The sequence below is a fragment of the Asparagus officinalis genome, chromosome 7 (genome assembly GCF_001876935.1).
Source record: "Asparagus officinalis chromosome 7, Aspof.V1, whole genome shotgun sequence".
Classification (NCBI taxonomy): domain Eukaryota; kingdom Viridiplantae; phylum Streptophyta; class Magnoliopsida; order Asparagales; family Asparagaceae; genus Asparagus; species Asparagus officinalis.
In genome coordinates, this window is record NC_033800.1 from 60,001,977 (window position 1) to 60,074,065 (window position 72,089).

A 72,089-nucleotide genomic window follows, 5' to 3' on the forward strand; every position below is an offset into this window, starting at 1 on the left:
TGTAAACCGTCGATGAGACATCCTGAATTTTGAACTTCTCGTAAAACCTGATGAAGGCGTTGCTGACAAATTGAGGACCGTTGTCATGTATGATTCGTCTTGGGACACCATGCCGGTATATAATGTGGTGTTTGATGAATGCAATGACGTTACTGGTCTTAACTTCTCTGAGTGGAATCACTTTAGCCCATTTGGAGAAGTAGTCAGTAATTGCCAGGATGAATCGGTCACCTTTGATTGACGGGGGATTTATAGGACCAACAATATCCATTCCCCAAGTCTCAAATGGCCATGATGTAACCGAAGGGTGCAGATGCTCCGGAGGTTGGTGCATATAATTCGCGTGTATCTGACACGCATGACACTTTCGAGCATACGCCATTGCGTCACTCATTATAGAAGGCCAGAAATATCCCATTCTTCTGATGCGGTCATAAAGTTTGGGGCCGGGTTGGTGTGCGCCACAAACCCCTTCGTGTGCTTCCTTGTGGACTTCCTCAGCTTCTTTAGTCGATAAGCATCGTAATAATAAACCATCGTACCCCCTGTGGTACAACCTTCGACTCTCTGTGTTATAGTAGAATCTCGCTGCTCTTTGTCAGATTGAATCCCTCTCTTTCACGTCTTCTGGTAAAATTCCATGCAAAACGTAATCGATGATGGGGAAACACCAATCTCGGGGTTCGAACTCGACCTGAGTTGAATATACCTCCTTAACATCCTCTTCTTTGTCATTTTTATCGTAAAGTGGGACCAGGAGTTGGTGAGTCCTTATCGTAACGAACTGTTCTGTTTCAGGAGGCTGCACCAGGGATACGGCTAATGCTGCTAATGCATCTGCATAAGCATTCTGTACCCGTGGAATGTGCTCAATGAAGAATCCTTCGAATGACTCTGCCATCTCCACAGCCATCTTATGATATGGTATTAAATCCTGACTTCGGACTTCATACTCCCCTTGAACTTGCTTAACTATTAGTTGAGAATCACTGAAAGCTTCGAGATACTCAACCCCCAGTTCTTTAGCGAAATTGAGTCCTATGAGTAGCGCGTTATATTCAGCTATATTATTTGAGCATGGCTCGGTCAACGAGTAGGCTCGAGGCATCACATGTTTTCCTGGGGAAACTAAGACGACTCCAACTCTAGAAGAAATCTTAGAACATCCAGGAGCACTTGCTACATTAGGCGCTCGAGAAGCACCATCGAAGTACAAATGCCATACTTGTTGGTGCGAAGTTGCATTGACTTCGTAGGTTTTATCGGGTAGGTCGTCATATATTTCGACGGTATCCGTAGTTGGATTAACTGCCAGGAGGTCACAGATAGCCTGTCCTTTTACTGACTTCCGTTGTTTAAAATGCAAGTCATATTGGGACAAGAGCAAGGCCCATTTTGCCAACCGCCAATTCATGAAAGCTGGCTGTGTCATGAATACTTGGACTGGGTTAACTTTGGAGATAACATAAATAGTCTGTCCAACCAGGTAGTGCCGCATTTTCTGAATTGCGAATACCAAGGCGAGACATTCTCTTTCGATCATGGGATATCGGGTTTCGGCACCTACCAAAGTCTGACTCAGATAATATACTACCTGTTCATGACCGTTATCGTCATCTTGTGCAAGCAGTGCACTTAATGAGTGGCTCGTCGCCTTGACATAAATCAAGAACGGTTTGCCCGATTTCGGTGCAACGAGTACAAGAGATTTTGAGAGATATTCTTTAATACTCTCGAACGTTTTTTGACAAGCGTTGTCCCATATGAATGATACGCCTTTCTTTGTGAGTTTGGAGAATGGTTGACATTTTCCTGAGAGGTTCGAGATAAACCAACGGATATAAGCCAACCGCCCTTGCAATCCTCTGAGCTCTTTAAGGTTTCTCGGAGGTTGTAACTCATTAATTGCCTTTACTTTATCGGGATCGATGTGAAAACCTTTAGTGGTGACGATGAATCCAAGAAATTTACCGCTGGACATTCCGAGGAAAGACTTGGTAGGATTCATTTTTAATTGATGGGATCGCATCAGATCGAACATCGTCTTTAAGTCTTTGATGTGATCATTCTTGTTACGACTTTTTACGACTAGATCATCCACGTAGCATTCGATAGTTTTCCGGAGATGCTCCTGAAAAATCTTCGACATGGCTCTCTGATATGTGGCACCGACATTCTTTAAGCCGAAGGGCATGACCGTGTAGCAGAAAACATCGAGGGGTGTTCTAAACGCGATATGCTTTTCATCATCCGGATGCATCTTTATTTAATTATAACCAGAAAATCCGTCCATGAAGGACATTCTCTCGAACCCACATGTATTGTCGATGATGACATCTGTGATGGGAAGAGGAAAATCGTCTTTTGGGCAGGCAGCGTTGAGGTCTCTAAAGTCGATAAAAACCCTGATTTTCCCGTTCTTCTTAAAGACCGGGACAATATTGGCTAGCCACTCGGGATGTTGCTCTTCCCTAACGAAGCCCGAGTCAATTAGCTTTTTAACTTCAGACTCGATTGCCTCCATCATCTGCGGACGAAACCGTCTTTGTTGTTGTTTGACAGGTTTGACGTCCTGTTTAATATTAAGACGGTGTACTGCTACCTTTGGATCGAGTCCTGGCATATCTTTATAGTTCTAGGTGAACACATCAATGTATTCCCTGATAAGAGAGATTAACTCTTCTTTCTCTTCCGGCGGGAGGCTATCGCTAATGAATATTTGCTTCAGATTATCCTCATTACCCATATTCACTTGGACCATTTGATCTTCGGTAGGAGGTTCTCTTTGTTCAAACCTATCGCCGTACTGCATGTTTAGGGGATGAACCCAAGGATCTTCCCAAGTCGGTATCTGATCGTCTTCCTCTATTGTCGCAGGGTCGACCGTAGCCATGTTCGACATTAGCTTTTTGAACATTTCACCAAGACTAGCATAGAAATCCTAAGCTGAAGAATCAGAAGAATCCCCGTTTTTACCTTTGTTAGCAATTTGATCGATGACCTGCCAGCAACACTCGTCATCGGATGAGGAAACATAAACTAAACATCTTTTGTGGCGATAATAATCATTGGGTTTTCCTTTTGGTACGTAGGCCATTTGAGGCGGAACTCGCGGACCTCGACCAAAGCAAAGACCTTCTCCTAGCGTGAAATCATATCCATACTTTTTCATGAGATCGCGCGCTTTCGTGTTATACCTAAATAGATAAGGGGCAGGTTTATCATCATTGTCTTCCTCTTCCAAGAAGTGGTCTGGTATCGGAGATTCTCTTCCTTTACCGTAGGTAACTTCTCTTTCACCTCCTGTCTTTGCGGGAATGACAAGTGTCGTTCCGCATGTATCTTGTACCTGCTTTTTCGTCATACAAAATGATTGAAGTGGCATATACAAATCAGGGTTATCATAAAGCTTCTTAGTGATATTATCGAGATACATCGAGTACTCTAAATTATCATTTATTGATATTTCTTCAGCAAGTTACCGGTTACAACTACTTTCCGATGATTCTTCATCGTCAAGATTGATTACAATGGGTACAATGTCATTAAGTACAAAACCACCATCATAATCAAACCCAAATTCGGTATCAGCTTCATCTTCGCTGTCCGTTCCTTGGGCCGATGGTTCAGTATCGGATTCAGCACCGTATAGAAGGGAATCGGTAAAATAGTTCTCCAATCCCTTAAACGGTTGCTTATCCGCAACCACCGTCTTGACTTCATTATTAGTGTCCACATATTTGAGGCACTGATGAAGAGTTGACGGGACTATAAGATTACCGTTGATCCAGGGTCGACCCAACAGTAAGTTATAGGATGTTTCCACGTCAATCACATAGCACGTGACTTCTGACTTCAAATCCCCGATCTGGCACTTTACTCGAATCTTTCCCAAGGGTCTGGACCCACTGGTGTTGAATCCGTAGATCGTAGTGCCCGTGGAGGCTAACTTACTAGGAACCGAAGGCTCTGGTTCTTCAGGAGATGGCTTAATTCGGGTCAGGAAAGCTTCGGAATTGGTCAAAGCTTCTTGTAATGCTTCCCTCGTGTCTTTTGAGAGACGCAACAATTCATACAACGTTATTCTAGCCGGTATATTAGCTAGTTACGCTATAATATCGAAACGAGGTTAAGAGCTTGAAGTTCCCGGTTTGTCTCTCCCAATCAGTAGATTGAACCGAGACTGCTTCGGGTTTTGGACTTCCTGGTGTAGAGGTTCTTTCCCTTTTTGCTTTTGTTAGGCTTTCTCCGCAACTACGGGTGCAGGGGGAGTCGCGATCACCCCCATTTCCGCCAATGTCTTAGAGGGAATAGCTTTGGTCACCCCCTGTTCAGCTAACTGCTCGGAGGCATCCGGATATTTGAAGTGATACTCATTCCCGCTCCTGGTAGTAAAAGCCTCCTGCTTATCTTCGGATAATGGGAAAGTAGGAATACTTTCGTCATCTCCTTCTGGAATGGCCATGGCTCCACAACAAGACTTATCTTTTCCTTTTGACTTTTTCTTGGAAGAGGATCCGGTCCATTGTTCATCTCCAATTAGATCGGGGTGAACCCAAAGAATCTCGCTATTTGGAGCTGTGTGTGGTATAAGTCCTTTCTGGCGTTGCTTGTGAGGATCGTCGTTCACTGTCTTTACCGCCGCATTTATTACTGGTTCAAGCTGAAACCAGTTCAAAGGAACGGATCCAAAACTGATCAACATTGCATTCGCGCCCACCTTCTTCTCCTTAGGTTTCTTCATAGTGATGACTCCGACATCGATTAAAGCTTAGATCTTATCCTTGAGGGCGTAGCATGCCTTGGTAGGATGGTCGTAACACGACTTGGTAGGGTAGTGGACCGCTCTGTGGAACGCGCAATACTTCGGGTCATTAACCCTTTTGGCGTCTTCCTGATCTTGAATCGGAGGCAACTTAATCTTATTGTTCTCTATGAGGTATTTGAAGATACCGGGAACTTCATCCTCTTTGAACGAGTAGACATTCGGGAATTTTGGTTCCGAAACCTTCTGTTTCTGAGGCTGTTGTTGCCACCTTGATTGTTGAGGCACTTTCTGTTGCTGTTGCGGTTGCGCCTATACCTCGAATGTTTGGTTCACGTCCACCGCATTCGCTTGTGCCTTTCCTTTACCTTTAGGAACAAAGTTCTGTTGTGGAGTATTATTTGCCGCTTGACCCCTTTCAGTCTTCTTCCTCTTAAGGAATCTTTCGGCTCGTTCTTCTCGCACTTTCAAATCTTTCCAAGTCTTTGGTGGTGCCATTCCCATAGCTTTGAGGATGTCCAACGAAAGATTATTGTGATAAGTCTTGATGATGAAGTCTTCACTGACCAGATCCCTGTAGTTCCTCGCTTTGTTCCGGAATCTCTTGACGAAGTTTTCAACCGTCTCATCATTTTTCTGTTTCTCATCAAATAATGTACCAATTGAAATCTCAGTGTCGTCATCGAAGAAGTTTGTCAAAAACATATCCTCCATGTCATCCCAACTGTTGATACTCCCCAGCTTAAGATGGCGATACCAATCGAAGGCCGCTACTCGAAGAGTGCTGACGAATGACCGCACCATTAGAGGTTCATTCCAGGAGATTATTCCTAAGTGAGACTTAAAATATATTAAGTGCTGGGTAGGGGAACCCTTTTCCATCAAACGGCGTAAAATTGATCAAATTGAACTTCGTCGGGTATGGAATTGATTCCCACTCCCTTGGGTATGGACATGGTATTCCGGACCTCTTCACTTCTTGAGCATTCATCAACGCGTTAATTTTGCTTTCTAAATCCCTCATTTTCTTATCTTCACTCGTATCTGTCTTCGAGTGGTTTCGGGGAGAAGTAACGTGGTCTGCCTTCGTATTGTTATCATCTGAGGGGCCACCCCCATTATTGTTGTTGACAGGAGGGGTGCTCATATTAGCATTATCCTCTACTTCCCGTTTATCATCACCTTGGTTAGGATTATTGCGACGACTAGATTCTCCTTGATGAGTTGTCAGTGCTGCGATTTGCTGGTCATGCATTTCTCTCATCTGCTGCATGGCCATTTCCATTTCAAATTTGAAATTTTCTTTTTGCTTAGTCAAAGCGTCCTCAAGTATCTTAGCCATCTGTTCGGCGCTAATCATGAATGACTCGTATGATTGTCCCGTGCTGGATTCGGTATCATCGGAAGCCATTGCCGAGCAAGCATCTGAGCAAACATCTGACACTTCTTCTGAAGGAAGGAAGTCCCTTTTGCATTCTTTGGTAATTCTTTTGTCTGATGGTTCCTGATCGTAATCGGGTCATACGTCGGGATACTGTAGCAAATTGATCCGGGCTAAAGTGTCGCGTTAACTTCCCTCTCCCGGTCATGTTGACAGACACTTCTGGAAATTCATTGTCTCAGAGGACAGGTTTCCTCCTACGGACATGCCTTGGTTTGGCCTCGGACATTCTGGTGGAGATTCTCTCAAACACCGAAACTCTTCTTGTGGCTTTAGAACAGCAACATTCTGATAATACCGTCTTGATTATGTTGGCACACGGACAGTGAGAATCCGTGTCTCGAACGTTTCTTCTTCGGGATTTGTTCGTACCCCCAGTCCTATAGTACAACTCGTCAGTTTAATGACTGGAGCAACCCATAGAGTGTTGATATGACCTCCCAGGTATAACATCATCACCATCGGGCAAATATGTTTTCCTCTGGGGATATGACGCTTTATTGGCGTCCCCAAGAGTCACTCGTTCAGATTTACGCTTTCGCGAGCGTGAAACCCTAACGGGCTCTTAAACTTCAACCCGCAATCTAATGCGGTCGGTAACAGGGGCTTTCCCTTTATTATCTTTCTTAGAGGGATTGGTACGACCCCCAGTTTGAATTGTTGTTTGGGGACCTTTCGATGGTCCCAATCGTTCCTTTACGGGTGCTTTACCTCGATCTCCAGGTAGAGGACCGAGGCGACCTTTCAAAGGAACTCTGGATTTTGTAAGATCCACGCTATTATCCGGCTCCGTCGGAGGTGCGGGGACAAGGGAAACAGAATCTGGATTCGAAGAAGGCCGGACGGTAACTTCGTCCACTTTTTCCTTGGGTGGTGGTTTTGTCTTTGGTACCCACACCTGTTTGTGTCTGGGCGGCTTCTTAACAGTCTCTTCTTTTTGCATCTCTTCTGCTTTCTACAGAAGGACTCGGGCATGCGCGAGCAATGCGCGGCATTTCTTGATTCGCTCCTCGAGAGTAGAGCGAGTCTTCTTGACGCGGACCCATTCGTTCGTGTCCGCCTTAGAGGAGAGGTTGGCGGTTCGCCGTTGCTGTTCTTGGCGCTGCCTTGATTTCAGATCCTCATTATAGCGGATCCCGTCCATCAACTCTGAAGCTTTGGCCAATTGTCGCGCAAGGCGTTGACGCCGTCTTTGGCGTGCCCTCTTCGACAAAATTGGAGCGCTTTCATCAGTTATCTTCATAGGGGAGGAGGAGTCTAGACTTACAGCTTCGAACTCTTTGGATGCCACAGGGACGTCGCGGGGCATGGGTGCAGTGGCGGCGAGGGGATCCTTGATCTTCAAGCCTGAAATCTCGCGGGTGTTTCTGGAAGAGGAGACCTTCCTGCGCCTGCTTGGAGAGGCGGATCTGGGGGAGGAGGAAGAGAGGTACTCTTCAAACTTTTGTTGATCGAACTCATATTCAATCTCTTCATTCACCCGGATCTTGAATGTCGGTTGCGTCACGACAGCCTCGGCAGCGAGGCTGTTGGCTCCCACTGTGGTCGCCAGTTTATTTTCGGTAAAAGTTACCTTCATTGCTGAATTCATTATAATATTAATCGTTTACAAAGAATTCGAATTTTAACAAAAGAAAATGAAAGATTATAACTTTTTCGAAAATAACGCAAGATCCGTTCGTCGTTTCTTGCTTGCGTAGGTCTTTAGCGGGTGACGGGGACATCGATATCCGTGGACTACCTAACAATCAGATTAGATCCAGAACTCCGTCGATTCGCGAAGGAATTTAGAAGCAGAAGCGCTTATCTCGGCAACGGCGAGATAATTGCTCTTCTTAGGATTATCGCAACGGGATAATCCTAAGGAACGGATGCGGGTGATGCAGATCTGAAGAATCTCTCTCTCTCTCTTGCGTTGAAGAACTCGATCAATCTTCAGTCCGGCAGGGCTTCGCTAATTCTCCAAAATTCCAGATCTCTAAAAATGAAGACCTTGGGGCTGTATTTATAGGCTCTAGGAAGTCCGGGCGGTTAAAACTGCATAACAGTGAAAAGAACAACTTTTTAGGGCTGCGGACACCCTTGGGTGTCTCAGCGAGAATGGAGACACCCTTGCTCGGGTGGAGACACCTTTGCTCGGGTGGAGACACCCTTGGATGGCGGACACCCTTGGGTGTCTCAGCGAGAATGGAGACACCCTTGGGTGTCTCGGCTCGGGCCGAGACACTTCGGGGTGTCTTAGCTTAGGCTGAGACAGTCTGTTTTGCTCGGTTGTCCATTTCCTCCGTAACTTCTTCATCTGAACTCGGATTTGAGTGATTCAAAGTGCGTTGGAAAGCCAGCGAGGAGACCTATAAGCTCTGATGATGAGATCATTGTGGATTAAGCTGGGATAGGAGTGTCGTTTCGTCTTTTGTAAGTAACGCGGGACTCCCGATCAGTTCGTGTCTTCGTTATTCTGAAATTCCGTTACTTCACGTAGTTCGTCGATTCACTTCAAGCGTTCATCGACGTCAATCAAGCTTCTGTGACTTGGATAGTGATGTTCCTCACCTCCTCTTAGCTTTGAGCTGCTCACGGAGACCTATAGGCAATTTTCGATGCCTACACAAGGCTCGTTTGGTAGCAAAAGGATTTCATCAGGAAGAAGGAGTTGATTATTTTGACACATTCAGTCCTGTTGTCAAACCCACTATTGTTCGTGTGGTTCTCAACTTAGCCTTATCCAAGAGCTGGCCTATTCATCAACTTGACATCAACAATGCCTTTCTGAATAGTGACTTGGCTGAAACAGTGTACATGGAGCAACCTAATGGGTTCACTGATCAGACACGACCTTCCCATGTTTGCCGCCTCAACAAATCCCTCTATGGTCTCAAGCAAGCTCCTCGAGCTTGGTTCAATAAGCTCAAGTCCTTTCTACTTTCGAATGGCTTTTGTGCTTTCTACTCTGACACATCACTATTTGTTCACAAGTCATCCACTACTACTATTTATCTGCTTGTATATGTTGATGACTTGATCCTTATAGGCAGTGATTCAGGCTACATCAGCCGCTTTATCAGCCTTCTTCATCAGGCATTCTCACTGAAAGACTTGGGACCATTGCGCTACTTCTTGGGTATTGAAGTCTTGCCTCATGCTTCTGGCTTGATTATGTCTCAGTCAAAGTATATTCGAGATGTTTTGGCCCGTTGTCACATGGTTGATGCTAAGCCAATTTCTTCGCTAGCTGATCCTAGTTCTCGACTTCAGAAAAACGATGAACTTGTCGCTGATGCACATATCTATAGACAAGTTGTGGGTGCTCTCCAGTATGCCACAATTACCCACTCGGAAATTACCTATGTTGTTAATCGCGTCTGTCAGTTCATGCATCCCCCCGCTGTTACTCATTGGCAAGCTGCCAAACGCATTTTGCGCTACCTTAAAGGTACGATTGATCATGGTCTACTTCTGCAGCGTGACTCCTCTACTTAGCTTCTTGTTTATTCTGATGCTGGTTGGATCTCTGACAAGGATGATTATCGCTCTCAGTATGGCTTTGCCATTTATTTTGGCCTAAACCTTATCAGTTGGACTTCTCGCAAGCAACGAGTGGTAGCCCGATCAAGTATAGAGGTTGAATTCCGCGCTCTTGCTTATACGTCTGCTGAGTTATCATGGCTGCAACAATTTCTCCATGAACTTGGTGTCACACAATCACAACCACCTATCCTTTTATGTGACAACATTGGGGCAACATTCATGACAGCAAACCCCGTCATCAGCTCTCGCTCGAATCACATTCATCTTGATTATTATTTCTTTCGAGAACGCGTTGACTCAGGTCTTCTCAAAGTTCAACATATCGTCTCTGCTATTCAACTAGCTGATATCTTTACTAAGCCTCTTGGCTCACCTCGGTTTAGCTTCTTAAGGTCCAAGCTCCAAGTACGGACCCACACTTGATCTTGCTGGGGGGTATTAGCGTAATCATAGGGTCAAACTGATAGCATTGATTTAGGATCTGATAGCATTGATTTAGTATCTGATAGCATTGACCTTCTTTATTTATAATTATCATTAATTAGAGGATTGTAATTAGCATTGTTTTAGGATCTGATATAATCCCTTGTACTTTATTTATACGCTCCTATAGTGAATGAGAAAATTAATAATTCATTCAATCTCCTTCATTATACTCCGAAATCTAAAACAGGAAAACGTAACATAAGGGCATGTGACTAGTACTAGATTTCGTCTTTAGATATTAACGTATTCATAGGAATTTGTGAGGAAGCACATGGGGAGGAATTGAGATCCTCTACTCATGCATAGTGCCTCCTAATATTTGCTAATGTATCTTCACCCTTCATTTTGTGGACAAGTACAAAGTAAAAGGTGGGGTCCACAAAATGAAAGATGAAGATGCATTAGCAAATATTAGGAAACACTATGCATGAGCAGAGGATCCCAATCCCATGGGGAGGCGGCAAATCACAGAGAAGCAGGAAGGATATTAATTAGGTTGCTGCCCGTTTCATCCATAGGAGTCTGCTCCCTTGCCTTGCAAGCGCCCTCTTGTTCCCAAAATAAACAATAAACAACAGTGCTTCGTTTATATACACTAAGTTTTCCTTCCATTTAATTAATTTAGTACCCACATAACTGTATATGTTCTTATACACCCAAAATATAGAGTTTACTTGCCTTTAATCCAAAATTAGAGAATGCAAAATGCATAGCTACATACAAATGGATTTATACTGTATAGCCACATACTATATAGGATGTATCGCTACGTACCATAGGATTAGGATATGTAGCTGCATAAATTGTATAGCCTTATACTTTATGGTGTATGGCCACATATCTTATTTTCTATAGATATACACATTTTTTATCTATATTCTGGGTTTAAATGTAAGTAAACTTTCTACTTTTGGGTGCAAGAGAACATATAGCCTGCGGGGCTTTTTAAGTAAATGGGGCAAAATCAATTTGGGTTTATAAGCAAAAACACCAAACATAAAATATGGTTGTTGAACAGAGTACCAACCTCATTTCCATGGCATAAAACTAATGAGCGCGGTTCTTGATTACAAGTTGAGTGGTTCTCTTTCTCCTTTTGCTTTTAATTACCAGACTCGGGTTGCTCGGGTTGCAATGTTAGTAGCCGTAAACATGGCTTAATCCCATCCCTCTTCAATCTTTACCAATCATAAATAACCCATATTATTATAAAGATCAGTGGGTAATTATTATTCCAGCTAAGCTTCATAATTAATTAAACTGTTCTAACATATGTACTCAGCTAACCCTCAACTGCTACTAAGCCAAGTTCAATTATTTATATATATATATATATAACCAGCTCTTCTCATTTTTCTGTATATATATATATATATAACAGAAAAATGGAAGAAGAGCTGGATATATATATATATATATATATATATATATATATTATATTAATATATATAATATATGTATATATATATATATAAAGTATATATATATATATAATATATATATACATATACATATATATATATATATATGTATGTAATATATATAATATATAATATATATACATAATAATAATGATATATATATATATATATATATATATATATATATATATATATTATAAAATATATTATATATATATATATATATATATATAGAGTATAGATATTTTAGCCCATATGTATATTATATGAATATATATATATATATATAATATATATATATATATATATATATATATACAATATATATACATATATATGTGTATATATATATATATATACACATATCATAAGTGTGTGTGTGTGTGTATATATAATATATATATATATATATATATAGAGGAATATGGGTATACTTGGGCCAAGGATCCTTGTAGTGATGTGGACACATCTTGCCATACAACACATTGAGTTGTGAGGCTCCATCTTCAAGGTGTGATGTATGGACAAGATTGTGTCCACAATCACTACCAAGGATCATTGGTACCAAGTATACGCATATTCTCATAATATATAATATATAATATTTATATATATATATATATATATATATATATATATATATAAATATTATATATACATTATATATATAATATATATATATACTATATATACATGACATATAATATATGGTGTGTGTGTGTATAATGTATATATTATGTATAATATATATATAATGTAATTATTATGTATATAGTATGTATATATATGTATACTATGTATAATATATAATATATATATATATATATATATATATATATATATAATATATATATATATAATATATATATATATATATATATATATATAATATAATACATATACATATATACATATCTATATAGATGTTGGAAGATTTGTGCCTTAGTGCACATTTGCGGTCGACCGCAGCGGCCACGCCGGTCGACCGACCAGAGCGAAAAATCCTTCTCAGTCTCCTGCAGTGCACGCGGTCGACCAGATCTGCCACTGCGGTCGACCGCACAATCTTCTGACTATTTTCTTCACCTTTTCGATTGCAGCTTCGGGTCTACACACTTAGACTAACAATCTTCCACTTGGAGACCAAAGCGCCATCAACGAGCTCACCCGAACTCTCCCCTTCTTTGCATGTATCTTTTCCCTAAAAAATTCTTTCTTCAATCAACATCCCGACGATCGCGCCGACCCTCATAGTGTGGCTTCGCCTTCGTCCTCTACTCGTGAAGGCCAACTGAAGTTGCGCACAACTCCAGTTTCTCAATGGTGACTGTCATTGTCAACATGTTTGCCGGATTTTGACTCCCCAAAATCTTCATTAAGTGTAACTTTCCGTCCTCGATCAGCGAGCGTATGAAATTGTATCGTACGTCGATATGCTTCATTCTGGCATGATATACTGCATTCTTGGCAAGATGTATAGCGCTTTGGCTATCACAATAAAGTACTCCTCTCCCTTGCTTTAGATCCAACTCTTCCAAGCACCCGTTCAACCAGATCATCTCCTTGCTTGCTTTAGTCACCGTGACATACTCAGCCTCGGTTGTAGACAAAGTCACAATCTTCTGCAGACGTGAGACCCAGCTCACTGCTGTCGACGCTAAGGTATAAACATACCCCGTGGTGCTTCGCCTCGTATCATGATCACTGGTGAAGTCCACATCCACGTATCCCTGCAGCACCAACTCCTTCCTCCTGAAACATAGTGGTTTGTTTGTTGTCCCCCTCAAGTACCGCATTATCCACTTCACGGCCTCCCAATGCTGCTTCCTTGGATTGCTTGCAAATCTGCTCACAACTCCTACTACATGGGCGATGTTCGGCCTCGTGTAAACCATTGCGTACATGAGACTCCCAATGACCGAAGAATATGGCACCCTACTCATATGCTCTCTATCTGCATCTGTCTTAGGCGATTGCTCCTCAGATAGCTTGAACTGACTTCCAAGGGGTGTGCTAATAACTTTAGCATTCTGCATGTTGAACCTCTGAAGTACCTTCTCAATGTATTCAACTTGGCTCAATCTCAATGTCCCTTCAGCTTCATCCCTACTGATTCACATCCCTAGAATTTGCTTCGCTGCGCCCAGATCCTTCATTGCAAATTCCTTTGCTAGCTACTTCTTCAAACTGTTTATCTCTTCCAAACATGGTCCTGCTACCAACATGTCATCAACATATAATAACAAAATAATGAAGCTGGACTCGAACCTTTTGAAATAACAGCAATGATCCGAATTGTATCTTCTGTAGCCATTGTTCTGCATGAAGTTATCAAACTTCTTATACCACTGTCTCGGAGCCTGTTTCAAACCATATAAGCTCTTCTTGAGCTTGCACACCATCTCTTCCTTTCCTTCTTCAATGAAGCCAACAGGCTGCTTCATGTAGATTTCTTCATCCAAGTCACCATGGAGAAAGACAGTCTTCACATCTAACTGCTCAAGAAAGAGATCTTCTGCAGCCACCAAGCTCAACACCACTCTGATGGTAGTGAGCTTCACAACAGGAGAAAATATCTCCGTGTAGTCCACTCATTCCCGCTGTTGAAACCCCTTCACGACTAGTTTGGCCTTATACCTCTTGCTTCCATCACTCTCCTGTTTGACCCGGTAGACCCATTTATTGTGCAAGGCTTACTTCTGCACAGGTAGCTGGGCTAACTCCCATGTCTCATTAGTGAGTAGAGAATCCATCTCCTCCTACATCGCATGCTCCCACTGCTGAGATTCACTCACTTGCACCGCCTCTTCATAATACTCCGGCTCTCCGCTATCTGTTAAGAGTAGATAATCAAGTAACGAGAGGTATTTGGGATTTGGTTTGGGTACCCTGGATGACCTCCTAAGCTTCACGCCCTGGTTAGTAGCTTCTACACCTATAGTCTCCTCCGTTCTACGGTCAGAACTGACATCGTCGCCCCCATCTGGAAGTTCCTCCAAATCCATGTACTCTGATCCACCTGTATCCGTAGTGCTGCTCCCACTGCTTTGGCTATCCTTGGTATTGTCCCTGTCCTTGTACATCACCTCCTCATTGAATATCATATCCCGGCTCCTGATGATCTTCCTGTTCTTCTCATCCTACAGACGATACCCGAACTCATCAACACCATATCCAATGAATGTACACTTCTGTGACTTAGCTTCTAGCTTGTCCCTGACATGGTCACTGATATGAACATATACCACGCAGCAAAATATTCGCAAGTGTGAGAGATTTATCATCTTGCCACTCCAAACCTCCTCTGGAATCCTAAACTTTAATGGAACTGATGACCCGTGATTAATCAGGTAGGCTGTCGTATGCACCGCATCCGCCCAAAATATCTTAGACAGACCTGGATGTAATCGCATGCTCCGCGCACGCTCAGTCAAGGTCCTATTCATTCTCTCTTCAATGCCGTTCTGTTGCGGTGTCCCTGGAGTGATTCTCTCTAAATGAATCACATTCGTAGCACAGAACCTTTTGAACTCCTCCAGCTCGTATTCTCCACCATTATCTGATCTCAAGCACTTCACCTTTAGATCTGTCTCGTTCTCGACCATGGCCTTCTAATTCTTGAATATTTCGAACACTTCTGACTTGTGCTTCATGAAGTAAACCCACACCTTCCTCGAGTGATCGTCGAAAAAGGTGACGTAGTATCTCGAACCACCAAAAGAAGACACACTGGCTGGGCCCCATACATCTGTATGAATCAACTCTAGTTTTTGAGCCTTAGGTGGCCTTCCACCCTTCTGAAAACTAACCCTCTTCTGCTTCCCAAAGATGCAGTCTTCACAAACTCCAACTTTAACGGTGTCGATCCCAGTTAGCTTCCCTTGTGAATGTAGGATTTTCATCCTCTTCTCGCTCATGTGTCCCAGCCTATTGTGCTACAGATCTGTACTCTCCTTGCCATCTACAATTGCGAGGGTGTCACTCACATGTGAAGTGAGGTAGAGAGTTCCCATTTTATTACCACGGGCAACAACTATGTACCGTTGGAGATTTTCCACGAATCCCCGGTAAATGTCGAAACGTAGCCTTCTGCTCCAAGCTGTCCCACCGAAACAAGATTCCTCTTCACCTTTGGCACGTGTCTCACGTTCTTTAAGTTCCACCTAGAGCCCTTTATCTGTATCTGAACGTCGCCCTTTCCAACAATATTACAAGGCTCATTGTCCCCCAAATATACTTTACCAAAGTCCCCTGCTACATAGTTCTGAAGTAGTTTCCTATTAACAGTGGTGTGGAAAGAAGCTCCTGAGTCGATGACCCAAGAATCAGAATCGCTATCCATAGCAAGGATCAAGGCATCCTGCACGATATGAGCCTCCTTCTCACCCGCATCCTTCTTTGATGCTTTACAGACCGAAGACATATGGCCCTCCTGGCCGTAGTTCCAACACTTCCCTTTGATGGTTCTAACCTTTGAGTTTGACCTCTTCTTTACTAATTTTGACCGATTTCTGTTCTGGTTCCCTTTCTTCTGGCTTCTACCTCTTTGTTCGAAACTTAGGGCTGAACCTGAACCTTCTGATTTAGACGATTTCCTTCTAACCTCCTCGGATAGAATCATGCTGACAACCTCACTCAGCTTCAACTTTTCTTTCCCTGCCGAATTACTGATTGCCGTCACATAACCCCCCGAACTATCCGGCAACTGTAATAGTAGTAGAAGGGCTTGCACTTCGTCATCGAACATGATGTCCACAGAGATAAGTTGATCAACAATCGTGTTGAACTCACTGAGATGCATCGTGAAGGACCGTCCTTCAGCCATCTTAAGGTTGAAGAGAGTTTTGACTAGATGCACCTTATTTGCTGCCAACGGTTGCTCGTGCATCTTCGCGAGCGCTTCCATAAGCCCCACCGTCGTCTTCTCCTTCAGAATATTGTGGGCTACTGATTTGGCGAGCGACAATCGGATTTGCCCTAGAGCCTTCCTATCCAGTACCTCCCAATCACCATCTGACTCCTTTTTCTTTTGCCCCTTTTCCTTGCCCATCAGCGGGCGATACAAGTCCTTCTGGTACAGATAGTCCTCCATCTGCGACTTCCAGTAGGAGAAGTCTGAACCGTCAAACTTCTCAATCTTTGATTTGTTTTCCTCTGCCATAGCTTTCACATAAATTGCTAAACAAAGCTCTGATACCAGTTGTTGGGGATTCAAAACAATCAATCGAACCCTTGCCCTTCCAGACCTTGTGTTAAAAGGTAGGAAAGTAGGAATAATACCACAAATAAAGATCTAACCTTGCAAAAATAGTAAAGGAGACGAACACAGATTTAACGCGGTTCGGCAACGTGCCTACGTCCTCGGGAGCCACACCACACAATCTCTTTTATTAATTGAAGAAGAATATAAGCTCTCAAACTAGGGTTTTATCTCTCTAAGATTCTCTCTCTTTTTTGCAGTCAAAAAGCTCTCTTTTTCGTGTCTAACAAACCCTAAAAACGTTTGGGTATTTATAACAAACCCCAGCCAGACAAGATTCCTAAACAGGATAGGAAACAGGGAAACAGCGTCGTGGTCGACCGTCGTACCAAGGTCGGTCGACCGGCCAGAGAGAAAAATCCCATTACAGTGTCCTGTGCACATTTGCGGTCGACCGTAGCGGCCACGCCGGTCGACCGACCAGAGCGAAAAATCCTTCTCAGTCTCCTGCAGTGCACGTGGTCGACCGGATCTGCCACTGCGGTCGACCGCACAGTCTTCTGACTGTTTTCTTTGTCTTTTCGATTGCAGCTTCGGGTCTACACACTTAGACTAACAGTTGGGAGAGTTGATGGAGATCAGGTTAGTCCACCGGTTCTAGATGGTGAAAAATTCTAGGATGGTTGACATTATGTTGTTTTCATGGTTGTCGACGTAAACTAAAGTCTAACTAGCCCTAAGATGATAGAAAATCATATAGATGTTGGTAGATTTGTTGTCGCTGCATGGTCGTTACTGGTTTGACCAAAAGTCAAGTTAATTTATGAATGATGGGATGGTGCCCTAAGTTGTCCTTAGGAGGGCTACTCATCTGATTAGCTCACTTATATGGAAGATCATATGGATGTCGAGTATTCATACAGACTGACTCTCCATGATTGCCAATTTAGATCAAGTCAATGAGGGGCTTATGGATCCAATGGATGGTTAAACTACACTCACAAATATTGAAGGCAAAGATTGTTGGAAATTTTAGGTGCAAGTGTAGTCACATATATATCAAATAAATTAAGAAAACTGAGTGATGGATCTTGGAGTTGAGACTAAGTCTTAGTAGGGCTTTATGGTCGTTGTTAGATATGTACCAAAAAGACGGGGAAAAATAGAAAAATAAAAATGAAAATAAAAGTTTATTGCTCATGAATACAAAGACGTGGGATGAAAAGATTGAACATTTATGTGGTTGTTAATGGACTTGATATTATATATGTATCATCATCAATACTGTAGTCTGATACGTGTTACGTTAACGATACTCGTATAACGTTCATTCTCTTCTAAAATCACCAAAAGTGCATGACAGATATGTGAACAAGCATGGTGGGGCCAACCGACATGAAGAAAAATCGCGTGAAGAAAGTGGCAGCAAAGCAAGCACGTGAACGTGAAGTTTGCGGGCGTTCTTTTGTTTGTGATTTATGCGATCCTGTATGTTATAAATACCCATCAATTTTTAACCTAGTGCGGTGTGCAAGTGCAAGGGAGTTTTGACGGCAGGCAAAAGAAACTCATGCAAGAGCAGAGGTTGGGAAAGGAGTTTTTTTTTTTTGCTATAGGTATTTTTCAGCAAAGGAGATTTCTTGTGTGCAGTCCTTTTGTGCCTTTGAGAGAATATTTGTGTGAGGGGTCTGAGAGTTTGTGAGAGGGTTTAGGTTGTGAGATTGTAAACCCTAGTTATATTCTCTCCCTTCTAATAGTAGATCTCCCCCCCCCTCCTTGCCCCGTGGACGTAAGCAGTTTGCCGAACCACGTAAAAATTATTTATTTGTGTTTGTGGCCATTGTAATAGTTTTTAGGATCACTCGACAAGTCAGTCCTAGAACTGATGAGAGGAAGAGCCGATCTCACTTTGTTGAGATATTCGCTTCAGATTCTTGTTTCCTTGGTGAGACAGGAATTATTATTGAACTTTCTCTATTATTATGCACCAGAAACTCTGCCAAAATTTTCGCTACGCACAACAAGTGGTATTAGAGCCCAGGTTCCAAATCTAGGGTTTTGTCTTGGTTGGAGGAGTAGATCAATTTGGAGGCTCGTCTAGGGCTCATTTGGTGTTAAATGTGGGATCTTTTGGTAAAGACTTTATCTTTTTAGTTTTGGATCTATTATTCGTTCGTTGGTATATTGAGAAAGATGTCGGGGAAAGAAGGTGCTTCGGGTGTCGAAGGCGGTGCTTCTGGCGCGAAGACCATTCAGAGTTTGAATATCCACTCTATGAAGATAGATGTGAAGAAGTTTAATGGCATAAAAAATTTTGGATTATGGAGATGCGAGGTTTTGGATGCGCTGAATGCGCAGAATTTAGAGGATACCTTGGAGTTAGATGACAAGCCAGATGACATTGAAGAGAAGGTTTGGAAGAAGATGAATCGAACGGCTTGTGGTGTGATTAGGTCTTGTTTGACTCAAGATCTAAAATATGATGTGATGAATGAGACTTCTGCAAAGAAGATTTGAGAGATTCTTAAAAGCAAGTATCTGACAAAGAGTGTTGAGAACCACTTGCATTTAAAGAGAAGACTTTATCGTTTCCAGTTAAAGAAGGGAACCTCAATTAGTTATCACTTGAACACTTACGCAAAGCTTCTTGCGGATTTGACGAATGTGGATGTCAAGATTAAAGTTGAGGACAAGGCGTTGTTATCGTTGAGTTCCTTGTCTGATAAGAAATATGAGACATTTGTTCTTACTCTAATTAATGGGAATGCATCACTTTCGTATAGTGAGGTTACTGCTGCACTTGTGAATTATCAGCTTCGAAAAAAGAATAATGAGGCTTCAGTTGGGCCGGTAGCAGAGGCGTTGACCGTATGAGGGAAGAATTCGAACCGAAAGAATTAGAAGTCACAGTCTAGAGTAGGACATCCTACAATTAGAAAAGATCAGTGTGCTTGGTGCAAGGAGACTGGTCATTGGAAGAAAGACTGCCCAAAGCTCGATGAATGGATGAAGAATAAGCAGAAGGGAAAAGAAAAGCAACCATCATCAGAAGCAAACATCGTTATGTCGGATGGTAATATTTCTGATAGTTCTATTTATTCGCTTTCTATCAGTCCTACATGTAGCTATTCGGAGAAATCCGAGTGGATGTTGGATAGTGGTGCGACCTATCATGTGTGCCCTAGAAGGGAATGGTTCTCCAGTTTTGAAAAGCTGGATAGTGGGGTGATGTACATGGCTGATAACCGTGTATGCCAGATCCTTGGGATAGGAAGAATTCGCATCAAGATGTTTGACGGGACTGTTAGGGAGTTAAATGATGTGAGATATGTTCATTCTTTGAGGAAGAACTTGATCTCGATTAGGGCTTTAATTGGAGATTGGTTGGGGATATTTAGAGCACAGAAAAAGGAGAGTTTTTCTGAACAATTGTTTGAGGGTTTATTTAGAGAGATTAAGAGATTTGTTGGTGAGATTAGTTGCTTGTTTTGAGCGTTTTGTAATCTCAGTTTGTACTCTTCTTCTCTATTAGTGAAAACCCAATCCCCTTCTTGCCCCGTGGACGTAGGCAATTTGCCGAATCACGTAAAACTATTATGTTTGGATTTGTGCCGTTGTTTTGATTTGTTTGGCCTTTATCTCGATGTTTGTTTGATTTGGTTCTCGAAGCACGCCCGTTTGGTTGTCTCGCTTCCGCGCCGCGCACAACAAGATAAGAAGAACATTTTGCAAGCACATGTGAACCATCCCTAATGATGTTAATTTTACATTTTTTTATTATGACGGCGGGGTTTCAAAGAGTCTATAAATAAATATGCAAGGGAGAGGAATCTATTGGCTGTATTCCTGTCAGCACTATCGTTCTTTCTCCGTAGGGAAGTACAGTCTTTATCGTTCAGTTGCTCGCAGCGATGGCTGAGGATGAAACACAGAAGAAGAAACCAAAGCAAGGAGGTCTCAGGACTATGCCATTTATACTAGGTGAGCTACCCCATTACTCTTCTCCATGTTATTTTTTCCCCCTCGTAGTAATTTTATTGATTCCGTCTCACTATTTCAGCCACTACAACGCTTGAATTCTAAGGGTAAATTTGGGGGTTTATAGAAGTAGTAAGCCTATATTTTGAGTTCCAAAACAGAGAACATCACATAAATTTCACGAAACAACCATTTACGTCTAAGCGAGAAAATCAAAGTGTTCAGGGGTTTCTAAAGTTCCCAATCTCTTTGAGGCTAGAAGGAATTTTACCCATTGTCTAAAGAGAAGTAATTCGGTCTAATCTATGAAACTTTTCGTTGAGGGAGTTTTGTCAAACTCCCCCAAAAGTTCAGCGGCTTTTATTTTTCAATACCGTACGTTCAAAGTTGAGAGAGAGATTTTACGACCCATCACCCCGAAGTTCAGATAGTTTTGTAAAACTCCCACAATTCTCAATGATTGAAGGACCCTATTTGAGTTTTATGATTCATATGAATTTGAATAAACTTTACGAGTATACAACCGAGGAGTTTGTAAATGTTGATGCAGGAAATGAAGTGTGTGACAGATTTGCTGCTGCTGGATTCAATTTGAACCTGGTTTCATACTTAACCAGTCAGCTACACTTGTCTATGGTCACTGCCTCAAATACTCTCAATAACTTCAGTGGCACTTCAAGCCTCACCACCATAATTGGTGCTTTACTTGCTGACTCATACATTGGCCGCTTCTGGTCAATTACTATCGGCTCCCTCATCTATCAACTGGTACGTATCGACAACCTGTTTGGTTTGCTGCGTATATAGCGGAAGTGTCAGTTGCATGGAACTGTAATTGATGCAACTGCTATAACACGAAGTTGTAGTTGTAGTTGTAGTTGCTTGCTTTGCGGAGTTTATTTCAAAATCGAGTGTTCTTTTTTAGTCCTACATAAGAAAGTGAGAAAGAGTTTGAAGTATTTAAGTGTATTCTCTCTTTCTAGGAATAGAGGGGCGTTACGCCCAAACGTAAGCCCGATAGTTCTCGGAACTAGAAATTGTGTGCAATTGAATCCAGAAAATCTTAGTAATCCTTGGCTAAATTGCTTTTAGTTGCAGCCTACAACTTGGGCATATTTGGGGTGCAAATGTGGCAGTTGGAGTCTTCTTAGTCGCAAATGAGATTTAAGTCGTAGTTTCAAATACAAAATCTTCCCACAGGAGGCCAAGAAATTAACGTGATGTTTCAAATACAAATTGCAAAAACTAAATCTGAACCCAGCGTTGGTAGTTCCGCAGTGAACCAAACATTAGATTTAATTTTAGTAAGTTTTGTTGGATCTACATCAAAACTTGAGATCTAAAACCATATAGCCATGATTAATTCAAAGAGATTAACAAAAAATCTAAAGAGCGGAAGCTTATACCTGAATCCATTGCTTGATCTTGAGATGGGTTTTGATCTTCTAACCTTAGGGTTCTCTCTAGCCGAATTTCTCTCTTAGATGGGGGTGAAGAGAATTAGAGAATGTAACCCTAGGTTAGGGACCATAACCCCTTATTTATAGATGTTATACTTTTGTAATTTAGCCCCTCAATAAATTACAATTACAACCTGGTATCTGCACATATAACCCCATGACTTATTTAAATACCAAATTAACCCAACTTAATTGATCACTTTAGTGGGTTATCCTGAAAGATAGCAATACACATTGATTAATCATATGTGCCCACAAATAGATTTATTAGATTAAATCCAACAATCTCCCACTTGGGCACCATATGATTCCTTAAATTGTGTATAACCTTATGAGCTCAAAAAATGCTATCACTGAAAGGGTATTTCCGAACAATCTCGTCCATTGACTATATCAATATAGGATCAAAGCGGCCTTCGTCACATTTATCGTGACTCGACCCATCAATGGTCACATATACCAATACAATCAAACGACATAGATCAATCATGGATGTGCAGCATGAAAATTACATGCAATGTGATCAGTACATGTCTATTTTCAACTGGTCCTCCTTAGTGAGGTCAAAACCAAACATAATGTAACAGAGTGTCTTAACTGAAAACTTTATTCTGATCAGACAATACAAACAAACATAAAGCACCACAAATACAAACTCCCACTAAAACATAATATCCTCAAATAATACCACACCCATATGAGCAGTATGCTCATGAAAGACCTTAGGTGGCAATCCCTTAGTAAGAGGATCAGCTATCATGGAGTTTGTCCCAATGTGCTCTATGGATATCTGTCCACTCTGTACCCTTTCTTTCACAACCAGGAACTTAATGTCAATATGTTTTGACTTAGTTGAGCTCCTGTTGTTATTGGAATACATTACTGCAGATTTATTGTCACAATATAACCTTAGTGGTCTTTCAACATTTTCCAAAATGCGCAGTCCCGTGACAAAATTTCGCAGCCATATTCCCTGATTGGATGCCTCATAGCAAGCTACAAATTCTGCTGCCATAGTGGAGGAAGCTACTAGTGTTTGTTTGACACTTTTCCATGATATAGCTCCTCCTGCTAACATATAAATGTAGCCTGATGTAGACTTCCTGCTATCTTGGCATCCAGCAAAATCAGAGTCCGAATACCCAATGACCTCTAATTTCTCTGATTTTCTGTATGTGAGCATGTAATCTTTTGTTTTCTGAAGATACCTCATAACCCTTTTGACTGCTATCCAATGATCCATACCAGGGTTGCTTAAGTATCTGCCTAACATCCCAACAATGTACGCAATATCCGGACGCGTACATACCTGAGCATACATTAGACTTCCTACAGCCGAAGCATAAGGAATCTTCTGCATTTCCTGAATTTCAAGGTTACCTTTAGGGCACTGATTGAGACTAAACTTGTCTCCTTTAGCAACAGGGGTGTCACCTGGTCTGCAATCTTGCATGCCAAACCTTTTAAGTACCTTATCGATATAGCTCTTTTGTGATAATCCAAGAATACCCCGAGAGCGATCTCGATGTATCTGGATCCCTAATATAAAAGAGGCGTCCCCAAGATCTTTCATCTCAAAATTCTTTGATAGAAATCTCTTGGTTTCGTGCAACATGCCTATATCATTAGTGGCAAGCAAGATGTCATCCACATACAGAACCAGAAAAATATACTTACTCCCACTGAACTTGTGATATACACAGTCATCAACAATGTTCATCTCAAAACCGAACGAGATAACTATTTGTTGAAACTTATGATACCATTGACGAGGAGCTTGCTTGAGTCCATAGATGGATTTCCTTAATTTGCAAACCATATTCTTTGGGTCTCCTGACACAAAGTTTTCTGGTTGCACCATATAAATCATCTCATCAATGTCTCCATTGAGAAATGCAGTCTTAACATCCATCTGATGTAACTCAAGATCATAATGAGCAACAAGTGCCATGATTATTCTGAAAGAGTCTTTCGATGAAACCGGAGAGAAAGTCTCTGTATAATCAATGCCTTCCTTTTGAGTATAGCCTTTAGCCACAAGACGCGCCTTATACCTCTCCACATTACCGTTTGCATCCCGCTTGGTTTTAAAAATCCATTTACAACCAATTGGTTTTGCACCTTCTGGCAATGGGACAAGTTCCCAAACCTTATTGTCTTGCATAGACTTATACTCTTCATTCATGGCATCAATCCACTGTTGAGAGTTAGAACTTTTCATGGCCTGAGAGAAGTTGATTGGATCATCTTCTAACATTCCACTACTTTCCTCATGTTCTTGGAGAAATACAATATAATCATCCGGAATAGCATTTCTCCTTTCTCTCGTGGATCTCCTTAATGGCACTGGTTCTTGAGGTTGTTGAGTTTGTTCTTCTGGAACAGGGAGTTGTTCAACATTATCATCTTGAGGTTCCGGATTTACTTCTTGAGCAACAACAGGTATAGGAACCTGAATATTGTCAAAAGTAACTGTATGGATTGGATCTGAAGCCAATTCCTCCTCAAAACTAATGTCTCTAACCTTATTTCTCCCCCCAAACTCAACATCCTCAAAGAATGTTGCTGTTCCCGTCTCAAAAATATTCCTTATAGTGGGATCATAAAACTTATAGCCCCTAGAGCGATCAGGGTACCCAATAAAGTAGCTGCTAACTGTTTTGGAGTCCAATTTCTTTTCATTTGGCCTATAAGGCCTTGCCTCAGCTGGACATCCCCAAATATGTAAATGCTTTAAACTGGGCTTTCGACCAGTCCAAAGCTCATAAGGTGTTTTAGCAACTGCTTTACTTGGTACTCTATTCAGAATGTAAGCTGCTGTCTTAAGTGCTTCTCCCCAGAGTGACTCTGGTAAAGAAGAATGAGCAATCATACTTCTTACCATATCCTTAAGAGTCCTGTTTCGTCTTTCAGCTACACCATTCATGCTAGGTGAACCCGGCATAGTGTACTGTGGGACGATACCGCATTCCTCTAGGTATCTAGCAAATGGTCCTGGACGTTGTTCACCTGAACCATCATATCTACCGTAGTACTCACCACCACGATCAGATCTGACGGTTTTAATTCTTCTGTTGAGTTGATTCTCAACTTCAGCTTTATAGGCTTTGAACATGTCCAGAGACTCAGATTTTTCATGAATAAGATATAGGTGCCCATAACGTGAGTAATCGTCTATGAATGATATAAAATATTGTTGACCATTCCAGGATTCCGTAGGGAATGGCCCACAAATATCCGTATGTATCAATTCTAAGACATCCGAAGATCTGTTGGCACCTAATCTCTTCACTTTGGTCTGTTTTCCCTTGATACATTCAACACATACGTCGAAGTCCGAAAAATCAAGGGAATCCAAAATGCCATCAGACACAAGACGCTCAACTCTACCTTTTGAGATATGACCTAAGCGCTTATGCCATAATGTCGCCGAATTTTCCTTATTTAATTTACGCTTAGTACCACGTGATTCCACATGCAAGGATTCATTGTAAGAAGCAATTGTATCAAGCAAATATAGGTTGTCATAAATACTCAAGTAACCGGTTCCCACAACATTTGAATTAAAAGATAAACTGAATTGACTGTTTCCAAATGAACAAGAATAACCTGATTTGTCCAATACAGAAACAGAAACCAAATTCCGTCTAAAAGACGGTACTACAAAAGTATCTTTTAAATCCAAATAATAACCAGTTCCTAACAACAACCTAAAGTGCCCAATTGCTTCCACATCTACCGATTGTCCGTCGCCCACAAAGATGTGTCTTTCAACATCACTTGGCTTTCGGTAGCTCAGGCAACCCTGCATAGAAACACTTATGTGAGTAGTAGCACCAGAGTCTAACCACCAAGTGTTTCTAGGTACTGAAGCTAAATTAACCTCAGAACAGACCAAAGCAAGGAACGTACCCTTATTATCACGCCAGGCGTGATATTTTGTACAGTCCTTCTTTACATGTCCAGGCTTCTTACAGAAGAAACAACCCTGATTATCCTTATGTTGTTTCTTCTCAACTGGACCCTTAGCAGCTTCCTTATCATTCTTCCTTTTCTTGCCCTTATCCTTAGAGGCATAGGCCAAATGAGCACTTTCTGTCTTATCTTGCTTCAACCTGTCTTCTTCTTGCACACAGTATGAAATGAGCTCATTTAGAGTCCATTTCTCCTTTTGACAGTTATAACTGACCTTAAATTGGTTAAACTGTGCAGGAAGAGACAACAAAACCAGATGCACTAATAACTCGTCACAAAGATCGAGTTTAAGTGCCTTAAGCTTTGAAGCAATATGAGACATTTCCATAATGTACTCCCTGATATTTCCTTTGCCCTTATACTTCATTGAAATCAAGCGAGCTAAAAGCGTGCTTGTTTCTACCTTATCGTTTTTCGCAAAACGCTTCTCAATTTCGGCAAGGAAATCTTTAGCCTTAGTAATCCCTTCGGATTCTATGCCCCTGAAGGCTTCCGGAACGCCGCGCTTAATGATCATAAGACTCATGCGATTTGAACGCTCCCACTTCTCATGCTCCTTCTTTGCATCAGGAGTGCTATCCGCATTGAGAGGTTGGGGTTGTTCAGTTCTTAATGCATAGTCAAGATCCATGCAGCCAAGAACAATTAATATGTTCTCTTTCCAAACCTTGAAGTTTGTCCCATTTAGCATGGGAATTGAGTTGATGTTAGCAGAAATTGTTGCAGCAGATGCATTAGCTGAAATAAAACAAAAATGCTCACATCAATAACCATAATCAATAAAATTCAAATAATGACAATCCCCATCCAAGATACCGGCACAACATTAATATCAAGTCTTTGGACAGTAATATTAACTTGTAAGTGATACCTTGTTGCAATGATCAAACATTGACAATAACTCATGTCAAATAATGAAACTATCTTTGGATCGATTCATTATTCACATGTAAACCTTATAATTGTCACACGCTTATCATCGCAGATGTGTATACAGTCTAAATAAATATTAACCTTCCTTTGGGCCGATTAAATATTTACACGAAAGCATACACACAAACATCTCACATTCCTCATGAACAATCTACACAAGAGAGGTTACTTTGGCAACTTCTTGTTTCAATTAATCAATTGGAGTGAGAGACAACCTTAATACCTTAGTGTCATTATATTTGAATTAAATAATTGATTAAAAACCGAATTAGATTTAAATTAAAAATTTAAATCAACTGAATTTCTAAAAACTTAATTGGGGTCTCACAGCTTAATTAGGGCCCATAACTTAATTGAATAAATTAAGTATACCAAAGTGGACCCATGAAAAGCCGAGACTTAACCATAATGAACACGAAGTTCCCTTAACTTCGAACGCGAGGTTCGACTGTATTGAGTACGAGACTCACTTAAGCACGAGCGCGAGGTTCGTCTGAAAGTGAACGAACGCGAGGTTCGTTTGATAAAAGAACGCGAGGTTCAACTTGGGAACGAACGCGAGGTTCGTTAAAAAAAATGAACGTGAGGTTCAACTGAAGTACGAACGCGAGGTTCGTCTGAAGTACGAACGCGAGGTTCGTCTGAAGTTCGAACGCGAGGCTCGACTGAAGCACGAACGCGAGGTTCGTCTGAAGTACGAACGCGAGGTTCGTCTGAAGTACGAACGCGAGGTTCGTCTGAAGAACGAACGCGAGGTTCGTTAAAAAATTGAGCTTGACGCTCACCTGAGTTGAACGCGAGGTTCACCTTAGAACGAACGCGAGGTTCGTTGAAATTGAGCTTGACGCTCACCTGAGTTGAATGCGAGGTTCTCCTTAGAACGAACGCGAGGTTCGTTCAAATTGAGCTTGACGCTCACCTGAGTTGAACGCGAGGTTCACCTTAGAACGAACGCGAGGTTCGTTAAAATTGAGCTTGACGCTCACCTGAGTTGAACGCGAGGTTCACCTTAGAACGAACGCGAGGTTCGTTGAGCGCGAAGCTCGGTTAAAATTTAACGAACGCGAGGATCGTTTGAGGTAACCACCTCCTTGATTTTCGCCATGAACCCTTAGGGTTTCAAATCGAAACCGCCACCGACAAACCCAAAAAACCTTTGATTTTTTTTTCAAAACAGATCCAAAATTGGAAAAAATTGAAGAAAAAATCAAAGAAAATTCCAAAAAGTTACTGCTCACAGGCGATTTTCCAGTTACTGTTCATCCGAAAAAAACGTTACTGTTCATCCGAATTTTTTTTTTCCGCTACTGTTCACCGAACATTACTGTTCATCCGAACCCAAAAAATAAATCTTTAACCAGAGATTTAAGATCAAAAACCCAATAAAACTTAAATCCCTAAGAATTAATCAATGTGGCTCTGATACCACTTGTTGGATCTACATCAAAACTTGAGATCTAAAACCTTATAGCCATAATTAATTCAAAGAGATTAACAAAAAATCTAAAGAGCGGAAGCTTATACCTGAATCCATTGCTTGATCTTGAGATGGGTTTTGATCTTCTAACCTTAGGGTTCTCTCTAGCCGAATTTCTCTCTTAGATGGGGGTGAAGAGAATTAGAGAATGTAACCCTAGGTTAGGGACCATAACCCCTTATTTATAGATGTTGTACTTTTGTAATTTAGCCCATCAATAAATTACAATTACAACCTGGTATCTGCACATATAACCCCATGACTTATTTAAATACCAAATTAACCCAACTTAATTGATCACTTTAGTGGGTTATCCTGAAAGATAGCAATACACATTGATTAATCATATGTGCCCACAAATAGATTTATTAGATTAAATCCAACAAGTTTTGCATATTCTTCCTTAATTTGGTCGTTCTTGAGGTGATCCTTCTACACTTGTAAAATATCACTTAACCCCCTCCTTTAGTTTTGCCAGATAATCGCCTAGCTAATGCCATTTCTTCTGTGACAGCTGATGGAAAATACCCCTTTAATGTACTTTTTAAAGGTAATTTTCAAGCCTTAAATATGTAGGGAATGATCACCCTCACGGTCTCAGCAATCCTCCCTGGTCTCCGTCCACCGCCGTGCACACCACCCTCACCCTGCCAACGAGCATCGCCATTCCAGCTCCTCTTCCTCTACGCCTCCCTNTGCATCGGCTCCGGCTTCGTCCGACCCTCCGTCATCGCGTTCGGCGCCGACCAGTTCGAGCTCCACAAAGCAAGCACGAGGAAATGGAACTACTTCAACCTCTACTACTTCGCTCTCACCCTCTCTCTCCTCTTGGCCATCACTGTGGTTGTCTACATACAAGACAATGTGGGCTGGGGTTGGGGATTTGGGATCCCTTGCATATCAATGTTTGTAGCTGTGGTTGCTTTTGTGATTGGGTATCCGATGTATATAAAGCTTAAGCCTGCAGGGAGTCCAATGACACGGTTGCTACAAGTCTCAGTTGCTGCGTTCAGGAAGAGGAAGGTTGCTAAGCCTGAAGATCCTAACCTTTTGTTTGTTGATAAGGAGTTGGATGCTGGTATTTCTACCGCGGGGAGGCTTCTCCACAGTGAACAGTTTAGGTGAAAACAATTTGGTTCATGAATTTTCTTTTCTCCAACAATTTCACGCTGTTAAAAAATACTTGTCAGCTATTAGTGGAACACATCATTCACGGGAATCATGGAACAACATACGTACACAACATTTTTAAGATCTCCCACCACATGTTGGCTAACCAGACTATATATTATCACTACTACATGGCAATTTCGGTTGTCACTCGTACCTGAGATAACAAGACTTAAAAGTGTGAAGCAGTAACCATGGATGCAATATTGTTACAAATATGCATAGGATCTTCCACCATATGTGGACTAATTAACTAGAACATTGTCTACATCGACAACCATGAGAGCATCATGACTTGTCAACCATCCTATGTGGACTAACCTAGCTTCAATCGTTTCTTATTTCAGATTAGGCTCTATTCTCATTGAATCGCGACCTTGGTTCTGATATAACTGTTGCGGAGCAGGATCCGACTATCCTCTTATATAAGAGGGTAGTAACCGGCCAATTCGATTTAGAGATCATAGAGAGTGAAGTGCATGAAATTAAATCTTGGAACAAGGATTAAAGGACGTAACAGATTAATCTAGATTTCATTGGCGCAGGTTCTTGGACCAGGCAGCAGTCATCACTAACGGGGACATAGCCTCCACGGGCAAGCCCAACGTCTGGCGCCTCTCGACAATCCACCGCGTGGAGGAGCTCAAATCAGTCATCCGCCTCATCCCCCTCTGGTCCGTAGGGATCTTTGTCACGACCGCAGCCTCCCACAACTACACCTTCGGCATAATGCAGGCCAAATCCATGGACCGTCACCTCACCTCTAACGGATCCCCGCGGCCTCCATGTCCATATTCTCCATCGCCACTCTCATGCTCGGCGTGGCTCTCTACGACCGAGTCTTCATCCCTGTCGCCCGTCGCCTCACTGGCAACCCCTCAGGCATCACGCACCTCCAAAGAATCGGTATCGGTCTGATTATCTCAGTCATCGCCAACGTCGCAGCTGCAGTGGTCGAGAACAAAAGGAGAGTGGTTTCAATTGAAAGTGGACTATTGTATCGGCCGGACGCAACGGTACCGATCAGTGTTTTCTGGCTGGTGCCGCAGTACGCAATCCACGGATTCGCCGACGCGTTCACCATCGTCGGACAAATGGAGTTTCTGTATGATCAGTCACCGGAGAGCATGCGGAGCACGGCGGTGGCGCTGTACAATCTCTCAGGGTCGATCGGGAATTATCTGGGGACTGCGCTTGCGACTGTGGTGAGTGATTATACGAAGAGGAGAGGGGATTGGTTGCAGGATAATATTAACAGGGGGAGGTTGGATTCTTATTATTGGTTGGTGACGGTGATGCAAGTGATGAATCTTGGGTATTATTTTGTTTGTGCAAAGTACTATACTTTTAAGCCGTTGGAGGTGGAAGGGAGGGAGGAGGGAGATTTGGAGCTTGATGCTGTGGAGGGAAAAGGTAGCAATATTGATGGCGAAGAAGAGGCAACTGAAAGTTGCTTGGTATCAGCACAAGACACAAGAAAATAATGCAGAATAATTCTCCTCTGTCGCATTAATGGTATCTTAAAGAGATGTAGTATAATTTTAAATTGGATAAATATCAGAATAATCCCCTTTAATTGGTAACTCTTGTGAGCTAAAATTTCAACTCCACCTACCTGTTTTTTTTAATCTGCTTTAGAAATTGGAGACCAAAAGGCTTCCAATATTGCTCATTGTAATGCTATGTCCAAGAAGCAAAAACTTTAAACTATATGATGAGAGTTGAGAGTTATAATTTTATATTATATCATAATCTATTTAGAGACTTATGAACCCAACTAATTGCAAGTCCAAAATACATGAGGGAACCTGAAGACTTTGAAAGTGGTCGAGCTGGTAGCTATAGAGAGTTGAAGAAGATATACGCACATTCATAAATAGATGACTGATAACACCACTCCTGGATGTCCATTTTATGAGGAATATATCTTAGTAAAATCTAAATGAAAAGAATAATCAAGTGAGAAAATTCCCCTTGAAGAAAAAAGAGTACAATATTTCCAGTACTAACTCCTCCTGTTAATACACCATTAAACTTCTCAAATGTTACGACAGGTAATACTTTGATGAACAGATCTTTGCATATATGGTTGTTTTTCCTCATCTTCGAAATTTTAAGATATCTTTGTTTGAATGTTGTTCCAATTTTGAAAAATAAGAGTTATAACAATTTTTAAAGAGCAAAGAAATACATCAATCAATATATTATATAGGCCATAGACAAGCCCATCAACTATGAATTATGATGCAAGTCTGGTGAATGCGGGAAATGTCATAAGGGGGTGTTAGTCAATTGGGATATTTTCATGTAAAATGGGATAATTATTAAAGTGGAATAATATTTCGCTAGTGAGATATTTTAGTGGGATAACTAGGAACAATTTTGTGAAGCAGGATATTTTGATAAAATAACGTGGGATAAATTTTTATAATCATGAAGTATATATTTATGCATTTTGAAGATATAAATACTATTTATGTATTTTAAACTTACTATTATTAATTGATAATTGCTTACAAGAATGTTCGTTACTATTAAATAACTTTTGGTTAGACTATAAATATTGACAATTATTATTATGATGATGGTCTAATGATGGTGATAACCATAATAGGAAATAAGTAAAGAAAAAAATAAAAAATAACAAAATAAATACGAGTTCTAGTTTTTTACCACATAGTTCCAAGCTAAAACTTGGAATAATTTGAGAGACTAGAACTCTCATTTTTGTATAGAAAAATAAAAAAAGTGGGATAATTTTGTACAATTATCACAATTCTAGTTTTGTTAAAGTTCTGCTTGACTAACACTGTAAAATTTTATTCTAGTTTTAGTTCTATGTGACTAACACCTTAAAATTTTGTTCTAGGTTTGGTTCTATGTGACTAACACCTTAAAATTTTATCCCACAGATTATCCCAGTTCTAATTTTAAGTTCTAGGTGACTAACCCCCTAAAGGAACTCTATCAACACCTTGTACACTTTTTAGATGAAGCCTGTTACTTTCAAATTAAATTCGGACCCAATTTATGGGCTGGTAGGTAATGTATACCTAACGTATTTTAGCCCAATAAACATGAAATAAATAAATTAAAAAATAGCATTCAAAATGATTTAGAAATAAAATAGAAAGAAGTAATCTTCTCTTTAAAAAAAGTAGTAGTTTAGCCCATGCGAGGCATGGTCATACCTCCTAATTTAATATTTTCATCATACTTAAAGAATTTTAAAGACACATATATAACATTCAACATCTATCATGTTTGTCTCATTAAACTACTACTTATAGTAAATATTATGATAACACACGTACACTCTTTTGTATATTTTAAAATATACACTATTTTCCAAAAATATGTTTATTTAAAATTTATTGATTTGATAAAAATACATTAAAATGCTATAAAAATATTTGAATAAAAATTTTTAGGGAAATTTGTGTCAATGCCTCAAAAGCAATATCTTCATGTGCTGCAGCCCCTTCATTTTTTTCCCCATGTGGTTCAGCCCTACGAAGTGTCACGTCATGTGCTACAGCTCTCTTTTAGCAATTATTATCCGCCAACTAAGCATAGAGAGAGAGAGAGGATAAGAAGTACAAAATTCCAAAATGCCCTTATTTACTCTATTCTTTCATGTTAGGTCTATTTAGAGTTTATGTTAGGTCTAATTTCATGTTAGGTCTATTTAGAGTTCATGTTAGGTCTAATTTCATGCTATGTCTAATAATAGTTCATGTTAGGTCTAATTTCAGTTCATGTTAAGTCTAATAATAGTTTATGTTAAGTCTAATTTTAGTTTATGTTATGTCTAATAATAGTTCATGTTAAGTCTAATTTCAGTTCATGTTATGTCTAATTTCAGTTCATGTTATGTCTAATAATAGTTCATGCTAGGTCTAATTTTATGTTAAGTCTAATAATAGTTCATGTTAGGTCTAACAATAGTTCATGTTAGGTCTAATTTTAAATTAGACTTAACATGAAGTAAATTAAACTTAAAAGGAATTTAACATGAAGTAAATTAGACCTAACATGAATTGTTACTAGACTTAACATGAACTGAATTTAGACTTAACACGAATCAAGTTGGACTTAATATGAAATTAGACCTAACATGAACTATTATTAGGCTTAACATGAACTATTATTAGACATAACATGAATTGAAATTAGACTTAACATGAACTATTATTCGACCAAACATGAACTATTATTAGACATAACATGAACTATTATTAGACCTAGCATGAACTAAAATTAGACTTAACATAAACTATTATTAGACTTAACATGAACTGAAATTAGACCAAACATGAACTATTATTAGACCTAACATGAACTGAAATTAGACCTAACATGAACTATTATTTGACTTAACATGAACTATTATTAGACATAACATGAACTGAAATTAGACTTAACATGAACTATTATTCGACCAAACACGAGCTATTATTAGACATAACATGAACTATTATTAGACTTAATATGAACTATTATTAACATGAACTGAAATTAGACTTAACATGAACTATTATTAGACTTAACATGAACTGAAATTAGACCAATCATGAACTATTATTAGACCTAACATGAACTGAAACTAGACCTAACATGAACTATTATTAGACTTAACATGAGCTATTTATTAGACATAACATGAACTGAAATTAGACCTAACACGAACATAAATTAGACTTAACATGAACTATTATTAGACATAACATGAACTGAAATTAGACTTAACATGAACTATTATTATACCTAATATGAACTGGAATTAGACTTAATATGACCTATTATTAGACATAACATGAACTCAAATTAGACTTAACATGAACTATTATTAGACTTAACATGAACTGAAATTAGACCAAATATGAACTATTATTAGACCATACATGAACTGAAATTAGACCTAACATAAACTATTATTAGACTTAACATGAACTATTATTAGATATAACATGAATTGAAATTAGACCTAACATGAACAGAAATTAAACTTAACATGAACTATTATTAGACATAACATGAACTGAAATTAGACATAATATAAACTATTATTAGACTTAACATGAACTGAAATTAGACCTAACATGAACTCTAAATAGACCTAACATGAAAAAATAGAGGAGATAAGGGCATTTTGGGGTTTTATACTTTTTATGCTCTCTTTATTTGTAGTTGGCGAGTAATAATTGCTAAAAGAGGACTGCAGCATATGATGTGACACTTCTTGGGGCTGAACCACATTGGAAAAAAGTGAAAGGGCTGCAACACATGAAGATATTGCTTTTGGGGCCTTAACACAATTTTCCCAAATTTTATTGTACTATAATGATGGTAAAAACCAATTTAACAATGATCACGTACGACTTTTTGACTTTGATACCGTGAAATGAACTAAAGGGATATCAAAGTAAAATATTTCTGAACTTTGTGATATTTCTTGGTTAAATGAAAACTTGAGGATGTCGAAGTTCAAATCGTGAAAACTTAATTAAGGGCTGTTAATTTGCGTAAAACAAACCGGAGCCCAGGATGTTGTGCAATGCAAAAAATGAAGATAATATTTTTAATAATAAAGCACAATTGAAGGGCCTCGACTGTCCACCTTCTTCATCCGCCTTTTCTTCTTTTCAGATCTCTGGGCCTAAACTGTGGTAGAACTTGACGCGACCAGTCGAGCGGTAATCTCGACCGCATTGGCCTATATCCTCTTGGCCTTATCAAGAGCCAAGTCAGGACGGAGGCACTTTTTCAGCCTCATTGAGGGCCCTCCTCGAGTTTGAGTAGGTGGGGCCGCCGGCACCATCTCATATTCCTTCAAGCCTAGCGTCAGCATGGCTGACCATATTTCATCATCTGCAGTTAGAGGAACTGAGGAGATGCCAACAACCCACAGGATGGAGTTGTCGAAAATGTTCTCACTTCGACGGTAACCAGTGTAGGCCCTGATCTTGTCAAGCGCACATTTTTCATCAACCGATAGTAGACCTGACCTAAGCACATCCTTGTTGATCTCATGCCACATGGAGCAACCAAGATGGCATCGCCTCCGAAGACCCACACAAACCTCTCCTTCCAATCCTTGCTGGACTCGGAGGCATTGGAGATGATCTTGTTACCCACCAAGATCTAGAGGTACTAGTGGCCCTCTTGCTGATTTACTTTCACACAAAGGAGGTGGCCGAGAATTCTGAGAGTCGGCTAGACTCCTAGCCAATAGCAGATGATAACAAATCCTACCAGAGTGGCGATAGAGTTTGGTTGCATCTATGATGGTGACACCACTAGAGCTTCAAAAACACGGTGGAGGAAGGGGTGGAGTGGTAGGTACAGACCATACTCCAGGTGTTTGAGATGCACCGAAGCTACATTGCCACAGTGATCGAACACAGCCTGCGTACGCGTCAGTGTTGTTTGGGAAAACGCCCTAGAGATATCATAATTGTCATATAGAGTTTCCAGCAGCGACCGCGGCACCTTCGAGTGGAACTTCCGAAGATGGTTGGGAAAGTGCCGTAGAGGGGGGGGAGGGGTGAATAGGATAATTGCTAATCTAATCCGATTTAGATGTCAAATTAAAAATTAATAAAGTAAAGTCCTTGACTATATGATATACAAGAGGATATGCAAGGATAAACAATTACACAATAGGTGATATAAATAATAAGCACAAGATATAAGAGAAATATACGCCAAAGCCAAACGCAAACACAAAAATTGATCACGGAGTTCGGACAACCCACGACCTTCGTCTCCGCTCCTCGCCTCGAGGAGGTTCACCATTATTTCACAAAATAACTATACAATAACGGTTTTTAACGTTCACTAATAACGTTTACAATACACACGTTGTCAATCACACAAGCTACACTCCTCTAAGTGTTGGCCTACCTGTGTTACCTTCCTCAAGTGTTTGGATTTACCACCTCTCCTTAGGCTTTACTATCAACCCACTCCTCTTGAAATTAACCTTGGTCTCTCCCAATCACTTCTCTAAGTGGTCTTGCGTATTACAACATGTTCAACAATAAGTACAAATAAATGATTTGTTCTCTAAGTCAAATGAGAATGAAATTTAAGCTTTCTCAATGAAACAACCTCACAATCCAAATATACAATATGTGAAATATTAAAGCTCAAATGGTTGTGTGTGTAAACAATGAGTAAAATGAAATTAAACTCAAATCAATCTAGCATAAATATATGAGAATCAAAATAATAATTAGCTAGAGGATGAGTTTAGAAAAACTTCTCCAAAACAAAGAGAGATTTGAGATTTGAGGATGGACTTGTTAAAAACGAAATTGAGATTCTTCTCTTTGTGAAACTTTCTTCACATAAACAAACACCCTTAAACTTAGAAACAAACTGGTGAAACAATCTTATAAAAACTCTTAGTGAATAACCAAGTCTTGAGGGCTATTTATTTCCTCTCAAACAAAACAGTCCAAAACTAGCTGTTACAGCAAAAAATGTAGATCAGTCGATTGGTCAATTTTATCGGTCAACTGATAAACTAGTAGTTGGCTAATTCTCGGTCGACTGATAAAACCAATCGGTCGACTGAACACACTATGCTCGATCGACTGATTCACGTAATCGGTCGACTGATAAGACTAAAAAATCATATGCTAAAAAATTCTTTTGGTCAGTCGACTAGTGGAGCCAATCGGTCGACTGATAGCTGATTTTTTAGATACTTAAATTACTGAATACTTGATTTTCTAAATTCGATTAAAAATAATAAATCAACTCCAAAAATAGTAAAACTTGGGGAAATGTTTATATATATGAAAACAAACATGTTAGAGAAGAAATTTCTAAAATATCATTTTTGATTTTTGAAAACTCATTATTTTGCAAAAACGTATCAATACGATTTCATATATTACCAGAATCAACAAATATACGAAATCATTAAACACACGATTCTGATGAAATTATTTCAAACACGTTATCTTCCCAAATAGATGACTTTTGAAAACTAATTTATATTTATAGGGCTAAACGTATTTTTTGTCGTTTTGTGAAATAATGTGTGTGTGTGTGTGTGTGTGTGTGTGTGTGTGTGATTTAAGCTTTTAAGTATAATATATAAAGTATAAACACCTAAACTACTATACCCAATGCAAATGACGCTTGGTCTTGGGTGATCCTCCTCTTGGTAATAAGGATGAAGCACAAGTTCGTATTTAACTTGAATTGTGATGGCTTCATTCCAATTTCCTCCATCCTCCATGATATCATTGTTAAAGCGTAATTCCAACCAACCTCCAACTTGGAAGCATGTTGGAGGAAAGCACAAAAACTAGAAACAATATTAGAAAATCATCAAAAACCAGATTGGAAAGTAGGCTCATAAACATGAGTCCTAACAATCTCCCCCTTTTTGATGATGACGAACAATTTACACAAAGAGTATATAGAAATTATAGAATACATATGTTTAACCAATAGTGAACAAAAGAAAAATAAGAGATACTCACAGTTTACTTGTTTCTCCCCCTTTGTCAACATCAAAATGAGGAAAACAATAAGAGAAAGAGAGCGAAATTTTCCCCTACATATAAGCACGAGTGAGTATAAACAAAATGGGGAAAAGCTCCCCCTATCAAAAAGTCACAGAGCATATATCAAATGAAATATTTTATGCAGTCATACACATATATATGTCTCCATGCGGATCACAATACACAACAAATATGTGAGCAAATTACATACTAAACACAAGTTACACTTAAGGTGAACCAAAGAGCACATACATATATACGTCACCATGAAGTGTTCACAAGTGTCTCAAATACATACCAAAATCAAGACAAACCAAATACATAGTTTCAAACCAAGTCAAAGACAAACCAAATACATAGTTTTGAAACAAACTGAAAAGGCAAACACATAGTTCAAAGTTAAATACAAAAGTCCTAGTTTTGAAACAAACTAAAAAGGCAAACACATAGTTCAAAGTCAAATACAAAGGTCCAGGTCATTAAGAATTTTGTCTTTAAGAGTGGGATGACCCGGGACCCGGAGATGGAGGCCTTTGCTCTAGAAATTAGTGCATGTATATGTTCAACAATTGTTGTTGGACGCTCAACATTTCTTCTTGCCTACTCTCTATGCTATCAATGCGATCAACCAATTTATCCTCTAAGCTCTCAATCCGGTCAACTAAATAATTTAGAGTGCCAGAATACTAGAAGGGGTGGAAGTTGAAGCACGAGGAGGACGGAACAAATCCTAGAGCGAGGGGCGGGATGATGATTCAGTAACAGGAGGAGGCACAGAAGCTTGAGAAACTGGAGGAGGTTCTAGGAGCCTCATCCTAGTGAGACTCGAGCTATCAAAAATTCATGAATAGGTTTGATATTGGGTTCATTTGTGAGGTCAACACCAAAATGTCTAAAAATGTGAGAGAGAAGAGCACCAAATAGAAGAAACTTAGTATAATTACAAGTCATGATATCAAAAATGACTTTACTCCACATGACTTTGACATTTTCAAAAATAGCATACACAACAACCATCAAGTTATAAAAAAATGATCATAACTATTAGTTTTGGGAATTATGTTATAAGAGATGATACATGCAATTAATTTAGCAGAGGGAATGATGGAGCTGTTTGACATAGGGTACTCCTTGCCTGGAAGATATATCATAGAGTTGATCGAAGGATCATCAAGGTCTAAATATTCAAGTAAGGAGTCTCCAGAAGGAATGTTAAGGATTTTAGTTAAATCATCAGAAGAGAAAATTATTTCACAACCCTTAACATAGGTTCTGAGAATGGGGGTTTCATCATCAGTTTGTTAAAGTATCATATTTGTGTAAAACAGGTAAATAAAGTTCGGGTAATATGGTACTTGATTAGTATGAGTAAGAAGGTCATGTAACCCAGCATTCTCAAAATAGGTATGCAATTGAAAATTTGACAATTCAGGGAAATTAACGAATCTACCCGGAAAGATGCTTAATTTATAAATATTTCGATATTTGTTAATCATATTAGGTTATGAAGGTAGCATTCGTAATTGGAAACACAAGATGCAGAATCATCAGCTCTATTATGTCTAGATCATTTAGGAAAAGCCATGATTAAAAGAATATTGATCTTGACAATACTAGATATAGAAACAAGCTGAAAAGAGAGAGAGGAAAGGATTTTACTAAGATGGAGCACCAGAATTCCTCTCGGCAGCAGTGATCGTTCGACTGGTGGGATCCGTCGGTCGACCGGTCGGGGATCAACAGGTAGGGTTTTGAACGACTGGAAATTTGATGTATATAGAGAGTTTGGAGTCCATGATTTGTTCGACCAATAAGTCAATGGATAGGATTAAAGGAAAGTATAAACATGCATTAAACAGGTCGGGTTTGAAGACAAAGATCCAATAACAAAAACTCAGGAAAACTCAAAAAATGCACAGGTCAGTCGATTGATTTCTTCAATCAGTTGACTGAGTATCATTCATCAGTCGACTAATGAAGAAAATCAGTCGACTGATGGCACAGTGAAATCTCATGCATTTTTAAACTTAAACCAATATTAAAAAAACTTAATACACCATTTATATTATTATTAAAAATGAATATATGTATTAAGTTCTTTTCTAAATATGATGAAAATATTTTCTTTTAAATATTTTATAAAAATATTTACAATTTGTTTACAAAAAAATAAACAAAAATCATCTTTTAAAATCATAAAACCGAAAACACAATAAACTTGTTTTTAAAAATTTAAACATGTTTTGGCACCCAAACACTCTTGGTGTCGAAGAGTTTAGGGACATGACCCCTATCAATTAAATCAAAAGCCCTTGGGTTATGATTCTATTTGGGCACATTTAGTGCACGTGTTCGGTCATAGCAATAATTACGCAAATGACTCATTCTATTGCAATAAGACTATCTCCATCAGGAGTCGAAATTTTAACCTTCTCTCTCCTGCCACATCACTTTATTCCCCCTCCACATAATTCAACAATCTTCATTTTCTATCATCTCTACAGCAGGAGTTTTTTCAAAAGATTTTTACTTTATTTGGGACCCACTATAACCCCATCACTCCAACATATATACCCCACCTTATTTATTCATTTCTTTTTCTTATTTCATATATATTACTACTACTACTATTATTATTACTAATATAACTCATTTATTTATAATTATAATTTTTTAATATTTACATAAATAATATATATTATTAATTTAATATAGAATATAGAAGCAAAAGCAAAGAGAAGGAGAATAAGGTTTGAAGAATATAGAAGCAAAAGCAAAGAGAAGGAGAATAAGGTGTTGAAAACTCAGATTTTTTTTGGTCTCCAAATTACACAAGACTACTCTCTATTTATAGAGGTGAAAAAATAAAAATTATTGATATAAAAATTATAAATTAATTCCTAGTATTTATCTCCCAAAATATCATTTAAAAGTTAGGAGTAAAACAAAAAAACCCAACCAATCAAGCCTTGACACATGGCTTGATGGGGGCATTTGATTTACTGTAGCGGGACCCACACGGAGAGAAAAACCGGAGGTGAAAATTTCACCTCTTGGGCTCCGGTTTTGCATTTCACCACCTCAAAACCTACCCGCTGGAGCAAAAACCCCCCTCCCAAATATCTCCTGTTGGAGATAGTCTAAGTGCAATGGAATAGATACATTTGTTTATGATAACCTTTTGATTGTGCACGAGAAACATTTTCAAACAAAGATGGTATTTTTAGAGTATTTTGTAAATGTGAAACCTTTTTTAAATCAAAACAAAATTTGGCCAAATGACCAAGTTTACTACAAAAATCACATTTAAACACACTATCGTGCTTATGATGAACAATGAGTACATGTGTGTATATATGTGATGAAGAAACTTTGTGAGATGCACAATGAGCAATAACATTGGTATTTGTGGTTTTTGTGCATCATAGCAAAATCTAGCAATATAACCTTTACAATCGCAAATGTAGCATTTATAAATTTTACTATACATGTGTGCATAGTGTACGGGTGGTTTAGAAGTAGTGGTACTTTTCACACAAGTTCATAAGTTTCTTATTATTGTCAATGCATCTTGTGAAGGTTGAATCTAAAGAAGAAATACGGTTTTTCATGTGATTCAACTCATCATTTTGCACACTAGCATTGGTAATAGAAGTAGAACAAACATGATCATTTTTGAAAGAATTAAATCCATTTCTAATTATTTCTACTTCTAATATGGCATCATTCTTATCATGAGATAAGTTAGCAATATCCAATTTTAATTTATCATTGCTATATTTAAGAATCACATTTTCTTTGACAATGATATCAAATTTAGTTGATAACAAATCATGATCGGATTTTAGGTTTACATGCTTGCTTTGCAAATTTTTAAAATTATAATGCAATTTGTTATAAGCATGCATTAATCTCTCATATGCACAAGCGAGTTCATCAATAAAAAGTTTATTTTTGGATTCAAACTCACATACCTCACTAGGGCAATCGCCTAGTGGCCGTGTGCACGATCAAGATCCAATCACACTCGAAGCGGAATCCTTCAGAATACGTTGGATTTCCTTCAAGTTGCTGTGATGTGCTTCTATATATTTCCATAATGTATAAGCACTATCAAAAGAAGAAAGTTTGTTAGAAGTAGATGGTTCAAAAGCTTTAAGCAAAAATTCTAACAACAACTTATTTATAGTAAATATTCATTTATCATTATTGTTCCACTTGGATTTCTCCAAAGTAGGCACAATATAAACACAATCAATCACTTCTCATAAATCGATATGTTTAGATCTAATAAATAGTTTAAATCTAAACATCCATTGCATATAAGGGAAATCATTGAATAGAGGAGCAACATCAATAGCATAGTCTAAACTAGGTGCACAGTATATATCCATATTGACTATGCAAGCAAGATCATAAAAATTAGATTAGCAAGATATAATAGCGAGGATCTTTGACTCTAGGTGATTAAGCCACAAATCAAGAGCACCAAGCTCTAATACCAAATAAAAGTACCCTAGAGGGAGGATGAATAGGGTAATTACTAATCTAATCTGATTTAGATGCCAAATTAAAAACTAATAAAGCAAAGTCCTTGACAATATGATATACAAGAGGATATGCAAGGATAAACAATTATACAATAGGCCATATAAATAATAAGCACAAGATATAAGAGAAATATTCGCCAAAGCCAAACGCAAACACAAGAATTGATCACGGAGTTCGGTCAACCCACGATCTACGTCTCCACTCCTCACCTCAAGGAGATTCTCCACAATTTCACAAAATAACTACACAATAACGATTTTCAACGTTCACCGATAACGTTTACAATACACACGTTGTCAATCTCATAAGCTACACTCCTCTAAGTGTTGGCCTACCCGTGTTACCTTTCTCAAGTATTTAGATTTATCCATCCTTTCCCTAGGTTTTACTACCAACCCACTCCTCTTGGAATTAACCCCGGTCTCTCCTAACTACTTCTCTAAGTGTTCTTGTGTATTACAACATGTTTAACAATAAGTACAAATAAACGATTTGTTCACTAAGTCTTTAAGCTCTCTCAATGAAACAATCCCACAATCCAAATATACAATATGTAAAACAATCCTCTTGGAATTAATCTCGGTCTCTCCCAACTACTTCTCTATGTATTCTTGCGTATTATAACGTGTTCAACAATAAGTACAAATAAATGATTTGTTCTCTAAGTCAAATGAGAGTGAAATTTAATCTCTCTCAATGAAACAACCTCACAATCCAAATATATACAGTATGTGAAATACTAAAGCTCAAATGGTTGTGTGTGTAAACAATGAGTAAAATGAAATTAAACTCAAATCAATCTAGCATATATATATATGAGAATCAAAATAATAATTAGCTAGAGGATGAGTTTAGAAAAACTTCTCCAAAACAAAGAGAGATTTGAGATTTGAGGATGGACTCCTCAAAAACGAAATTGAGATTCTTCTCTTTGTGAAACTTTATTCACATAAACAAACACCCTTAAACTTAGAAACAATCTGGTAAACCAATCTTATAAAAACTCTTAGTGAATAACTAAGTCTTGAGGGCTATTTATTGCCTCTCAAATAAAGCAGCCCAAAACTAGTCGTTACAGCAAAAAGTGCAGATCGATCGACTAGTCAATTTCATCGGTCGACTGATAAACTAGCTGTTGGCTAATTCTAAAAAATAAGACACAATCGGTCCACTGATAAAACCAATCGGTCGACTGATTCACATAATAGGTCGACTAATAAGACTAAAAAAATCAGATACTAAAAAATTCTTCTGGTCGGTCGATTGGTGGAGCCGATCGGTCAACTGATAGTTAATTTTTCAGATAATTAAACTGCTAAAAATGTAATTTTCTAAATTCGATTAAAAATAATAAATCTACTCCAAAAGTAGTAAAAATTAGGAAAATGTTTATATATATGAAAATAAACATGTTAGAGAAGAAATTTCTAAAATAGCATTTTTTTATTTATGAAAACTCATCATTTTGTAAAAACGTACCAATATGATTTCATATATTACCAGAATCAACAATGATACGAAATCATTAAACACATGATTCTGATGAAATTATTTCAAACACATTATCTTCCCAAATAGATGACTTTTAAAAACTAATTTATATTTATAGGGCTAAACATATTTTTGACCGTTTTGTGAAATAACGTGTGTGTGTGTGTGTGTATGATTTGAACTTTTAAGTAAAACATATAAAGTATAAACACATAAACTACTATACCCAAGGCAAATGACACTTGATCTTGGGTGATCCTCCTCTAGGTAATAGGGATGAAGCTCGAGTTTGTATTTAACTTAAATTATGATTGCTTCATTCCAATTTCCTCCATCCTCCATGATATTATCGTTAAAGCGCGATTTCAACCAACCTCCGACTTAGAAGCATGTTGGAGGAAAATACAAATACTAGAAACAAGATTAGAAGTTGTTTGTTAATCATCAAAACTAGATTAGAAAATAGGCTCATAAACGTGAGTCCTGACAGGTTGATCCAAACCTCATTCCGAGCCATTGAAGATGACGACGCCATTAGATCAGAAGATGGCTGGAGAAGAATGCAAGAGGATGACCAGAAATCATTCAAGAAAGGAGAATTTGAGAATTGTTTGAAGCAGCAAGATCCCCCCATCTCAGAGCGACCATACTTATAGGCATACAAGTCGGCAGGTGGTGAGATCGCAATGGTCGATTCAGTTATTGACAGTTGGCTGGGAGCAATCCCAGAATATGAGGCGACCACTCCAGAACTGAAGTGCCCCTCACCTTGATTAGGCCACAATCTTCAACCGATGTAGCAGCTATGCAAGATCTTCTCTGACATCAGGAACGTCACATCAGTATTGACCCTTCAGTAGTCCGTCATTAATGCACATTAGAAGCAACCAACGACAATTTTAGTCAGACTTAGCCACCAAAGTTCGAGCGAAAGGGGCTAGTGTTATGCCATCATGTAACTTGAGTGGTAATCCTCCCCATGGAGTCAACATGTGTCCCAAATTATTAGGTCCTTATTTCAACTCGACTGTTAATAGTAAGAGTAAAGTTAGAGAGCATTTCAACATCACTATTGGAGTCGACCCTACATCTCTTCATTCTGTAAGGTCGGGTAGACTACTCTCGAGACTGACTAGAAAAGTGGTACTTATCGACTTGCTCATAAGGCCGAGTTGAAAGGCATCCTTTCTCAGCCCACTCGCATAGCTGAGTTAGGAGACAATTTATCCTCGTACTCCTCGTTGACAGCTAGTCTCCGTTCTATCAATATTAGTCAGCATCATCATTGCTCTAGCTACGATAGTCCCCATGAATCATCGCCCTCCATCAGCACCATGCCTCAGTTGATATCACATCAAACTCAGAGGTGACTCGTCTCATCTGCAACCAACACTGTAGATTATCTGCTAACTCAGCTGCTTGCCTAGACTCAACCGGAGTTACATATACACACCTCTCAGTTTGGTGCAAATAGACTCATCGCCCACTAACCCAGGTAAGCCATCTCTGGATAAATTCAACATTCTATCACTGAATAACCCAATTTTCTACACTCCTAGAACTTGTTCAGTTCATTGATCCTCTTCTCCACTCAAGCTAAATACTGACTTGATCGTCGGAGGGATCATCGGGGAACCCAGCTTCAGTACTCTAATATATTGTGGTTTTTAGGACTCTCATCCTTCAGGGAATCAACCACTAGAAGGGATGAAAGGGCCCCCAACATCTTCAATGTTGATCCTAAACCCCGTTAACATTCGGGATTAGCCTCTAATCCCGTTGTTGAGCCCTCAGACATCAACATAATCAAAGATCTATGCAGTAAATAATAGTTTTATAATTATTCACAAAGGAAAGAAGTAAATTATACTAAAATGTATCTAAAATAAATGGTTGAAGAAAATATTTTACCTCGTGGTAGAATCATAAGCGCAATCATCCATCACCATCAGATATGCCTTCAATCAATCCATTGTTGTGCGCAGCGGAACTCGAAACATACGAAAAAGCACAAACAAGAATGAGATAGATCACAACTAATAAGTAAAACACAATCACCACAGCAAGACAAATGAATTTTACGTGGTTCGGCAAGTTGCCTATGTCCACGGGGCAAAGAGGGAAGAGTTTTTACTATTAGAGATAAAGAGAATTGTAAATAGGGTTACAAATCTCATCAAAAACCCTCAAACAAAGTGTAGGCTATCTAAAAATTACAACAGATAGCTGATCTCCATCAAACACCGATGATGGAAGTTATAATTTAACAATTTTCAGAAGGTTACAATTTAAAGACTTTCACGTAGATCGATGAAAGTTATAATATGATGCTTCACAACAACTGATGCAAGCTTTAATCAACAGTCTTCATAATCAACATCAGAAGTTATAATCTGATAACTCTCATATTTGTAAGGAGCCAAGATGAAGATTACAAGATGACGGTCTTTACAATACTCTAGCAAAAGAGACTACAAATTGACGGTCTCTTCAAAGCAAAACGCAGAGGTCATGCCCGCGTTTCAAGTTCAAAATGCATGGTTCATCCCCAGCATTCTAGTTGAAAACGCAGAGGTCATCCCTGTGTTACAACATCAAAATGCAGAGGTCATGCCCGCGTTCCAGAGTTAAAACGCAGAGGCCATCCCCAGCATTCAAGTCCAGACGCAGAGTTCGTGGACTCAAAACGCAGAGTTCATGCAGAGCCCAACTCTATATCTCAGGTCCAAAATGCAGTGTTCATGCAGAGCCCAACTCTGCATCTCAGGTCCAAAACGCAGAGTTCATCTCTGCGTCCCAACTCTGCATTTCAGATTTACAACGCAGCACGACCTGTGCGTTCAGCCACCAAAATAGACCCAACTCTGCGTTTCAAGTCTAAAACGCAGAGTTCGAGCCCAGAACGCCCAGACTAGCATTTTGACTCGTTCAAAGCACGAACTGAACGGTTTCAAAACCGTTCTCTACACGATTTGGGGAGCTGTTTAAGGGGGCGATTACACCCTATTCAGCCCCACTTAAGAGTGAATTAAGGGGTAGTTATACCCCTTAATCCCCTATAAATAGTGGGAAACTCAATTGAGTTCAGGCTGGATTTTTGGCTCTAGGATTGATCCTTCTTTTTGGGCAGCAAAGAAGAGATCTTCGGCTAGCTTTTTGGGGGAATTGATGGAGTTTTGGAGATCAACAACAGGAGTTTTCTTTATCCTTAGCTTATAAACCGATTTCGGTTAAATCAACTCTTTCATAGAGTTTCAAACTCGTTCAGAGTTCTAAAACTTACCACGCAAGTTCTCCACAATGTCAAATCGTGAGGAGAAGACCACGTACTAGTGAATCAATACGTTCGGATCGTCAACGAAGAGCAAACTCGACGCGAGCATTCGAGAGAGGCACTCCATCGCCACCGTGAAGAACCCGGACTTAAAACAAAGGGAACAATCTAGATCATTCTTCTCTCTTTTATAATCGGAATTCAAATTGTAATTAAGATCGAGAGAATACAAGTCAATTTTTTTTAATTCTTTTTACTGCAAATTTTCCACCAAACACAAAGCTCTCTAGATCTCTCACAAGTTCTCCCACAAAGGATGCACAACACTCTCTCAAAGGTTGCTAAAAAACATCCTTACTTAACCCTAATTAATCAGGTTTAGGATTATATATCAACTCATAACGAAACTATTGGACCCTAAGGGGGGGTGATTATGGTCTTGAGGCAATATAGTGCAATAAAAATTATGACAAGCAATACACCACAAAATGAAAGGCCAAAGTAAAAGAGATAAGGTAAGAAATCATTATCCAAGTGACGCGTGATGTGTTCACGAGGTTTGGTCCGCTAACCTACGTCCCCGCTCCCCACTCTCGAGGAGAATCCACTACACAACCTGGTTTGGAAGACGAAACTTCTTCTACACAATGATCTCCACGAGATCTCACAACCACACAATTAATCTCCATAAGATCACACTCACAACAGTAGCAATCGTAGGAAAGACTCTCTCTTTATAATAGACCTATGGCAAGAATAGAGATTGCACTTGAAGCTTGGGATGTGAAAATGAAACAGTGAATAACAAGATGAAAGTTGAAGCTCTTTGAAAATAATAAACTTGAAAACAAGAGTTTTGCAATTAAGGCTTAGTTCTGAAGTAGTTGAAGTGTTGGGTATTTATGAGGAAAGAAAATAGCAGCCAAAGCCACAAAAAATCAGACAAAATCCCCCAAAAATGGGATTTCTGAAACTGTACAAAAATAGTCGTTACAGTGTTATGAGTCGACTCGGTACTGTTCATGAGTCGACTCATTTTTAGCCGTTACAGACTAAAAAATCAACTTATGTGTTGACCATAAAAATTATGAGTCGACTCATAAACCATGGGTCGACTCATAAGATCATGGGTCGACTCAGAAGAAACAAAACTCATTTTTTAGCACAGTTTGTGGGTCGACTCAGAAGAAACAAAACTCATTTTTTAGCACAGTTTGTGAGTCGACTTATGTCAAGTATGAGTCGACTCAACCTGATGGGTCGACTCATGATGTTGTGAGTTGACTCATCAGAAACAATTGGAAACTACGCAGTAGTTGTAGGCGTCCAAAAATACCTATGGGTGTCCACACACAGCTCGAGACTGAGAGAAGACGATGAACGTCGTTATCTGAGTCTAAGAGGATTATCTGACGTTGACAAGCGTCTGAAGCAAAACAACAAACCGAGTAGCATGCACGCTAATCAATCAGCTCGCGCGCGTCGGTCAACACGCGCATGTTAATCAGCTCGCGCGCATCAATCAACGCGCGTCCGACAATCAGTTCGAGCGTGTCGGTCAACACGCATGCATCAATCAACACACGTGTATATCAACCAACGCGATTTTGACAGTCAATCCCGCAACGAAGCATGCAAGTCAACAAGACGGTCAAACACGCAAAACGGTGAAAAATACAAGTCCCGGAAGAGTCAAAAAACCAAAAGAAAGTATCAGGCTTCGGAACTCGCGCCGATGCGGGACAGCCGAAACCGACCCGCACCAGCGCGGGTCGGCTTTGGCCGACCCGCGGCCTGGCGGGTCGGCCAAGGCCGACCCGCGGGTCAGCGGGTCGGCCAAGACCGACCCGCGTTTTGGCGGGTCGGCTGTCGGTGGGTCGGCCAAGGCCGACCCGCACCCCCGCGGGTCAGCGTGACCCGTCGCGCTGTTTTGACCCAAAAACTCATTTTTTGACGGTTTTAATGGTTTTCTCGAGATCCTTTTAGTTCCAGAGGTTCCCAACTGACTTGATATCATCTACCAACGTGGTTAGGCCGTTATTGACTAAAGATAAGATCAAATCACTTATTCTCATTTAAATAACCGCTTCCGAAGCTTATAAATACGAGCTCGGGTCCTCCTTCCAGCGGGGGGATTAATTATCAAGACGAGGAGGTGCTGCCGGATTGAGGAGTCAAAGTAGAACGAATTTCAGCAAGGGTTAACGAGATCCCGGCGAACTCCAGTATAAAGAAGGAGCTATTCGAAGGATCTGAAGCCCGATTCCACCGTTCCTTGAGATCAGGCTTGGTCTTGATCTCGAGAAGAGTTCTGATTTCGCTTGGTCGATCTCAGCGCTTCAAATCAAACACTACCTCGGTGAAGGCGAAGCTCTGCCAAATTTTTCATCAACCGAATCCAGATCTAAGGTGGTCCACGGATATTAACATCCCCGACACAGGCAAAGACACCCACGCAAGCAAAAGACCGATAAATGATCTCTGCGTTTGTTTGACGAGAATTGTATTATTCGTTTTCATTGTATTAAAGTCTTATAAAAAAACTATCTTTTTTAGATTGTAACGACTGAAGTTGTAATGAATACCATAATGAATACATCAATTTTCGACGCAAACAAACTGGCGACCACAGTGGGAGCCAACGGTCTCGCTGCCGAGGCCGTCGTGTCGCAAGCGATGATTAAGATCCCGGTCGAAGAGGTGGTCGAATACGAGTTTGACCAACAGAAGTACGAAGAATACCTCTCGTCCTTCTCCTCCGTTTCTCGCAAGCGCAGGAAGATCAACGCCCCCGTTGCTGCGGTAGCTTAACCTTGCAACGCCCTTCCGGCCTCCAACGAGTCCGGATCTTCAGATCTGAACTCCTCCTCAATCAAGGAGTTTAGTACAGAAGGCACGCCCACTTTATCGAAGAGAGCTCACCAAAGGCAACGCCAACGCCTTGCGCGCCAACTCATTAGGGCTTTGGAGTCAATTGACGGGATCCGTTATGAGGCGGATCTGAAAATTAGGCAACGCCAAGTGCCCCAACAACAGACAAATACCCTCTCCTCCAAATCAACAACAAGTGAATGGGTACAAGTCAAAAAGACCTGTTCAACTCTCGAGGAGCGGATCAAAAAGCGCCGCGTACTGCTTGCGCATGCGTGAATCCTTACGCAAGAGGCCAAAAGGTTGCAGAGGGAAGAAGTGGAAAAGAAGGCACAAAAACTGCATAAAGTTTGGAGGCCAAAATCCAAGACGGCGGCCGAAAAAATCAAGAAAAGCGGGTCACTCAAATCCGACCCTCCAAATCGTGGGTCACTTGGATCCGACCCTCTACTTCGTGGGTCACTCGAGTCCAACCCTCCCAAGCGTGGGTCACTTCAATCCGACCCGCCAATTGGTAGGTCACTCGGATCCGACCCGCCAATTCGTAGGTCACCCGAATCCGACCCTCCAATTCGCAGGTCACTCGGATCCGACCCGCCAATTCGCAGGTCACCTGAATCCAACCCTCCAAATCGCAGGTCACTTGGATCCGACCCTCCAAATCGTAGGTCACTCAAATCCGACCCTCCACTTTGCGGATCACCCAAATCCGACCCTCCAACCCGCGGGTCGTCCAAGTCTGACCCGTGCCAGAGTCAAGACAGAAGACGTTCTGCAGCGGTTTTGTCGATCCCTTCGAGTTTCGCACCTCTAGTGGAGCCCCGCGACAGCATGGATTTGTCCCGATTCAAAGTGAGTATGGTCGATCGCCTGGGTCCTTTGCATGAGGATCAAGGGAAAGTTCTGACCGAAGAACGCTTAGGTCCGGTGATTGAACCCCGAGCGACTCGTCGAGCTGGGGGTCGTACATGCCCTCGCAACAATTTCAAACCTTCTCATAAAAGGAAAACAACGGTTTCCACCCGCCTGGGGGTGTGTATCCAAAACCAGGAGCCTGTTGAGATCCTACGCTCCCAAAAGCGTAGTTCTAAACACGTGACTCTTGAGAATGCTAATAAAGCGGCAAATCCCCTGAAAGAAACGTATTCATCTAACAATGACAACGTTATACCAGGGGATTCGTGTCAACACCCGATAGGTTGCTCCGGTCATCTGACCGATGAGTTGTATTATCGGGCAGGGGGTACGAACAAATCTCGAAAGAGAAGTACCCAGAAAGCAGACCCTTACTGTCCGTGCACTAAGATTATCAGGGCAGTATTATTAGCGTGTAGCTGCCCTAAGACTGCTCCGCAGAGGGTCTCAGTATTTGAGAGGATCTCCAACGGAAAGGTTAAGTCCAATCTAAAGCGTCTCCGTAAGAAACGATCGGTCGCTCAAGGTGACGAACCACCAGAGGTTACCATCAATATGATTGATAAGAGAAAATCAATTCGACCTTCTAGCTCTGATCCGCTTGTATCACATCGTCTAACCCGGTTACGATCAGGAACTATTAGACAAAGGGATTATCAGAGAATGCAGAGAGGGTTATCCTCGGATGATGAAGCATCGGATGCTAACTCGGCAATCGCTTCTGATAATACGATATACAGTCCGGGACAATCCCGCAAAGTGTTCATAATCAACACCGAGCAAAGCGCCAAAATTCTTGAGGATGCTCTAACCAAGCAGAAAGAGGCATTCAAGATTGAAATGGAAATGGCTATGCGGCAGATGAGGGAAGAACATGACCAACAAATCCGAGCTTTGTCGAATCAAATTGGCGAATCCAGCCATCGCAACACTGCTTATCAAGCAGGTAGCGATTCAGATGTGGATGAACACCTTAATACTGAGAACCCTCCCGTTGATCAGAACACTGGGGGTGGTCCCACTAAAGACAATAATACTAAGAACCCTCCCGTTGTATCCGACGAAGTTCAACCTGATCAACTTCACATCGTTCGACGGGAATGGTTCGTCCACTCAGTATTTGATCTACTTTAAGTCCCACTTGGGCATGATCTCCGGTAATGAAGCCTTGATGGTTCGGTCATTCGTTGGCACCCTTCGTGGGCCCACCTTCGATTGGTACCGCCATCTTAAGTCCGGAAGTATTAATAACTGGGAAGACCTAGAGAGCCTATTCCTCGCTCATTTCTTTGATGATGACGCTGAGGTATCAATCAGGACACTCTTCGATGAGAAGCAAGAAGATGACGAGACAGTCGACGACTTCGTCAAGCGCTTTCGGAATAAAGTAATAAACTGCCGAGATCCGGTCACGGAGGACTTCATCCTCCAGACATGACATAACAACCTATCTATTGAGATATTAGAAGTTATGGAAGTCGCACCATCCAACACTTGGAAAGACTTAAAGGTGCGCGGCGAACAAGCCGAACGCTTCATCCGAAGGAAGAAGGCCGAGAGGAGCCAACAATCCGAAGGAAGAAGGCCGAGAGGAGCCAACCGACGGCTAATCCTCCGAACTCGAACTTCACCTCCCGTGGTAAGGGCAAAGCACCTGCAGCTGCTGTTGGTGCTAATCAAACGTCACAATAGCAATCCTAAAGGCAGCCAAAGACTTCAGACCCGAGACTCCAAAAAGAGTATTCCTTCAAGGACGAAGACGTTCCAGCCATCTTCGAATCCCTCCTTGAAAACAACAAGATCAAGCTACCACCTATCGTAAATCAGGAGGAAGCTGATAATACTACGGATCTAAAGTACTGTGCGTATCACAGGAGGGTCCTTCATCCCACCAAGGATTGCTTTGCTCTCAAGAATAGCATCCAAACCTTGGTTGAAGCCGGCGTTATATCGTTCAATTAAGCCAAATGAGAATGGCCACAATCCGACAAGTATAAGAGTATAAACTGCTCCTTCTCACACTCCGACAAGTATAAGAGTATAAACTACTCCTTCTCACACTCCGAAGAGTATACGAGTATAAACTGTTTCTCAATACTCTAATAGGTATATGAGTCTAAACTGTTTCCTATTGTTAACGGGAAGTTCCTGGAGAATGTTTATATGTAATATTCTTAAGGATAACCCGGTCATGTAACTGAATATAATGTCCGAACCAGTTCCGCAAAGGAAGCTGGGGGTGGATGATTTATGTAACGGGAAGTTCCCGGAAGAATGCTACATGTAATTTTCTTAGGGATAACCCGATCATTACAAACAAAGTGATGAACACTAAACCCCCACTGTGATTTCCGAACACTCTTTTTCTGAGACGAGATTCGATCACTTCGTTGGATCAATCTTCCCTCACAAAATTCCCATTGGTGTTTGACGACTTACAGTCTTCCATCACAAAATCACCTATCGATCAGACTAATTGACGGTGGGACCACCAAAACTCCTTTCGCATTGAATTCACTCAAACTTTTATGTGTTTGTGCACTCAACATTCCCATTATTAAATTCCGGACATAGTACTTAGAATTTCAACATCCTAATCATTGACGATTGTCAAACCCCTCTGTGTTAAGTATTTGTTACTTATTACCAGGAACCCCCTTTGAGTGATTTGTACGAATCAACACTCCTACAGTAATTTGTACTCCCACTCTCACTTGGTCAAACCTTCCTACAGTTAGGACCATATTCAAAATCCCCTCTCGATTCCTTCAATGAACGAGAGGTTCATTTTCAAATCGAGCGATCAAACCTTCCTACAATTAGGATCGTCTCAAACCTCCCATTCGGTCAAACCTTCCTACAGTTAGGACCACAATCAAAATCCCCTCTCGATTCCTTCAATGAACGAGAGGTCTACAAATCGAGTGATCAAACCTATAAAAGTTAGGGTCATCTCACACTCCCACTGTTTACCTGGTCAAACCTTCTTACAGTTAGGACCACAACCAAAATCCCCTCTCGATTCCTTCAATGAACGAGAAGTCCATTTTCAAATCGAGCGATCAAACCTTCCTACAGTTAGGATCATCTCAAACCTCCCATTCGGTCAAACTTTCCTACAGTTAGGGCCAAAACCAAAATCCCCTCTCGATTCATCCAATGAACGAGAGGTCCACTTTCAAATCGAGTGATCAAACCTTCTTAGAGTTAGGGTCACCTCAAACTCCCGCTTGGTCAAACCTTCCTACAGTAAGGACCAAAACCACAATTCACTCTCCATAAAACGAGAAATCCATCTTTAGTTCGGTAATCAAACCTTCTGACAGTTAGGGTTATCCGAATCTTTTTGATTCTCGGAGTGGAGATCCCACTCTTAGTTTCACATTCTCGGATTCTTAAAGTGGAGATCTCACTTTGAGTTTCCTTTTGCTACTGGAGATAGAATATAAAATTCTTCCTCTTCAGCTTTGGGAGATAGAATATAAAATTCTTCCTCTCCCGCATCGGGTTCGTCTTTGCCCCAAGAGAAGACACCACTTTTTCAACTCCCAAAATCCGTGCCTCACACACACGGAGAATTTTATCCCGAATCCTGAGTAGGGATAAGTCAACACCTAACACGTGTTGCCGGTTTAGTCTTTTACCGGTTACAAAAGACACCAGAATACCAATCTGGGGTATTTTATCCCGAAGCCTAAGTAGGGATGAGTCAGCGCTTAACCTGCGTTGTTGGGTGGTTCGTTCCCATAAAAAATGACCGAGTCTACGTATTCAGCATCGTAGCAATAAAAATCCATGCCTTTTATGCATGGGGAATTTTATCCCAAAGCCTAAGTAGGGATAAGTCAACGCCTAACACGCGTTGCCGGTTAGTTCTTAACCGTAAAAAGAACAAAAGCCCACATATTCGATATTGTGGCAAGTTGTTATTAATAACACCAAAATCTGTGTCTCACACGCATGGGGAATTTTATCCCGAATCCTGAGTAGGGATAAGTCGACGCCTAACACGCGTTGCCGGTTTAGTCTTTCACCGATTAAAAAAGACACCAGAATCTAGTCTGGGGCATTTTATCCCGAAGCCTAAGTAGGAATAAGTCAGCGCTTAACCCGTGCTGCTGGGTGGTTCGTTCCCGTGAAAACGACCGAGTCTACGTATTCAGCATCGTAGCAACAAAAATCCATGCCTTTATGCATGGGGAATTTTATCCCGAATCCTGAGTAGGGATAAGTCGACGCCTAACACGTGTTACCGGTTTAGTCTTTCATCGATTGAAAAAGACACCAGAATCTAGTCTGGGGCATTTTATTCCGAAGCCTAAGTAGAGATAAGTCAGCGCTTAACCCGTGCTGCTGGGTGGTTCGTTCCCGTGAAAACGACCGAGTTTACGTATTCAGCATCGTAGCAACAAAAATCCATGCCTTTTATGCATGGGGAATTTTATCCTGAAGCCTAAGTAGGGATAAGTCAACGCCTAACACGCATTACCGGGTAGTCTATTCCCGTAAGAAAGACGAAGTCTACGTATTCAATATCGTAGCACTAAGAGAGTTAACTCTCTTAGCACAACGTTACATGTGAGACGGATTTTAATAATTCACATGCTAGCCCGATTCAAACGGTAATCGGTAAAGGCACATCAAACCAGTTGAAGGCTATGGATTTGCCAAAAATCCTAAGTCTACGTCTAACACACGTCGCCGTTTAGTCTTTTCACGTGAGAAAGACGAAGTCTACGTATTCAATATCGTAGCACTAAAAGAGTTAACTCTTTTAGCATAACGTCACATGTGGAACGGACTTAAACAATTTGCATGCTAGCCCGACTCAAACGGTAGTCGGTAAAGGCTCATCAAACCCGTTGATGGCTGAGGGGTTGCCAAAAATCCTATATATGCGAAAGTCACTGACGCACCAGCCCCATTAGTTGGTCTCGTGACTTGGACATCCAACAAATTCAGGATAAGATCCATACAGCAGATGAATCGGCTTTAATAGTTGGTCCTGCAGCCCCAAATTCGAGACCATCACGCTCCAATGCCTTAAGAGCTTAAACTGTGTAGACTCCAGCAAACGTACGAGTATAAACTGTGTTAACGCCGGTCAACGTGTTACAACTAAAGTCAACACCAGACAACGCGTTACAGTAAAGGTCGATGCTGGTCGACACATTAGTAATTTCGCCAAAATAAGGCAAAAGATGACTCCAAGGACTTTAATTACAATCAGATATGAATTCCCGACGGAGATGATCAGTTCAAAGTCAACTCAATGGCACAAGCTAAGTTCAGGAACTTACACACCAATCTCAGTTCAAGATTTTGACAGCGGTCAGACGATAAACGCAGCACCGGAAGAACTTCATCTATTCGACGAAATAATGAATAGATTGAAGACTGGAGAAGTTAAGAATTGAGATAGTTCAAGGTCACTCTACGAAATTGAGGAGATGGCCTATCTTATCCAAAGCATTCCAGACTCCTCTATAAAAGAATGAGTTTGAAATACTTCGGAGGGGGTATCTGTAGGCGTCTAAAAATACCTATGGGTGTCCGCACACAGCTCGAGACTGAGAGAAGACGATGAACGTCGTTATCTGAGTCTAAGAGGATTATCCGACGTTGACAAGCGCCTGAAGCAAAATAGCAAACCGAGTAGCATGCACGCTTATCAATCAGCTCACGCGCGTCGGTCAACACACGCGTGTTAATCAGCTCGCGCACATCAATCAATGCGCGTCCGACAATAAGTTCGCGCGTGTCGGTCAACACGCATGCATCAATTAACACGCGTGTATATCAACCAACGCGATTTCGACAGTCAATTTCGCAACGAAGCATGCAAGTCAACAAGATGGTCAAACACGCAAAACGGTGGAAAATACAAGTCCCGGAAGAGTCGAAAAACCAAAAGAAAGTGTCAGGCTTCAGAACCAGCGCCGATGCGGGACAGCCAAAATCGACCCGCACCAGCGCGGGTCCGCTGAAACCGACCCGCACCAACGCGGGTCGGCCAAGGCCGACCCGCGGTTGGGCGGGTCGACCCCCGCGGGTCAGCGCGACCCGTCGCGCTGTTTTGACCCAAAAACTCATTTTTTGACGGTTTTAACGGTTTTCTCGAGATCTTTTCAGTTCCAGAGGTTCCCAACTTACTTGATATCATCTACCAATGTGGTTAGGCCGTTATTGACTAAAGATAAGATCAAATCACTTATTCTCATCCAAATAACCGCTTCTGAAGCTTATAAATACGAGCTCGGGTCCTCCTTCCAGCGGGGGGATTAATTATCAAGACGAGGAGGTGCTGCCGGATTGCGGAGTCAAAGGAGCATGAATTTTAACGAGGGTTAGCGAGATCCCGGCGAACTCCAGCATAAAGAAGGAGCTATTCGAAGGATCTGAAGCCCAATTCCACCGTTCCTTGAGATCAGGCTTGGTCTTGATCTCGAGAAGAGTTCTGATTTCGCTTGGTCAATCTCAGCGCTTCAAATCAAACACTACCTCGGTGAAGACGAAGCTCTGCCGAATTTTTCATCAACCGAATCCAGATCTAAGGTGGTCCACGGATATTAACATCCCCGGTACAGGCAAAGACACTCACGCAAGCAGAAGACCGATAAATGATCTCTGCGTTTGTTTGACGAGAATTGTATTTTTCGTTTTCATTGTATAAAAGTCTTATAAAAAGACTATCTTTTTTTCATTGTAACGACTGAAGTTGTAATGAATACCACAATGAATACATCAATTTTTGACACAAACAGTAGTTTGTGAGTCGACTCAATACTATTCATGAGTCGACTCATAAACATGTACACAGAAAATATCAACTTTGAACATTGTTAAAAAATATCAAATAAATTCATAAAAAATATAAAACTTTGGGAATAGTTTATAAACATTTTGAAAAACTTGGTTGAGAAGGAATTTTATAAAAAGGTCCTCGTATTTGTGAAAATCATCATTTTAACACAAGTACCAAAATATGAGTTTTGAAAGTGTATAAGTGTGTGTGATATCCCAAATAGCTTCAAATGAAATCTACAACTACTTACCTACATTTAAGTACTAGAGAGAAAATAAAATAGCAAATATCTCTCATATAGAAATACATTTCTTGAGTCTTGATATTGCTTTAGAGTTGATGAAGCTTCTCATTACGTTAAGTGTTCTTGATAAACATTGCTTCATCACTTTGCCTCCACCTCCTTTAGATATTGACGTTGTAGCTCATATTCCATCCAATCCTCCATAAATGGTACTAACAAGCTTGATATTTATATTAACTATAATATCACTCAATAAGCAATTAGTACCGATAATGATGGTTGTAAATCATCATCAAAATATAACGACTAACAATCTCCCCTGTTTTGATGATGACAACCAACCATTATATTGGAGCGAATAAATATAGCTTATAGATAGTAGCTCCCCCTATCTATGAGCTCCCCCTAACTATATGCACAAATGAGGAGATTTCTCCCCCCCTTTGTCACCATCAAAATAGGGTATATGAAATAGTAAACATGCAAAAAGACATATGAAGTTCAACTAACCAAGCTAACAAGCAAAATTTTTTTACATAATATATAAACCCAAACCATTTCTTATACGACAAAAATCTTCTTCACTAAGAGGCTTGGTACTTGTTTTGAGAAACGAATTTCAAAATAAAGTTTTTAAAAAGTTTTTAGTCTACATCCTCACCACTATCATCTGTATCAAGCTTGATACTTGTACTCATGGGAGTTGGTGCATGCTTAGAATTTTCCAATCCGAATTTCTTCACCAATTCTCTAGCATACTTGTTTTGAGAAACGAATAACCCATCCTTAGTTTGCTTGACTTGGAGCCCGAGAAAGAAAGTGAGTTCTTCCATCACGCTCATCTCAAAATGATCTTGCATATTTTTAGAAAATTCCTTGCATAAATTAGTGGCACAAAAAATGATATCATCAACATATATTTGAACTAAAATAAAATCATTTTTCCTTTTTCTCACAAAAAGTATAGTATTAATTTTTCCTTTAGAAAAGCTATTTTTAAGAAGAAAATTAGATAGGCGAGCATATCAAGCTCTAGGAGCTTGTTTTAACCCATATAAAGCTTTTTGAACCCGGTAAACATGATTAGGAAATGAATGATCCATAAAACCGGGGGGTTGCTCAACATATACTTTCCCTTCTATAGAACCATTTAAAAAAGCACTTTTCACATCAATTTGAAATAATTTAAAATCTTTAAAACTTGCAAAGGCTAAGAACATTCTAATGGATTCCAACCTTGCAACCGGTGCAAAGGTTTCATCATAGTCTATGCCCTCCTATTGATTGTATCATTGGGCAACTAAACGAACTTTGTTTCTCGTGACTATGCCATGTTCATCAAGTTTATTTCTAAAAACTCATTTAGTTACAATAACATGAACATTATTAGGTCTAGGAACTAATTTCCAAACATTATTTCTTTGAAAATTGTTTAGTTCATCATGCATTGTTAGAACCAAAAACTCATCTTTTAAAGCATCATTTATCTTTTTAGGTTCTATTTGAGATAGGAAGATAACATTACCACACTCACTCAAAGCTTTTGAGCGAGTTAGAACCCCTTGTGAAGGATTCCCTATTATTTAGAGTTAGAACCCCTTGTGAAGGATTCCCTATTATTTGCTCCTTTGGATGATTTGGTGCAAATTTTCATGCTTTGGAGAGTTCTTCTTGCTCTTGAATGTTGTTACTTTCTCCATCCTTTTGTGCATTTATTGAGGGCGTTTCATTTAGTTGCAAAAGTTCCAATCCTCCCTCAACATCATCATCATCTTTCCTAGGTAAACCAACTTGTAAACCAATATTAGTCTCATCAAAAGTAACGTTTATAAATTCTTCAACAACAAGAGTTCATTTGTTAAAGATCTTATAAGCCTTGCTTTTAGGTGCATATCCTAAGAAAATGCCAATATCAATTTTTGAATCAAATTTATCATGATGATCTTTAGTGTTTAAGATAAAATATTTATAACCAAAAATACGAAATTATCCAATAAAAGGGGTTTTGCCATAAAATAGTTCATAATGAGTTTTCTTCAGCTTTGGTCTAATCAAAACACGATTCAAAACGTGGCAAGCCGTATTGACGGCTTCCACCCAAAAATATTTTGATAAATCAAAGGAATTTATCATTGTTCGTGCCGTCTCTTGTATGGTGCGATTTTTTCGTTCAAGAACACCATTTTGTTGTGGTGTTTCTTGGAGTGGAAAATACATGAGTTAAACCACGATGTGCATAAAAATCATTAAAAAGTTTATTTTGAAATTCACCACCATGATCACTTCTAATTTTAACAACTTTCAACTCTTTTTCATTTTCAATTCTTTTGACAAAATATGAAAAATCTTCAAAGCATTCATCTTTACTACGAAGAAAGATTGTCCATATAAAACGGGATAAATCATCAATGATAATAAAAACATAGTGTTTACCCCCTAGTGAGGTAACACACATAGGACCAAAGAGATCAAGATATAATAATTGCAAGGGTTTAGAAGTTGATACCTCATTAATGAATTTGAAGGTAGACTTGGTTTGTTTACCTTTAGCATAATCTTCACAAAAGGTATCTTTGATGAAATGTAAGTTTGGTAACCCTTTTACAAGATTCTTTTTGGATAACTTGGATATCAACTCCATGTTGGCGTAATCAAGCCTCTTATGCCAAATCCAAGGATTCTCATCGACCGCCGCAAGGTATTTAATATCTTGATCTACTAGCTCATTCATCTTAAAAATGTATACATTAGATTTTCTATTAGCAACAAAGATAATTTTTTCATTTAAGCTAACAATGCACTTATCCAGTTTGAAAGAAATATCAAAACTTTATCACTTAATTGGCTAATACTAAGAAGGTTATGATTTAAGTCTCTAACCAAATAAACATCCTCTATTACGGGAGAAGGTATCTTACCAATGCATACAATACCTATAATTTTATATTTCTCACCACCACCGAAGGAGACATTACCTCCTTTAATCCTTGATAGGGTTACAAATAGCTCTTTGTTACTCGTCATATGATGTGAGAAACCACTATCAAGACACCACATCTCTCTACATCGTATTTGTGATGTTCCCTACATAAGATGAAGACGTTGAAGCTTTAGGTACCCAAATCTTGGGTCCTTGGGTATTAGTATTGTTAGTACCTTTGGGTACTCATATCATTCCATAATAATCATTGTTATCTTTAATCCTACAATGAGTGGAGATATGACCATGTTTCGTGCAATATGTGCACACAAAATTTTTCTTGTGTGTGGAAGCATAAGATCTATGAGACCTATTTCTTTCAAAGCGATGATGACTAGAATATGCATGAGTAGGTTTAATTCTACTACTTTCAATTTCAAGCCTTTCAATTTTAGATCTTAATTGTTTGTTTTCAAAATCAAGATCCCCTAACAATTCATCTTTTAGAGCAAGTGAGGATTGTAGTTGCTCAAGTTTGGAGTCACAAGAAGTATGCAATTTTTTTAAAGAAAGAGTATTCTTTTGTTATTCTTTTAAACTTAATGTTTAGCTCTTCTAATGCGGTTGCTAGATCATATTGCATATAAAAAGATTCACTTTCGGTATCGGATATTACCTCCTTTTCATGAGCCATAAAGCAAATGTTAGGATCATGAAGAGCAATCTTTGCTCCTTCTTCATTGCTATCCGAATCACTTGGTTCAGATTCCTCCTATCCGGCATACATGGCTTTCTTCTTCTTGTGTTTTAAATATTTCTCTTTGAGCTTTAGGCAATCTTTGGCGAGATGACCCGGTTCATTGCATTCAAAATATTTTTCTACACGTAAAGAAAATTTGTTGTTAGATTGGTGATTAAACTTCTTATTCATTTTTATTAGTCTTGATATTCTTCTAGAGATGTGAGCCACTTCTCTAGAAAAGTCGACTTCACTATCCGAAGATGAGGAGTTATCACTAGCTCCTTTGAGAGCAATGGTCTTCATTTTTGGGGATGGCTCCTCAGTTTCCCGTGGGGGCACTTCCTCTTTCTCCTTCCCTTTAAGATTCTTCTCATGAACCTTAAGCTTGCCGATGAGGCTATCAAGAGATAGAGTAGTAAGATCGTGAGCTTCCTCTATGGCCGTAGCTTTGGGCTCCCATGCCGGAGCCAATGAGCGAATGATCTTGTAGTTCAACTCTTGGATAGTTAATGTCTTGTCAAGACCATGCAATTCATTGATGATATTAGTAAAGCGAGAATATAGCATCAATGGATTCATTTGGAAGTATTTTAAATAACTCATAGTCATGCATAAGCCCACTAATTTTGGACTCCTTAACTTGGGGGGTTTCTTCACGTGTAATACATAATTTCTCCCGAATTTCGTGTGCGGTTGAACACGTGGAGATCCTATTGTACTCATTTGGGGAAAGACCATAAATTAAGGCATTCATGGCCTTCGCATTGAGATTAGCTTGGAGTCTTTCTCCATCGGTCGTGGTACTAATCTTGGACTTTTCTACATGTTTCTTTTCTATGATATCCAAGATGTCAAGATCAATACAACGAAGATAAATCCTCATTCTAGCTTTCCAATAGGCAAAATTGCTACCGGTGAAAAGTGGGGGACTAGTGGCGGATTGTCCCTCAAGCATATGCACATTCAATGAAGCCTCCATTGGATCTTTCCTCTAAGGTGCTCAAGCATATGCACATTCAATGAAGCCTCCATTGGATCTTTCCTCTAAGGTGGTTAGACCAAAAACAACTATAGAGACCAAGCTCTGATACCAATTGTTGGACCCTAGAGGGGGAGTGATTAGGGTCTTGAAGCAATAATAGTGCAATGAAAATTATGACAAGCAATACACCATAAAATGAAAGGCCAAAGTAAAAGAGATAAGGTAAGAAATCATTATCCAAGTAACGCGCGATGTGTTCACGAGGTTTGGTCCGCTGACCTACATCCCTGCTCCCCACTCTCGAGGAGAATCCACTACACAACCCGGTTTGGAAGCCGGAACTTCTTCTACACAATGATCTCCATAAGATTTCACAACCACACAATTGATCTCCATGAGATCACACTCACAACAGTAGCAATTGTAGGAAAGACTCTCTCTTTATAGTAGCCCTATGGCAAGAAGAGAGAATACACTTGAAGCTTGGGATGTAAAAACGAAACAGTGAATAACAAGATGAAAGTAGAAGCACTTTGAAAATAATAAACTTGAAAACAAGAGTTTTGCATTTAAGGCTTAGTTCTGAAGTAGTTGGGGTGTTGGGTATTTATGAGGAAAGAAAACAGTAGCCAAAGCCACAAAAAATCAGACAAAATCCCCCAAAAATAGGATTTCTGAAACTGTACAAAAAAAGCTGTTACAGTGTTATGAGTCGACTCAGTATTGTTCATGAGTCGACTCATAAGTAGACATTACAGGCTAAAAATCAACTTATGGGTCGACTCATAAAAATCATGAGTCGACTCATAAACCATGGATCGACTCATAAGATCATGGGTCGACTCAGCAGAAACAAAACTCATTTTCCAGCACAGTTTGTGAGTCGACTTATGACAGGCATGAGTCAACTCAACCTGATGGGTTGACTCATGATATTGTAAGTCGACTCATCAGAAACAATTGGAAACTACGCAGCAGTTTGTGGGTCGACTCAATACTGTTCAAGAGTCGACTCATAAACATGTACATAGAAAATATCAACTTTGAACATTGTTAAAATATATCAAATAAATTCATAAAATTGTAAAACTTTGGGAATAGTTTATAAACATTTTGACAAACTTGTTTGAGATGGAATTTTGTAAAAAGGTCCTCGTATTTGTGAAAATCATTATTTTAACACAAGTACCAAAATATGAGTTTTGAAAGTGTATAAGTGTGTGTGAAATCCCAAATTGCTTCAAATAAAATCTACAACTACTTACCTATATTTAAGTACTAGAGAGAAAATAAAATAGCAAATATACCTCACATAGAAATACATTTCTTGAGTCTTGATATTGCTTTAGAGTTGATGAAGCTTCTCATTACGTTAAGTGTTCTTGATAAACATTGCTTCATAACTTTGCCTCCACCTCCTTTAGATATCGACGTTGTAGCTCATATTCCATCCAATCCTCCATAAATGGTACTAACAAGCTTGATATTTATATTAACTATAATATCACTTAACAAGCATTAGTACCGATAATGATGGTTGTAAATCATCATCAAAACATAAGGGCTAACAGAAACGGGTCAGAAATCCAAACCCAACTCAAAACTTGACTAGCGATCAACCGCCAAATTCGTCGCGGTCGACCGTACACAACGATAGAAACCTAAAATGATTACAAGGTTTCTACAGTCGACCAAACCAAATCCAGAGACCCAGAATCCTACAGGGTCCCTGGCGGTCGGCCGTGGTGGTTGACCGTCCTAACTCCAAAAACCTGCTTTGATCTTGTGCACGTTTCTGGTCGACCGTCGAAGTCCTCATGGTCGACCGGCTAGTTTCCAGACTATTTTTCCTGAGCTTCTTCAACAGTGTTCGCCAATCGTACAAATCTCCACCTTGGTGAAGTTTCTCCCAAAACTGAGCCGACACCAAAGCAACCAAATGTCCTATCTGTTGTGTCCAGTACGAAGTAGAATAAATCCACGACAACAGACTCAATCCACAACAAGTCGGGAACCCAAACGAGAGCTTAAACAATCTCGCTCACCGTCGAAATCTACAAATCCAAACCGGCTGCATCGAAAAGACTACCTACGTATCCTCATACCCAAGGAATCAAGCCTCACGTAGTTCATCCAAATGGCCTCCAAAAGGCCCTCAACATTGAAGAATGTTCAATAGCTCCAAACAATGACCAAACTTAACACTTGAAATAACTTTGATCAACATATCTGCAGGGTTGTCCTTTGTGTGGATCTTCTCCAACATGACATCTCCATCATCCAAAACATCACGAACAAAGTAGAATTTGACATCGATATGCTTCGTACGTGCATGATAAATCTGGTTCTGTGCCAAATAGATAGCCGACATGCTATCATAATATACCCGAATGGTTTCCTGTGTAATCCCTAAGTCCTCCAACAATCCATGCAACTATAAATCCTCCTTCATAGCTTTAGTCACCGCCATATACTCCACCTCTGTAGTAGAGAGAGTCACTGAAGACTGAAGTGTACATCTCCAATATAATGGTGCTCCTGTCAATGTAAAAACATATTCTAAAGTAGACCGGTGCTTGTCAAGATCCCCCGCATAATCAGAATCCACATAGCCAATACAATCCTGCCCAATCTTCTCATTCTTCTGAAATACCAAACCAACATCTATGGCATCTTTAATATACCATAGAATCCACTTTACAACCTCCTAATGACCCTTCTCAGTGTCGTGCATGTACCTAGACACCATGCTCACGGCCTGTGATAAATCTAGCCTCGTACACACCATCACATACATCAAGCTACTCATTGCACCATCGCATACATCAAGCTACCCACCGTATTGACATATGGAACCTTTGATATGTGTTCTCTATCCTTAACCAAAACATGTGACATCTTCGTTGAAAGTTTGAAGTGGGGAGCTAATGGAGTGCTCACTACCTTAGCATTACCATCAAAACTGAATTTCTTCAACATATTCTACAAGTAACTCCTCTGTGTAAGCTTCAATCTCTCCTTTACTCTGTCTCTCTTGATCTTCATATCCAATATCTTCTTAGCTTCTCCAAGAACCTTCATCTCAAACTCGGATGAAAGCTTTTTTTTAACTTTTGAATAGCCGAAGAATTTGTGGAAACAATAAGCATATCATTAACATATAATAATAAATAAATATGCTCACCATCATGTAGCTTGTGTATGTAAACACATGGGTCATATGGGCTCCTCGTGTATCCTTGACCAATCATAAAGCTGTCAAATTTCTTGTACCATTGTCACGGTAATTGCTTCAATCCGTAAAGAGACTTCTTCAATTTGCATACTAAATCCTCCTTTCCTGCAGCTTTAACCCCTATAGATTGTATCATGTAGATCTCCTCTTCTAAGTCTTCATGTAGAAAGGCTGTTTTAACATCCATCTAGACCAAATCTAAATCTAGCTGTGCCACAAATGTCAAAAGAATCCTAATCGATAAATTCTTCACAACAGGTAAGAAAACCTCATTGTAATCAATGCCCTCAAGCTGGGCATACCCATTGGTAACCAATCTGGCTTTGTGCCGAATGTCCCAAATAGAAGATCCTCTTTCTTTGCATATACCCATTTACATCCAATAGCCTTCTTTCCCTTAGGTAGCTTTGCAAGTTCCCAAGTGTCGTTCTTCTGAAGAGACCGCATCTCCTCCTCCATAGCTTCCCTCCACCTAATCGAATCAGAGCTAGACTCTACCTCCCTATATGTAGAAGGAACCAAATCATCAACGACCTCCACTGATAAAGCATATGTAACCAATACATTGTTGGCCTTCTTGTTTTGATGACGATTTACAAACAATTTACAACTAATATTATTTGTCTAGTGTTTGTAGTTTTGTAGTTGTTGTAGACAAATAATAAGTTGGAGGATGGTTGAAATAGTGCTTCAACGATAATATCTAATGGAGGTTGGCGGAATAGTGGTTGAAGCCTTGCTATTCAAGTTGAAGATCCAAGTTCAAGCTTCATCCGTAATGTGTACCAAGTCAAGCTTATTGAAGATAAAGATCAAGCTTGGGTAACATTAGTTTAGGTTTATATTATGTGTGTTAGTACTTTAAGCTCAATCATATATACACACACATTATATTGGTTTCCTTGTATATATATATAGTTATATATATATATACACAACACAAGTTTTAAGTTTACATATATGTTTGGTTTCTATGTATATATATAGTTATATATATACATACATAGTTTGAGTTTTCATGTTCATAAATATGAAATCACATATTTCATATTTATTGTTGTGTTTTTAGAAAATATTGCATAGAATATGTATATTTGTGAAAATATTGTGTTTCTAGTTTATAGACTTTATAACAATAGTTTACACCTTTCTTCAAGTCTATAAAATCATTTTGTAAAGTTTCAAACAAGTTTTAGCCAAAATTCAAAATTCATATGTTACATTTTTATGTTTTGCGGACTATTTGCAAATGATGAATATTTTATATTTGGGAAATCCTTTTTAATAAACAGTCTTTGTAGCATGTTTATTACACTGTCTACAATCAATTCTTTTCGTTTATAATTTTTTATTTATTCTTTTTTTTTATCCAAAGTTTCATAATTTTTGGAATTTATTTGATATTTTTAATTTTGGTTTAAAGTTGATTTTTTCTGTGCATTTCAGATTTGTGCATGTTTAGTCAACTCATAAGTCGACTCATGAGTCGACTCATAAGTCGACTTATGAAAGAGCCGTTGCACAGTAATGGCTAGTTTCCAGCAGTATTTTCTGGGGGCTTTTTTGGTATTTTTCTTGGGGGTTTTGCTAAAGTTTTAGGTTCCTACAAATACCTCATTGCTCTCATTTTTTAGATTATCTAAGAGAATGTTTTAAAAAAGTTTAACAAGGGTTTAAAGTTTGTTTAAGTTTGTTTAAAGGTGTTTAAGCCTTGTTTAAGAGTTTCGTTTGTGAAGATAATTTCACAAGGGCTTGAGGAGATAATCTTTGGTGTTTGAGCTTCAAATCATCTCTCTCTCACTCTTATCATTTATTGAAGAAGTTTTCTAAACTCAATCTAGCTTTATATTTTATTGTTTGATTATTATTTTTATTAAGCTAGTGTTTATATTTAGTTTAGTTAATTTTATTTATCTCTTTGTACACACACAACCATTGAGCTTATTGTACTTTCATACTTAGTATAATTTGGGTTATGGAGAGTTGTAACATTGAGATTAAGCCTACATTGTGTTCTCATCTATTGTAGAGAATGATTTATTTGTATTGAGCCTTCATTGTGAGTTTACTTTGTAATACACTTGTACACCGAGAGGAGTGTGTGGTGAGGACGGAGTCGATACCAAGATGAGTGGCGTCGGTGGCCTAGTGAGAGGTGATAATTCTGAGCACTTGAGGGAGTCGATACGTGAGGACCAACACTTGAGGTTGTAGCTTGTGTATGTACTTTGTGAGGATTTGTGAGAGTTGTCGGTTGACTTGATAACCGAGTGTGTAGAGTTTTCGGTTAGGTAGAAAACTGAGTGTGTAGAGAAGTTCCGGCTTTCAAACCGGGTTGTGTAGTGGATTCTCCCCAAGAGTAGGGAGCGGAGACGTAGGATGGAAGGTCCGAACCTCGTGAACATATAGCATGTTTGGTTTGCATTAGCGCACTTATAACTATTCATCTTATAGCCTATTGCATCTTGTTTGTTTCACCCTTGTGATAGTTTATATATCCTTGCATACATCATATAGTATATCTCATTGCTAGGATATATCACCTTTGTTCATATTGCATATTCTTGCTCATTGGTAATTGTATATCATCTTGCAAGAACATATTTGTTAATAAGTTTTAGATTAGCATAAAATCGGATTAGATTAGCATAAACCCTATTCACCCCTCCTTTAGGGTTCTTTCATAGCGACCTTAGGGTCTAACACACATCATTGTATCTAGCTGACCGACAAATCACCCTTCTAGGTCTATTTACTATAATGGACTCTTGAACATGACCCTGCTCCTGAGTCTCACCATCCACTGTATCCTCCAAATGCCCGGTTGTCATCCCATCTCTTCTCAGTATTACATCTGTAGGAGCCTCAATAGATACAATGCTATCTGAAGTGGGTGGAGTCACATCATCCTCCACCTGCTGTGATATCTCAGTTGTCTGGTCTTCCTCCACCTGCTGAGGGACTTGAGGCCTCATCATGTACACCTCATCAAATGTGACATCTCTACTAATGACTATCTTCTTGCCCTGTGGATCCCATAACTTGAAGCCTTTAACACATTCTCTAAAGCCCACAAAGACTACTTTCCTCACCCTCGGATTTAATTTTTCATCATTAACATGATAATAAGCTGGACATCCAAATATCCGAAGCGACTCATAGTCACTAGCCACCGAACCAGACCAATGCTCCATAGGAGTCTTCCCCTGTATCGTAGTGCATGATAATCTATTTACGAGATGTCTCGTATAAACTAACGCCTCGGCCAAAAAGGATCTAGGCAATCCACTCTATGTCGTCATACATCATACCTTCTCTAGCAAGGTACAGTTTAATCTCTCAGCCATCCCCATTCTGTTGCGGTGTCTTTCGAACTGTAAAGTATCGTCTAATGTCGTGATCCCGACAAAACTGTAGAAATGGATCACTTTTATACTCTCCACCATTGTCCGAGCGAAGAGATTTTACCTTTCTACCTGTCTGTAGTTCTACTTTCTTCTTCCACTCTATAAAAATATCCAGAACAACATGTTTATGCCTCATGATATATACCCAATTTCTCCTGGAATAATCATCAATGAAAGTAACAAAATAGTTGGCCCTACCAAGTGATGTGTGATCGGAAGGGCCGCAAACATCTGTGTGAATGTAATCCAATATACCTTAGGCATTATGAATAGCAGTGCCGAACTTCACTTTAGTCTTCTTCCCAAGTACACAATGCTCACACAACTCTATCTTGCAGGTCTTCGCACCTTTCAATAACCCATGTTTGGCCAATGTCTGTAGGGACTTATCACCAGTGTGTCCAAGTCTTATATGCCATAAGGTGATAATGTCCTCCTCTATAGTGATAGAAGCTGCCAGACCCCCTGTAACTATCTTGCCCTTCAAGTAGTATAGGTTATTTTCCCTGACACCTCGCATCACCACCATAGAACCCTTTGTGATCTTCACAATACCATCCTCTAAGATCACTCAATAACCTGCTACCTCCAAAGTCCCAAGAGAAATAATGTTATTCGTCAACAGCGACACGAACCTCACTTCTTTCAACTCCCTAGTCACTCCGTCATACATCTTGATTCGAACTGTACCAATTCGACAAATGGGGCATACGTGATTATTACCCATAAGCACGACATCCCCTCTTTCTAGCTCTTCAAAGTTGGAGAACCAATCCTTCCTAGGCCAAATATGAAATATAGCTCCCGAATCTAACATCCACTTCGTAGAGTCGGCATAGAAAACTGGTGGTAGTGCAGGACATGAATAGCCTAAAGAATCCAAATCTGAATGGTCGCTAACAGCTTTAGTAACATTCACCTCTGAAGCTTGTACAGCTTTCCTCTTATTCTTCCCAGCTTTATCCTTCAACTTTGGGCACTCGTTCTTCCAATGTCCCTCACATTAATTTCTATCAATACTCTTATAGCCACCTCTATTCTTTAACTTTGAGCGGTTGAACTAGCGGCGGTTTAGACTACAGCCTCAAACTACTAATGCATCTCCCAATGCCTTTTCGAAGGGTTCTCCATCACTCTTCCTCAACTCATAATTCACCAACGTCGAGGTCGCCTCTTTGTAGCTAACAATAGATCTTTCATTGATCATACTGAAAACAAATGTACCATAATCATCCTCCGATAACGAACACAATAGTAGCATTACCTTATCTTCATCCTCAACCATGATATCCACATTGACCATATCCGAAAGCAACTTTGTGAAGTTGTTAACATGCTCCCTAATGGAAACTCCCCTCTTCATCTTGAACTGGTAAAACATCTTCTTCAAGTAAAGTCGATTCTCAATGCTCTTCGTAAGATATTTTTCATTGAGTGTTTCCCATAATCTCTTCACCAACATCTCATTCATCATATCATAAATAAGATCCGGTGTCAAGCATGACTGAATAACTCTACAAGCCCTACTGTTCATCTTCTTTCAAACCTTATCCTCTATGTCTTCAGGTTTCTCTTATAACTTAAGAGTCTCCTCCAAATTCTATGCATCCAATGCATCCATCACCTGGCACCTTTACAAACCGAAATTAATCTTGCCATAAAACTTCGGAACATCAATCTTAGTGTTATTGATGCTTAGACTTTGTATCACCTTCGTAAGAGATGATCTTGATATGCTTGCTTCACCCATGTTGACGATCTAACTCTTCAAATAAGAATCCTTCTGCAAATCCTTCGAACAAGCCCCAATCCAAACCCGAAGCTCTGATACCACTTATTATGCACAGCGGAACTCGAAATACACGAAAAAGCACAAACAAGAAAGAGATAGATCACAACCAATAAGTAAAGTACAATCACCACAGCAAGATAAACAAATTTTTCGTGGTTCGACAAGTTTCCTACATCCACAGGGCAAGGAGGGAGGAGTTTTTATTATTAGAGATAAAGAGAATTATAAATAGGGTTACAAATCTCACCAAAAACCCTCAAACAAAACTCTCTAGATCTCTCACAAATTCTCCCACAAATGATGCACAACACTCTCTCAAAGACTGCTCAAAATCGTCCTTACTCAACCCTAATTAATTAGGTTTAGGGTAATATATCATCTCATAACGAAACGGGTCTGAAATCCAAACTCAACTCAAAACCTGACTGGCGGTCGACCGTACGCAACGACAGAAACCTAAAATGATTACATGGTTTCTACGATCGACCACGACGGTCGACT

General features: G+C 39.7%; 1 pseudogene; it reads left to right on the forward strand.

Moving 5' to 3' along the window:
- On the forward strand, nucleotides 20,633-31,565 carry LOC109851087 (annotated as a pseudogene).